This window comes from Camellia sinensis, chromosome 2, assembly GCF_055761805.1.
Source record: "Camellia sinensis isolate YWXY chromosome 2, ASM5576180v1, whole genome shotgun sequence".
NCBI classification, from domain to species: domain Eukaryota; kingdom Viridiplantae; phylum Streptophyta; class Magnoliopsida; order Ericales; family Theaceae; genus Camellia; species Camellia sinensis.
Genome location: NC_138962.1, coordinates 148,339,601 through 148,411,689, shown reverse-complemented (window position 1 = coordinate 148,411,689; position 72,089 = coordinate 148,339,601). Strand labels below are relative to the sequence as shown.

Below are 72,089 nucleotides of genomic sequence, written 5' to 3'. Positions count from 1 at the left end.
TGCCCTATGGGCTTACATCTTTCCAAGCCAACACTTGGACACAAAAATATGAGTTGTAACTCAAATACAAATAATGCCCTAGGCTTGAATGTTTATCAGATAAAAACAAATAACTAAAGATAGTCTTCAAAATCCAAATCCTTCCAAGCTAAGTCCTTGGAGGTAGTTTATCACCTGAACCTGAAAATGATGTTCCCATAAAGGGTGAGCCACAACCCAGTAGAAAAATACTAAACCAAATATAAGCATTGAATAAAGCTATAGCATTCAATAGATGGCTAACCAAGATAATCAATTATAACTTAATACAGTCTCATGACACTAACGTCTATGACATGTTTCAATTCCCATCATTATCAATAAGGTTCAGAACCTGGCCAAACTTACAACAGTGAACTATATAACATATTCACATTACTTCCAATATCAACAACACAGATGAGACTCAGGCTCATATCAAAACACTTCATACTTCCCGTTTGATACACATTGTAGTGCTGTATCAATAACATGTAAAAACACTTCAATATAATAAGCACACATAATAGTGATGCTAATGGAGTCCATCCCCTATCTCCTCCCAAACAAAATCCGATTTAGAGGTCCATCCCCTATCTTCCCCTAAACCGTGGAGTACATCCCCTATCTCCTCCCACACAATATGCAAATGCAATGCTCAATCAATACATGTATTTTCAGTATTAATTCAATAGTCAAATTTAATGACTTAACCAATGTGATTAGTTTCAGTTATTCCTAATCCACATGCAATGTCTACAACAATCACGACTATCCTCCACCGATAGCCCAAAACAGTTATTTCTAGACTGGAAATAAATATATCAACAATTCAATAGGTGAGTGATTTAAATTATCCAACTACACCATTTAATCAATGAATTTCTCAATTTCATGAATTTAACCAAATTCCCCAATTTCCTTAAATTAAATATACAAATTAATTTATTAATACATCTAGGGTTTTTCCCAAAATTATCCAAGTAACCCCAACATATCAAAATACCAAAACTTAGAACAAATCTTATAAAATGGAGTAGGAAATCCCTACCTCGAAGAAAATAACCCGAATGAAGAAGGCGGAGATGATGACCCAAAACCAAAGTGCTCCGAAACTACAAACTCTCAGATTAAAACGAAGCTCTCGACTCACTCTATCTTTTTAATAAAGCAACTAGGGTAGAAACACCCTAAAAGGTGATGAAACCTAAGAAAGAAGGTGAGTAGAGGGAGAGAGAACTCGAAACTAGGGTTTTAGGATCAAAAGAATGTGAAAAAACGTTTTAAAAACCGCTGCTGCGTATATAAACCCGACAGGCTCGCTCGAGCGAACACTTTGTCGCTCGAGCGACCAGACACACAAAACCCTCGCTCGAGCGAAGAAAATCTCGCTCGAGCCAAGAATGCAATGCTTCAGGTCCGCAACCCAGGAGCACGCTCGAGCGACAGAATTCTCGCTCGAGCGAGGAACTCGAAAAACAAACACTTCACTCGCTCGAACAAAGAAAAGCTAGATCGATCCACCAGACACAAAATACAACCCTCGCTCGAGCGACCACGCCCTGGCTCGAGCGACCAACCCAAAAACTGGACAGCAACACTTGGTTTACGAACCCAACCAACCTGAAACAAACCTGCCCAACACATCCTATAACTCCAAATGAGAAAATAAAGGACGACAACAACAATTATACAATGACAGAATATATGGAACCTAAGTCTGGATACAATAATCAAATGGGAAAAGACCGGGGTCGCTATAGTGAGAATGAGTATTTCATTCCACGCCATCTTGCATTCCACTCCCACTCTCATCCATCTTCCAATATTGAATTAGTCCTTTTCATCATCCAAAGCTGAATCACCATTAACACCACTAAGAACAAAGAGAACCGAGCAGATCCTTGTTGAGGGAAAACTTGAAAATCACAAAAGTCCTTCACCTTTTAAAGGGAAGTGTAGGCCTCTGACTTCTTTCATCTTATTAAATCAGCAACTGTATGGCAAGGGATATTTCAATATCCTTTTACCTGAGTTGCAACTATCTCTTTAATTAACTCCAAGACATTTTCCCAAGAAGCTAAACCATTATTGAAGATAAGGTTATTTCTGGTTTTCCAAATGGTCCAAAAAACTGTCATGGATGATTATAGCCTCCCATAAGAGCTTTTTGACATTCTTGAATTTTATTCCAAACCACCAATCAAGTAAGGCACTAACTGATGCAAAACAAACTCATTCCATTCCCCACCAAGACAAACAATCACCCCAAATTTTCCAAGATCTTCTACATAGTAACTCATTTGCACAAATATTAACAGAGCCTAGAACAGGATTCATCCAGAGATATCATTTTAATCAAAAGATCACAAATGGTAATCCTTTTGCGCCGGACTAGCCAAGCAAAAACAACAATTCCAAAGGGGGCAATGCTTTTCCACAAACTCTATTGTAGGAATAATACAACATTGAGATGAGGTAAACAGGTTTTGTAAAGATTTTAGTGAGAAGTTACCTGATGGATCCACTCTCAAAATTAATTGATCCATTGATTGGCATTAACCTGATCAACATTTGGCAGCATTTGCAACAACCTATGATGGTCTTCCTCCTCCTCCCATACCAAGAAAATCTTCCTCTATGACATACTCATAATGATGAAATCATTAATGAGACCATCTTTGTTACATCAGACACCCATTTATCAAACAAAAAGAGAAATCTCATTCCATTTCCCAATTTTAGTAGCACATTATTGGGGACATGTTCAGGGGAAAAATAAAACTGCATTATCGTTTAAGAAATGAAATATCCCATCTCTTGTTGTCCCAATTTATCGTTTCACAAATCACTCTTTTCCAAAGGAGATTTGGCTCAGATGCAAACCTGCACCACCACTTAATCAAGAGAGCTTCATTCTTGATTTTTAGATTAGAACTACCTAGAACCATAAATCTATGTAATGAATCTTTCATCATATAAGATTACGCTCACTGTAATTATAGTCACAGGGTTAGTATTCAATGTTTATTGGCTCTAGTTGTTTTGACAGAAAGACTCAAACTCATAGTAGGCAGGGCTGAGGAGGCTGCTGAAAGATTACGAAGTATTCTCTAGTTTCCTTTGCCATTTCAGGCACATAATTACTAATTTATGCAGTAACATTGTTCATATGATTTGAGTTCAAAAGGTGAAATCTTTTCACCCTTCTCTTTTAGAAAAAGAATCTCTAGGTGGACATCCCCTTGGCAGAACTTGTAATTCTTAGATACTTCAATCTTTAGTTTGTCGTCACTTACTCACTCTCTACTGCTGCAAAATGTGAAAATATGCTGACTGCAACTGAAGCCAAACAATATGCATCAAATTTCAACACTCAAATTATTTGATGAACAAAACATCATTTTTTTTTGGGTAAGTCAATATATACCAAAGATCAAAAGTAAATACATAGTACAAGGGGCATACACAGACAACACAAACAAGGATGAGAATCATCTAAGCAAGCAAAAGATGAGGACAATACCATTTAGTCAATCTAGGCCTCGTTTACATCTCACATGAACATATCTACAACAGATACAACATACAAACCATGATAAAATAGCAATAGCTGCACAGAAAGGCTAGAAAGCCAAAACAGCAACAACAGTAGCATCAGCATAAAACCAGTCAATTTACGATTGAGCTTTTATATGTGACACATGCACAAAAGCGAATAGAGTTTGATAAAAGAAGAAGCATGACCAGAACCAAGGAAACAACAACAATACAGAATCATCAAGCCACTTCATATCTAGATTCAGCAAACCTTCTTTCGGTCTTCAACAAGAGGCAACATTTCTTTAAATTAGATGCAACATTTACTTCACCGGACGCAGCAGAAAATGATTGAAAGAGTTGATACCATCCTTCGGAAGCTCTTTTGGTTTCCCAAGGATAGCAATAGTTGGGGCAGAGCAGATAAATGAATGTATCAAACCTGTAAATGAAAACAAGAACAACAATGACAGAATTTTTTTTATTTTTTATTTTTTTTTTTGTGATAAATACAATGACAAACAAATATTTGACAAGCATCTTCCGAAACTTAAACCACATGAAACCTAAATAACATTTAGTTGGCATAGATGACATTTACACCTTGAACAATTTTTACTAAAATCTAAAAACACCACAGGGAAAATAATAATAATAATAATAATAATAATAATAATAATAATAATAATAATAATAATAATAATAATAATAATAATAAATAAATAAATAAAATAAAAGAGTGGTTTAGAAACAAACTTATAGTGAATTATGAAAGCACTAAAATAAATAGTCTATGACTCTTTGACGGGAAGGAAAAAGCATTTCATCATAAAACTACTATTTGCATAAGCTTCTAGTAATGCCGAAATGAGAGCAAGACTAACCATATACCAAAAGAAGTTATTATATGTCACTAAAAGATATAGAGATACACAATGCCTAAACATGGTGAAATCAAATATGAACAATGGAGTCGGTGTAAGCAACTAAGCATATAGCCATATCCGTAACCTATGGTAAAATTTGTAGTTTCTTCGATAGTCATGAGAAGACACAATCTCTAACAAACCAAATCTCTATGAAATGAAATACAGGCAAAACTTCAAGTAAAACCAGGTTACATGCTTTGGTGTGTTCAATTTTTCAAAATAAGCTTACAGTTTTCATCATTTGTTTAGCCATAAAGATGAATAACATAGTACATATGTCAAGTTAAACAGAATTAATAACCAGCTTAAATTTATTGAAATTTTGACAAATAAATGTGAACAATGGCCAAAATCATTGCATCACATTGATATATGCCTGCTATTTGAAATGAAGGGTGTGTTCAATAGGTCAATTCTTGATAGACTCTCAGGATATATAATGGCATAAGAAGCATGGATACAGACACGTGATACGACACGGACACGCCGACACGTTAATTTTCAAAAAATAAAGGACACGACACGTGGAGGACACGCGTAAAATATGTAATTTTATATATTTATTATATGTTATATATATTAATCTATCATTCAAAGATAATAAAAAATGCAATATGATATTAATTCCTACAAATTTATATGGTTTTGTTTTATTATTGTGTCTTAAGTTATTTTGTTTAAACTTATAATTAGTTTCACATGTGTCCAGTCGATAGACACGTGTGTTTATGTGATTGACATGGTGTGTCTTCTAAGCTATGTTACATGGACTCGGGTACGAGTGTCGGGTGCGGGTGTGTATCCAAGCATCAGATCTTCATAAATTTAAATCTTAGGATCTTGGGGTATGTATCCAAAATTGGATATGGATACGGGGACGTGTCATATGTACATATATATTGCATATTATATAATATTCTCGGATGAGATGATTTAAATTATGTAGAAATATATTAGAAATTAAATATGATTTAGAAAAAAATATGAAATTTCTATATCTAATTCATGTAGAAGCCTAAAAATATTGCTTTACTAACAAATGCAAGTTTCTTTTTCTTCATGTGTTGTCACAAATTAAAGGATCTGAGTGTCTAAATTGGGTACGAGCGTCAGACACATATCCCACACCCTTATCCATGTCATATCCGGTGGACACGGGTATTGTGGGGGAAATAGAAGAGTCCATGTAACACAGCTTCTAAGTACCCAAAGAGTGTCCGGGTCTTTAAAAAAATTTAAAAATTAGGACATGTTTTGAAGAGTGTCGGACACGTGTCCTAAGAGTGTCCAAAGAGTGTCGGTGTCCAACACGGACACGACACGGATACGTCACCTTCTTAAAAGTGTCTGTGCTTCTTAGACCGGCTCATTTACTTCATGTGAAGAATTGTTATTAATGAAAGCCATATAAAGGAGGTGTGAGGTGGGACTACAGAAAATAAACATTGGTACAAAAGCAAACAAACACTTTGTACAACCAACACGATGAAACAATATTTGTGCAATCCATACTTCGATTCTTTTTTTTCATTTGAAAAAAATTGTTTTAGTTGTACATGCATAACCACAAGTATGCCCAATGGCATGTGTGTGATGCAAGTAGAAGGTGTTGCACTTCACATATTCCAATGTTGATTTAAGAGTAGAGTTTGAAGCAGAATCCATTTCAAAAGCTACACATACAAAAGAAAACATGCCCGTCTCCTTTTAGACGTCAATGAACAAAATGAAAATCATGTCACAAACCATTACTTGATAAGTCTACCAAATAAATGAGGTTAGGAATTTAAAAACTTGACAAACCTCACTCATGTTCTACTTCATCAGTTCAAAATCATAGGTGGAGAAACAATTTTACAAAAATAAAAGAAAGAATATTTTAGATAAGATTTGATAATGCTTACATTGAGCTTTGGAAGAGCGGAAAGAAAGAAATAGAACTTCAAAATTAAAGAACCCTTAAACCACACTGTCATCCATAGACATCCCCACTTAAGCAGAAAAATTACTGAAAATTGAAAAGTAATTGGGTTAGTGATTGCCACAAAACAGAGATCAAACAAAATATGTAGACAAAGAAAAAAGGCATCAATGATTCATAGTGAAAATACATAAATTCTAGGTAAGTAATCGATGCTCCGACCCAAAAATTAAAAAAGAAAAAGAAATATATTGTGATTGGCCATGTGATCCTAATTATGTTTGGGCTGTTAAAGTGAGAAAACAAATTACCATTCTGCAATATGATTTTTATTTTTATTTTTTTATCAGAAAACAAAAAGAGTTTATGAATAATAATGTGAATCATTACAATCAATAAATAAACACGGGGAAGGGATAATAAAGAATAGAAAAAAGCAGGCAGCATACAAAACCAGCTTAAACTCTGAACATAGGCCCAAAATCCCTCTATGAAGAAGAATACAGTGGTTTTTTGGCAAGAGACCAACAGTGAGAACACGTGAAATGGAATTCTCTTGATTTTCAATAATATATATATATATATATATATATATTTAAGAAATTAATTTAGCCTCTTCATCTTCAACCTCCATCAAGTTAGAGCATCTCCAACCCTTCACCAATTTTTTCATCCACTTTGACTCCAAATTTGAATAAAAAGTTTGATTTGATATGAAATACTCCAATCCTTACATCAAAATCTTTTAAAAAATTCCTCTTATCCCAATTTTTTCTTTTTATCAAATTTGATGAAAAAAAATTTCATCTCAAATGCTTCATCTTTTTTTAATTTTTTTTCAATTTCAACCCTTCAAATTCAATGTTTTTATTTTTTTTAATTTTTTTTTTTACATTTAAAAGGGAAAACTGTTATGATAAAAAATAAAAACAAAATAAAAAAACATAGCCCAATGTAGACACCCCATTTTTGACCGACCTTAAGACTTAGACGTCACCGATTGAGTGCTTGGTGATGTTGCATAATGTGCTCGTTCAGAAGTTTTAGAGTCGCGGCCGTGAGCCCTGCCTCCGGACTTCCGAACCCTTTTCTGTGCCTTGTCTCGGTTTGCGAACCAGACCCGGTTTTCTCTGTTTCTTTTCCTGAGGGGAGGGAGAGGTCCCGTAGACCATCTCTCAATGTCCGTAGGCTACATTTGGTGGCCGTAGGCCATTTTGCCCATTTCGGAGTCCGGTTCCCGGTTTTCGGGACCGTAGGCCGTGTGCCTCGGTTCGGGACCGCTTAACCATCTCCTATTGCTCTAATTTTTGGCATACTTCCTATTTGCTCCCTTTTGAGGGACACTGGGGTCTGAAAAACCCACTTCGTGGCCGAATGCCACTTTCGGTGCTTAACAGCCCATTTTCGGGACCCCGAACTGCGCGTTTTGGTCCCCGAGCATTCGTTTTGCAACGGTTTTCGTTCTTTTTTGGCAGGTACCTCTGTTTTATCACCAGGGAGGTCACTGAAGGGTGGGAGGCCAGCAATTGTTGCAGCAGCCAGTTATACATCCTCCGACGCCCTCCGGCGCCCGTTTTTTCGCACTTCCGGGCTAATGTTGAACCCCTTGGACCCTTTTTCTCGAACTTTGAACCACATATCTGTGATGTACACACATGAGAGGCCCCTAAAAGTTCATGGCCGGCCATTAATTCAAATTGACCCTTTTGAACCCCTCTTTCCGAGCTAATGTTGAACCCCTTGGACCCACTTTCTTGGACTTTTAACCACATGGTTGTGTTGTACACACATAGGAGTACCCCACCAGTTGGTGGCCGGCCAGAAAATATGATTGAACCTTTTGACCCCTAGCCGGCCGGCTAGGGGGGGTGGCCGGCCGGCCACCTGCAGCAAAAGTACTTGGCCGGCCTGCTTCCTCACTGTGTGCACTTTACAGCTGTCTAGCCCTTTTCCCCAGATAATATCTGTATCCGGGGGATATTTTGTGGGGAAAGCTTGCCTCCTTTATGCCCCACCTTTACACCCTCCTTTTGGTCCATATAACCAGCTGCCAACATGCATTATAGGGGTTAGAAAAATTCTCCTTCAAGCTTCCATAGCCAACTCCATCTCCATAGCTCTCAATTCTTTGAAAAACCCTAAGTCCCTAACCATCATTCCTTCTACACCAGCAAGCTCTACCACCACCACCTCATTTCCAGCAACAAGGAAGGTTTCTCAAAGGCCAAAGAAGCTGCAAATTCATCCAAGAAGCAACAAAAGTTTGAGTCTTCAAGGGTGAGTAACACTTTTACCCTTTTGACCCTTTTTCTTGATCTATTTGTAAGTCTTCTATTCTTTTTGTTTCAAGATCCAGCCCTAACTGAAAAGGGGCCTCTTTTGAGCTCATCTTCACTTTTCATTAAGGGCTCAACCCTGTTTGAGCCCTCCATGATACACTTGCTTCATTGATCCTCTTATATGCCATAATTTTGCATGCTATTTTTGGCCCATGAGTAATCTGTTTTCGAGCATGTTGTAAACTGATATTAGGCTCATTTTGAGCCCCTCTTCAACATTGAAGAAGGGCTCAACACCATTTGGGGCTTCCATGTTATACCTACCTTTGTATCTCTCTTTTCTTCCCCATTCTTGCATGCAATGGCAGCCTACCATGCTTTTGTTTTTGGCCATTTTACAGTTCTGAAAAAGTTTTTATTTTGGTCCATACTTCATGTTTCATTTAGGTCCTTTCATGGTTTGGGGTCTCCATAGCTCACTTCATATTATATCTCTCTTTTATTCCCCATTCTTGCATGTTTAGTTAGCCTACCATGCTTTTGTTTTTGGCCATTTTACAATTCTGGAAAAGTGCTTATTTTGGCCCATTCTACATATTTTATCAAGGGTCTTTGGCTGTTTGGTGATTATTTTGCATACTTCATGTTATAGCACCTTTTGAGCCCCATTTTGCATCACATTTTTACCATGTTTGTATACTGATTTTGGGGCTGCCATATACTGTAAATGTGCAATGTGCATATTTTTGGTCCCTCTTCAATGTTGTAGAAGGAAATTTTTCAGTTTGGGTTTTGCTTATATCACTTGCTTCATTACCCCTCTTTTGGCCCCTATTCTTGCATGCTATTTTTGCCATACCTATACTTGCTGTTTGGCCATGTTTATAACTGTGAAAGTGCCTTTTTTGGGACTGTCTAGCTTCTGTCTTTGCATTGCATGTCCATGTTGTGCATGTTTGGCATAGCTATAGGCCATTTCGGGTACCTAATGTTGCATTTCGGGGTAATTCCTTGCATTTCATGTCATTTCGCCTCATTTCGGGACTGTTTTCCCCCATATTTTGTTGCTGAAATTCTGTTAGAATGATTGCCATCCATTTCATGTCATTTCATCGCATTTTGTCATTGCCTCGGTTTGCGTGCCCGTGTGCACGCATTTCGAGGCACTTCATTTTTATCCGCCGGCATCCTATGTGAGTGTGGTTGAGGCTCACTCATGTTGGTATAAGTCCATATCGTGTTTCCATGTCATTCCATCGCATTTTGTCATTGCCTCGGTTTGCGTGCCCGTGTGCACGCATTTCGAGGCACTTCATTTTTATCCGCCAGCATCCTATGTGAGTGTGGCTGAGGCTCACTCATGTTGGTATAAGTCCATATCATGTTTTCATGTCATTACATCGCATTTTACCATTGCCTCAGTTTGCGTGCCCGTGTGCACGCATTTCGAGGCACTTCATTTTCATCAACCGGCATCCTATGTGAGTGTGGCTGAGGCTCACTCATGTTGGTATAAGCCCATACCGTGTTTTCATATCATTCCATCGCATTCCGTCATCGCCTCGGTTTGCGTGCCCGTGTGCACGCATTTCGAGGCACCTCATTTTTATCCGCCGGCGTCCTATGTGAGTGTGGCTGAGGCTCACTCATGTTGGTATAAGTCCATATCATGTTTTCATATCATTTCATATCATTCTGTCATCGCCTCGGTTTGCGTGCCTGTGTGCACGCATTTCGAGTCACTTCATTTTCATCAACCGGCTTCTTAGGTGAGTGTGGCTGAGGCTCTCTCATGTTAGTATAAGTCCATGTTACCTTTTCTATGCCACTTTTAGCTATATTGCATTGCATATACCATCGCCTCGATTTGCGTGCCCGTGTGCACGCATTTCGAGGCATCTCCTTTTCATTGCATATACCATCGCCTCGGTTTGCGTGCCCGTGTACACGCATTTCGAGGCATCTCTTTTGCATTGCATATACCATCGCCTCGGTTTGCGTGCCCGTGTGCACGCATTTCGAGACATCTCATTTTCATCGCATTTTACCATCGCCTCGATTTGCGTGCCCGTGTGCACGCATTTCGAGGCATATCATTTTCATGGCATAGTGCATGCTAAACTGTATCTTAGTTGCATTTCATGCATATCATGCATATTGCATCATGTTCGGGATAGGAGTTAGCCCGGGCACGGGAAACGAGATACATTTCGTACTCCGAGTGACGGAATGCGTCTCAATTCCCCAGTCACCGACACTCCGGATTATCCATGATGGAGTTAGGTTTTAGCTGTAGTTTCATGTGCATTCATCCTATATTGAGTTGTGCATTTCGACTCCTCGGCCATCATGCCTCGGTATGCGTGATTGGTGGCACGAGGATCGAAACATGCATATATCTGTGCAAATACATTGCTATGCCCCTTTCCTGCTCTCTGTTGCAGCAAAACAAGGAATCAGCAACCTTTTGGGGCTTGGCACGCATTTCAAGAACAGGTGTAAACAGAGGCTAATTGGGGCATTCCGGTGGATTTCCGCGCAAGACAACCCGGACATGCATCATCCATCAGAAGCAAGGCGGTCCCTGGCTTGCACGCCAGTTTTACTTGTTTTCTTAGTTAATTTGTTAATTAATTAGAAATCTGTTGTATTTTGGACTGTAATATTCTTTTATTCGGGACTGTAATATTCGGACTGTATTATTTATTCGGACCCTCCGAGTGAGGGCACAACTGTAATAAGTGTGGGTGAGTGTGATGTATGTCTTCCAACCCCACGTCTTTCTCCCTTTTATTTATCCGCTTATGATGGCTAGATTAGGGCATATTTAAATTAGCATACAGTATGACAGCATGTTTGCATCATTCATCTGTATTGCATGCACCGGGCTCGGCGCATCATACTAACTGCATTGTACTTTCAATTCCAAATTGAATACATGATAGTTGTAGCATTTCATATACCATCTTAGAATAGCCGAGCCTACTATAGTTGCATTTTGCATGTGTTGCATTAGGCATTTCTGTATACTTAGGATTCATGCATGATTTCTAATAAGTGTCTATTTTGGCTTGGAGTACTCGGTAAGTTTTTATGCTTTAGCATCCTTGCATGAGTGTGAGTGACTGCCATGAATAGCATGCTTACCATGAGGCTATGTGCTTATATGATATAACTGCTTGAATGCCTGTGGGTGAAGGCTGGGTTGCTTAAATTGGAATAAATCATCAAATGTTTTAAAGCCTACCTGCGGGTAGCAAACCATTTTCAAAAAACAAACAAGAAGTGTTTTGTTCCAATCCAGGCGACCTGGTCTATACTTATATGCTGTGTGCATCACATAGTAACCTAGGCTAATAAACCGGAATAAGGACACACAATGTTTTCAAAAATTGATATCATGGTTAGTAGAGGCCGGTCTATGACCGGGCGAGCGGGGGTGCTCACGAAGTGACCTTCCCCAATCGTACCCAAGTTCCCGAGCCGAGGCAACTTTGGTGATGACGGACACGTGGCCTTTTGGCACCGAGTCAGGGTTTCCTAAATTTCCCAAAACAAAATATTTAGGTGGCGACTCTGTATCTGGCAAAGCAGTCCATGTTTGGCACTACTTTTTCAAAAATCAGTTTCTCAAAACGATTTGCCGGATTTGGGCTCTTTGGTTCAGATTAGGAACCGTGACATTTTAAGAGTCCGAGCTGTAGTGACCCCAAATGAACAGAACGGGAGCTTTAACCCTCCCGGGGCGTTCGGGGGACGTCTACACCCAACCTCCCCATATATATATTATAAGTAATACACAGGCTCTGTTGTGATGAGATGAGGAGATTGCGACAGTGTTGCATTGATAAAAATAATAAAATAATAATTTTGATATATTTAGTTTGGGTGATTTGTGAGGAGTGAGTACCTGGTAGTTTTGATTGCTCATATTGCAGTTTATTCCTCTACCTCCTCTCTACTTCAAAGATGTATCTATTGTCTATGAAGACTGCAAGAATGGGAGTGATGAAGAGATTTCGAACATACTGCTCGAGCGAAACACTTCACTGCTCTAGCGGTAAATACAATGTTACAGAAGTTTTGCAGGTCTGCAGTGAAAGTCCTGGGAGCCTCACATCTACGCTTAAGTGAAGACTTGACTGCTCGAGCGGTCTTGCCTGTAAACAGGCAAGATACTAGGAGCCTCGAATCACCACTCGAGCGACCACTTGATCGCTCGAACGGTCTCCTAGAACAGAATGTTACAATCTTCCCCCCTTCAGGAAATTTCGTGAATCCTGTCAACAACAAAGCCCAACAACCCAATGATGTTCAACACCATACTAACAATAACCACAACCATCAATAATGGAGATCCGATAAATAATGTTTTTAAGTAGCATAGCTGCATAGGTACTACAATAGATGAGCTTTATCCCTATCCAACATGTCAATACTGATACTTTCAAGAGAATAACCTTTCTTAAACTACGGGTAGCAGGTTGGGTTGGGTTGGGTTGGGTTGGGGGGGTAGATTGGCAGGTAAATTGCACGCCCATAATCCCAGGTTTATTCTTCTGTCCTTCTTCATTTTTCTTCTTCCTACATCACTACTCACTTTGTATTGAGAATGAATTCAAGTATTACTAACTTATTAAGATTTAACATGCCGTCCTTTAAAGGATGAAGGATTGGGACTTAGGAAACTGAGGTTTTTGAACAAAGAATTTTAGAAAATGGCTAGGGAGATATGCTGAGGAAGATAAGGGTAGTGTAGAATAAGGAATACTGTGAGGGCTAATAAAATTTGTACAAGTCTTTTGGGGTGAAATTATGGAAGAACTAAGGGAATGGCTAAGAAGAATTCTCCAAACATATTTACTTTTCGGTAGGAAATTTACAAAGATGAGATTTCATGATGACTACTGTATGGTAGTAAGCTCCACAGACTACTAGTTCCAAATCTCTTCAAAATCACATCATATAAGGAAGCCATGGTACCAGGGAATGTTAGTGGAGTAGATGGTACAGTGGTTTGGCCCAGTTGTATAGGGCCTTGCAAGAATGAGATGTTGACATGGTGGAAACATCGCCATGCTTTATCCCACTCTAGTAAATACCAAAGGGGTAGAAGGCTTATTTTGTGGCAGGAAGTCACAAAGCGTGAAAAATTTTAAGGTTCGATTCTATTCTAGGAATATTCCTAGCCAATAATTGACCAAGGCCTTCCTAAAGTGTCCCTTCTCTTTTTCCCTTGATAGATATCAACATTGGGAAGAATTATGATCTTGATAATTTGGTGAAATGGGAAAGTGTTCAAAGGAAATCCAGAAAAAATTAATAACCTATTGGCTATAGCCTAAACGCTTCTTTTTTTTTTCATTATTTAGGATATACCTTACTAGAGCTAACAACTCAGAGTGGTCGTCAAGTGAGGATAAGAGTTAAACATTGATGGATGGTGGGCTCCTATTAGTGGTATGCCCTAAAAGCGCCTTGTCATTTTATTAATAAAGGGAAAAGTTTTATTTTTATCATACTATCTTTTTTGTACTATTGTTTACATTGTAAGTCCATACAATTAAAGTTCAGAATTTATGTCTTAAGAGTTAAAATTGAGAGACATGTACTTCTCAGTATTTTATTCTTAACAGTTCCTAGTTATACGATTACTATTTGGATGTTAGTAATCCAAACCAAATGGACTAGCACTGTGTTATGCTTGTTCAATTGGAAGAGGGAGTAATCTCAAGTCACTTGTGTGGAACAATCAAACAACCACGTGTGTGTTTGTTAGAGAACAAGTGACCACCCAGGAACATATCTAGTTCGCTTATATGTTATAGTTGTGTGTACAATCCTTAGACTGAGAACATCATGATTATCCTGTGTGCATTGCTAAGTTTTGACAATACAATATGTTTATATTCTAACAACGAAATATGAACCTATATAGATAGGACTTAGTGAGACACCCATGGAGGCACGTGAATGTTTAAGAATTGATCCATCACTCTCAAGTAAAGAGATAGAATATATGTGATCTTTTAGGATATAACTTGAGAAATACCTTGGTCAAGGCCAAGTAATAATTAGAAAGGAGTTTCTAATTTCAGCAATACAAGTTGATATGCATTAGATTAGACACATGATTGAGTTAGGTAGTGGCGGAGCCAGAAAATCAAATTTGAGGGGGTACTTATTAATTACAATATCAAAAAATTTTACAAAAATATTTCACGCAAGTTTTTACGATTGATTTTGAGAAACATAAAAAAAAAAATAATGTTATTTATAACTAGTGTATCATGGACAATATAAAAAGATATAGATATGTCTTAAAATAAATTATATAATGATAAATTATTTTTTTATACAAAATGTGATTAAAAATTCAACATAATGGGAATAACACGTCATCATTAGTATGTGATATCATCAACTAATAGTAAATAAATACATAGAGAGTAACCTCACATGTTAAATGTAACTAACAATCTAATAAATTTCATATCTTTATAGTAGGATTACTTATACTTGCATGTCAATAATAATGACATCACCGTTACATTCAAAAAATTTCATAAAATTTCCATAGATAATATGGTTTATAATTGCCTCTTCATTTTCAATTAAAATAACCATTATTATTCTCATAATTTTTAAAATGTCATTGACATTTCACTCTAATAATATTTTTGTAATTTTTTTTATTTAAAATATTTTCTTTATATTTGCAAAAAAAAAAACCCAAAATCCAGGGGGGGCATGTGACCCCCTTGGTCCTCACTTCCCTCTACCACTAGAGTTAGGGGTTTGACAAACCTCAATGTCCTGATGACCTTTTGAGACATTATACGATGAAAGGATTGAATGTATGTTAACTGTTAGAAGGGCTCATTTTGTATATTCATAATATCTGGTATGTTCATAATATGTTGCTTGGTGTCACTCAAGATTTGTGGAAGCCTAAGGAAATGTTCCATGGGACATTTAAAATTCATAATCAAGGTTTTAAAAAGCGGCCACAACCGTTACGTAATGGTTGTGGTGGTTACCGCCATCCATTACGGCCGCTTTTGTAGTGTGATTGAGATTCACAGGTGTGTCGGCCGTAGCGGCTGCCGTAGCAGTTGTAACAGTACCGTAACAACCGTAACAGCCTGTTACGCACCATTACGTAATGGTTCCGAACTGCATCTTTTGAAAAAAATACAAAAAAAAAAAGCTAAAAATGGGAGAAGAGGGAAGATAAAAAGAGAAGATGGAGGAGCAAGAGATAGAGAGAGAGAAGAGAGAAGATGAAAAACATGTTATTGATTTGTTAAAACTATAAGACCTATGCTATTCTATTCAACTACTATCAGTCAACCATTTTGTTTATGTGTGTCTATCTATATATTGTTTGAAAATAATAATAATAATAATAATAATAATAATAATAATAATAATAATAATAATAATAATAATAATAATAATAATAATAATAATAATAATAATAATAATAAAAATAATAATAATAATAAGCGTGGTCATTATTTATTTGGCTTGGTTAAAATATGTATATATATATATATATATTTAGGCTCTTATTTATTCTGTTACTTTTTTCATTGTTTATCTTATATATAATAGTTAGTGATTGATTTTTTGTATAATATAAAGTCATTAATTATTAAAATAAAATGTAAAAAACTCAGTTTATAGTGATTTAAAAATATGAAATATATTAGATCATACTTAAAAATTTACAAAAATTGATCAATATTTATTTTAAACCCAATAAATATGATCATGGAAAAAAATATGCGTACCGATAAGTTTTTTTTAAATTGTGTAAAAAATAAAAAAATTCACGGTTCCGGTTACTGCAACCGTTACGCTACGACCTTTACACCCCACAACCGCAACCGCGCCACCGCCACCGTTACGGCGATCGCAACCGCTTTTCCAAACCTTGTTCATAATAAATATCAAGAATTTATATTATTTCTACTACATAGATAAGTTTGAACCTAAAATTTCACGCACAATAAGGACAACATGTAATATAATGGAATGAAAGGAGTTAATCCAAATTAAGTGTTAATCGGGGATTTAAAATAATTAAGAGTTTCGAAAAGCGGTTGCAGTCACCGTAACAGTTGCAATTGCGGAGTGTAAAGGCCGTAGAGTAAGATTGCGGTAACCGGAATCGTGAATTTTTTAATTTTTCACACAATTTGAAAAAAACTTATCGATACGCATATTTTTTTTTCAAAATAAAATTTATTAGGGTTCAAAATAGATTTTGATTAATTTTTGTTAGTTTTTAAGTATAATTCAATATATTTCATATTTTTAAATCACTATAAAAAGAGCCTTTTACACTTTATTTCAATAGTTAATGACTTTAAGAATAATTGATTTTAAATGTCTATAAAAATATTTTTGACGAATACCTGAACTACATAAATAAAAAATAATTACAATTATTAAATGAAATGATTATAATAAATAAATAAATAAAATTGTGCCATAAACAAAAATTATTTTTGAGCTAAAAATTGTGCCATAAGCAAAAATTATTTTTGAGATTTTTTTTAAAGACATTTTTTAGACAACACATTATAGTAACAAAATAAAAAATATTTACAATTAAATATTAAATTAAATGATTATAAAAATAAATTCCACTGTTTATATATTTTTATTTTACATGCTAATATAATGCAATAAAAATTAAAAAAAATTATAAAGAAAAAAAAATTCATACAAGATTTTTTCTTTGGACTTGAATCACTTGAGTATTCATTCTTTTTATGTAAGTTTTTTTTTTTTTTTTTTTTTTTCGGAATAGAAACTATTCAGAATATTGTAACGGTGTGCAACAAGCCATTATGGTACCACCCGTTACGTAACACCGAAACAACAGTTACACACAAGGTTTTAAAAAATGGCCGCAATCGTAACATAACGGTTGTGGTGGTTACCGCCACCCATTACGGCCGTTTTTGTAGTGTGATTGAGATTCACATGTGTGTCGGCTGTAGCAGCTGCCGTGGTAGTCATAACGGCACCGTAACAACCGTAACGGCCTGTTACGTAACGGTTCCAAACTGCATCTTTCGAAAAAAACACAAAAAAAAAGAAGCTAAAAATGATGGAAGGGGATAGAGAGAAGAGGGAAGATAAGAGAGAAGATGAAGGAGCATAGAGAGACAGAAGAAGAAAGATGAAGAACATGTTATTGATTTGTTGAAACTATAAGACCTATACTATTTTATTCAGCTGCTATCACTCAACTATTTTGTTTGTGTGTGTCTATCTATATATTGTTTGAAAATAATAATAATAATAATAATAATAATAATAATAAGTATGGTCATTATCTATTTGGCTTGGTTAAAATATATATATATTTAGGCTCTTATTTATTCTCTTACTTTTGTCATTGTTTATCTTATATATAATAGTTAGTGATTGATTTTTTGTATAATATAAAGTCATTAATTATTAAAATAAAATGTAAAAAACTCAGTTTATAGTGATTTAAAAATATGAAATATATCGGATCATACTTAAAAAATTATAAAAATTGATCAATATTTATTTTAAACCCAATAAATATGATCATGGAAAAAAAAAATGTGTACTGGTAAGTTTTTTTCAAATTGTGTAAAAAATAAAAAAATTCACAATTCCGGTTACTGCAACCGTTATGCTCTAAGAAGCACGGGTGCGGGTACGAGTACGGTACGGGTACGAGTACGGGTACACCGCTACGGCAAAACCCCAAAAAAGTAGGGTACGGGTACGGCTGCGGTACGCCGATATTTTTTTATTTATTTTTATTTTTTATAATTATGGTTAAAAGATCCAATCTACAAATTGAAATTAAATATCAAAACTAAAAATAGAACTATAAAACTAAAAGACAAATATTAATATATTTCAATTCAACATAACCAACACCAATTCAGTCCATAATCCAAGCAAAGGAAAAACAACCAACACCAATATCAAAAAAATAATATTTATGATTATTAACATTCTGATCTAATTTTTAATTTTTTAATTTTTTGATCTAATTTATGAACCTAAACTGCTGATCTAATTTTTCTAATTTTTATGAACCTAAATATTTCTAATTTTTTGATCTAATTTTTATTAACATTCTGATCTAATTCTGATCTAATATTTATGAACCTAAACTGCTTGATTAACATTCTGATCTAATTTTTATGAACCTAAATATTTCTAATATTTATGAACCTAAACTACATCAACATGACAACATCAGATTATAACTCTCTGAAGAAGAAAGAAGAAACAAGAAAAAAAACGAAAAAAAATAAAGATGGAGAGATTTTGACCAGTTGCTTGGTAAGGCTGATCTGCAGGAGACGAAAATAGATGATAGATGCTTGTTGAACTCTGCAAAAAAAAAAATGAGATGAAGAAGAAACGAAGAAGATGAGAGAAGACGAGGGTGATGAAACAGCGAAGCAGAAGGAGAAGAAGTCGTACCCGATGCCGTGGGTCGAAGTTGAAGACGAGGGTGATCACTGGGTCGAAGTCGAAGATGAGGGTCGAAGTCGAAGTTGAAGACGAAGCTGGGTCGAAGTCGCCTCTGTGTTGCTCAACTGATAAGATTAGGGCAAAAGTGATGAAATTAGGGAAAAAGGGATGAAATTCGTATATTCATTTTTTTATTTTTTTTAATATTGCTCCGGTACCCCTCAATCTCCAGAAAATTTGATTTCTGCCCCGACATACCCAAAACGTACCGAATACGTACCCATGCCGTACCCGAGCCGTACCCATGCCGTACCCAACTGAGGCAGACGTACCGGAGTGGTTTTTGTCGTACCCGGTACGCGTGCAGCCGTACCGGTATGTGTACCCGCACCCGGTAAGTACCCGGTGCGTGTACGACACTATTTTTGGAGTACCCGTGCTTCATAAGTTATGCTACGGCCTTTGTACCCCGCAACCGCAATTGTGCCACTGCCACCATTACGGAGACCGCAACCGCTTTTCAAAACCTTGGTTACACGTGAATTTTTGTCACACCGCAAAAGCGGGTGTAACAGGTAGCGCTTACCACTACAACCATTACATAACGGCTGCAACCGTTACGTAGCACCGCTTTTTGAAAACATGAGCTAATTAATGATATTATTGCAATTAAGAGTTAATTGTGATAAAACTTGTTCATTGTAACGTACTTATCAAAAAAACAAAAAAAAAAACATCTTTGTTATAAGATCAGGAAGATCATCCATCCTTGTAGGACAAGATAGACTTGGCCCTCAAATATGAGAGCTATTATAAGAGCTAGCACTCCAGAGATTGGCATCTGCCTCTTATTGTCTCTCTAGAATACTTGTGAGCTTGACAATTCCTTTGTTATAAGACTTTTAGAGGTCGGATGCTTGAACTACTTTTGAATTGGTGTGAACTCAAAAATCAATCAAGGAATTGAATTTTGTGTTCGAGGTATTGTTCAAACTATTTCTATGGATGTTTGTATCTATGTTTCATATATATCGCAAATATAATCATGGGGATTGAGAATCAAAATAAATTTTAAATTCCTTTACGCCTAGCCTAGGTATGCAATTTCCAACAGATCCTCCATGCTTGTTTTGGATGGAGTAACATAGGCAATATTTGAAGGACTGGAATTACCTGATCTGGCATTAAAACATGCTGATGTGAGATCCCCATATTTGGTTAGCAGGGATTAGGGAAAATCCTCCTTCCATATTGATTTTTCTGTTTAGAATTTGGATGGAATGAGTCTACAGCCTATAGGCTTGTTTTGCTTGCTAATATACATCTACATCCTATCCTATGTACATGGTTGCACCCATTTGATACATTTTCCTGACAGAACATTACTTATTAAAGAAGTCAAGAAAAAGAAATAGTAGCTACCTTGAGTGAGAATAGCCACTCTAACCGTCAATCCAGTTCCCTTGGGTAAATTCACCTATCATGAAAGAATTAGAACAATAGCAGAAACTAATTGTAGTCCATAAGATTGCTACCATATTTCTCATTACAATTAATCAAATGCAGGGAAAACTCACCGTTGCCCTCAGCTGTTGATCATTGTATTTTGGGTCAATGTTGAGATGGAAATGAGCTTCAGCTGTTTCGACAAACTTTGTGCTTGCCATTTGCTTGAGCAATGATATTGCTGTTTTTAAGTCATACTCTTTCTTGTTTTCCCGCAATTTTTGAATTTCCAAGAATCTCTAAGACCTTCTCTAATAATCCCAACAAAAGGAGGATAAGGAGTAAGTTAAAAATGCAGTAACAACATGAATGTGAAACTAGGAGACAGGAATGTGAAAGTAAGGGGGTAGACAACTTAAACAAACCAAAGAGGAGACAAGACCAGCAACAACAGTGATAAATATCACGTTCGGGATTCATGCAAAGCAAATTTTTAATTTAAAAAGGCAATATATGTCAAGAATTTTTTAAACGTGAGGTCTTCTAACTCTTGTTCTCTAACAATTTACAATTTATAATAATTTCAAACACAAGGGCTTTTAATCATTTTGAATAATTTGAGAATTCAGATAAAATTGCAGAATTATTGTTAATATTCAAGACCCGATTATATAAAAGGCATTCTTCTCAAATGATCATGAACTATGACAAAAAAAGGTGTTCTCAAAACTTGAGAATGAACTAATACTCTACTGCAACCACAACCTGTATAGCCAAACTTAAATAAATAAATAAAGGGCAAAACCACTAGATATAGCCAGAGTTTGTAGATAATCAAAAGATGAAGAAACGAAGAAACAAAAATATGACATACAGCCTTTTTCAGATGCTACAATGGAGGATTCTAAGGGATTGAAGTGCTTAAGTCATCATTAAGATAAAACTCAAGCAAAAACAAGTAAATAAATTACTATAATACACCCACAATACATGGTTTCAATCTCATATTGGTTTCCAATAACTAAAACTGCAACATAAACAGAAATCAAACAAAATTATATATGTAATTCACTACACACATCCACAATCCAAGAAAAACAAAATAAATACCAATTAAAGTAGATCTTAACTAGCACAATCTATTCCCAACTCAAGTATAAGATTCTTGAAGCTAAAAATTTTACAATCATAGTTAAATTAAATGTGAAAATCAAAGAAACCCAATAAATTAAATCACTAATGCGTCCACAATTCAAGAGAGAGGGAAATAAGGAATGAGATTACACATACTCTGTCACTCTTGAGAGGCAATGCAGCTTTGCCTTTCTTGGGCTTAGTTAGGGTAACAACAACACCACCTTCCACAACACCCTCTTGGAGTTGTTCAGTTTCTTCTGCTACCTCTGCTTCAGCAGCCAAAGTGGCCACAGCAACTGGGTAATTGGATGAATAAAATGAATTTTACCCTTAGAATAATTGTGTAATGAAATAAAATTGTTATGCAACTAGAATTACCCTTCTAATAACTTGCTAAATAATTTTTCTCATCTATCAAACTGTCACTAAACAGTGTTCTCATTTATCAAACCACTCATTTATCATCAAATCATCCACAAATTTAAATATAAAATTACAAATGCATCACATTTGTACCTAACACTACATGTAAACACACATGTAAAATTTAAAATAACTATGACAATTATCTAAAGTAATTTACATCTGAGAGAATTGAAGCAGTCTAGATCTCATGGAAGTCATCATGTTGTGGGATATTTTGAAAAACATCATAAAATGTGACAAAACTACACCAACTCAAGTGTATGCATTATACAATACTATAGATAATATAGCTACATAGTTTTAAAACATGTTTTCCTGTTTGTAATTTTTAAAGGCAGCTTAAACTTGAGGTGAAAATTTCAATGATTAGGTTGCCAAAATCTACTAAAATCGATCATGATACCAACATGAATAAGACAGTTGGCTCAGTAGTCCATGTAACTGTCCATTGGGATAGTGAGAAAAGATTAGAGTTTGAAGGTCTGAGTTGATAGAGCGACCATAGCTCTTTTGTTGTAATCTAACTTATTACTAACCTACTAACATCCTATTGTGTGCACAAAAAAAAAAAAAAAATCATGATACCAATACAAGATTTGATACAACTGGCATAAAGAAGCCAATGCAATGCTCTTTGTAAATGCAAACATGAATCTGAATACCTCCCTATCATATTCAACTCAGCCTGTGTCCTACCCTTTTCGAACATTCACAAGTCACTGTGGAGGAAACCAAGAAGCTACCTGAATAGTTTAGAAGATATAATTTACATGTGTATTTATATTGCCTAAAACATTCGAAGTCGCAGGCTTGAAATCAATCATTTCCCTTATATTTAACCGAATGGAAGGCCCCATTGATGAGCATATATGTGCACTTTTCCAGTATACTCCTTTTGCACCAGATGGCTTGTTTGTTTCTACTGATTTCTGTCATGTTAATTAAAGAAATAAAAAGGAAATACAGTTCAGAAATTGAGTACATATTATTCAGACAGCGCAAAACATGAGAGAGAGAGAGAGAGCATACTGCTGCAGCAAGCAAGTTCACAAGAAGATCTTCCTCAGAAAAATCTGACTTTCCAAAGGGTAAGTGAACGATCCCAGTTTTATCTGCTCTGTATTCAACTTTTCCCTTCTTGAATTCCTCTATGGCCTGAGACAAACGCAACCTGAATTCATTTCATTTCAGCAAATTTTAAGGGTGAAGGCCATCAGAGAATTCATATATTGTTGATAGCGCAGCGTGATGATGACCTTTATTTATTTATTTTTTATAATGATAAGTAAATCGTATTAGTTGGCCTCTAAGGGACATAAATCTTGCATTCACTGTGTAAAATATGTGTACAATCATTTACACGAAGGCAAAGTGTCTCCAGTATCAACAACAAGAAGAAAACACAGACCAGAACAAAAAATAAAACTGATAGTGTTAAACGGTTCTCCCTTTTACTCAGCCAACCAAACAAGACCTCCAAACAAGGCATAGCAAGAACTGAGAGTCTTCTCTTGCCTTCTAGAAGGAATACCCTTCCTTCGAATTACACACCTATGCCATGCCAAGTAATGCCAATAGCAAGAACTAAACTTCCACTGCAGCCCTAAAAAAGGGCAAGGTGGTCCACTGACAAGTCCAATTTGTAGTCATGTTTGCTCTCCTCCTAAGGCTGTCAACTACAAAAACTCCAATGGGTAACTAACCACTCACAAAAAACCCACCTTTGTAAAGAAGCTTGGCAGTCGCTAAAATAATTTCAATGATACAAAGATCATGATAATTTTTAGTCATTTCTACATTTTTTTTTTCTCTAACAAATCACTTTTCCTCAGTCTCATTTGTAATTGTCGGTGAAACACAACTTACAGAAGCTATACCATTAATGAATGAAAATTTAACACAAAATATCTCACCTCAGAAGTCTGGCATCAGGAAACACATCCGCTAGAACGTAAATGTAGACATACATGCATACATAGCAAATTTGTATATATGAAACAAAAAGATCGTACCTGAGGTAAATTAGTTGTAACAGTACCAGCTTTTGGATTTGGCATGAGTCCACGACGACCCAAAATCTTTCCTAGTTGGGCAAACTGATGGGACAAGAAAATGTAAATAAAGTCAGGCATACGAAATAGGATCTCCAGACAATACAAACACATTAATTTATGCATATGTATTTTTACATAGAGGAAAGAACCAAATTAATTAAGAATAGATCCTACTATTCTAAGTTAAGCCAAATCCAATATTCCTCTTTTGATCCAACTACTTTGCAATTCTTTCCATCAGTAATTACAACTTTCTCTCTAGCTCTACCTTTAATTTCAATTTCCTTTAAGTTGGCACATGCTGACTGTTCAAGTCCCTTTCATTGAGGCATAAGAACCTTCAACACATCCACATAGTTTCTGTTTGGATTGAATTTTAATCTGAAAAGGTTTATGACACACCTCAATTACATTTTTGTCCTTTGAAATGAAAAATCAGCTGACAAATAGTGATTTTGCATAAGTTTTTAAGATGGAAATTCCTAGAGGCCCCAAAATTTCTATCAAATGTTTTACTCACATACATGTGGACCCCACACTCATGGGGGGGACCCATACCCATGTGAGACATTTGGTAGAAATTTTGGTATCCCCAGCATTACTATTTTAAGATTGCCTAAACCTTTTCATGACAATGATCTCAAATCGTATCCTAAATTTGGTATCTGAAAGCACAGCTGCAGAAAGAGAGGAAAAAAAGGTAGAAAATAGAATAAATACAAAACTTTGATCATAGGTAATGCACAAATCTCGCAATCTATATGAATACTTTTGCTGGACATGTTATAACCAACTTGATAATGATTTTTCATCTAATGAGAAATCTCCAAACTTAAATTTGAATTTTCTGCTCAGAATTTATCCTAAACACTTTGTCTAAACAGGAGAACAGAGATTCTATTGGCATCCACATAAAAAAAAAAATAAACCAGACGCAGTCTATATTGATCAAACAAAACAGACCTTAGGCATCATATCTGGAGTAGCAATTAATTTATCAAATTCCATGAATCCTCTTTTTATCTGGCCTATCAACTCCTCTCCACCAACCAGATCAGCTCCTGCATTTTTAGCTTCATCTAACTTCTCACCTGAAGATATTCAGCTATGGATATTGAGCCAAGTAATACAACAAACTTTAAGAAGGAATGAAAAATAAAAAATGAGTGCAACATTATCTCATTCTCAAATTCACGAGGCTATGATAATCTGCTTGTATGTAGCACCCTTAGAGAAGCTACAGGCTATGTGGCTGCATTTTGACACGTGTGGGAAACATGGCATAACACAATGGTAAACATTTAATCAATGTTGGAGCATAGCAAGGACACAAGTGCAAAATATTTGTAACTGATAAAAGGGGCTCAATTACAAATAGTGTTGGCACATAAATTTTAACTAAATTTGTGACACGTATAGAGCCTGTAATAAGAAGACTGTAGGTAATCACTTCCTAAAAAAAGATCAATATGATCCGTTGAAGTACATAAGTAAAACGACGTTGTATCTCAACAACGTTATTCAAGATGCTCAAATGACACGTGGTGCCTACGAAAGATGACACCTGTAGAGCCTACAGCAAGGACACCACACAGGATGAAACCATCAATCCGGTTACGATTAATCAGATAACGCTATTATTCAAAATTCAAATGGCGCTATCATTCAATTTGAAATTCAAATTGAAGATGAAGCATTCCTATCACCTGATGGCCCTCCATAAATATGAGGACCATCACACAAGACGGGGGAAGAGAAAAATCAGAAGTGAAAAGATCAGAGAGAGAGAGAAAAAGAAATTGAGAGCTAAACAATTCGTTACAAGAAAGAAGAGGAGAAGCCTAGAGAACTCAAGAGCCTACGCTAATGGCAATGAATAGGTAAAGGGTTCCAAACCCAAACTGTATTTTGTATTCGAGGGTTCAAAACCCATAACAATCTCAATAAAATATTTATTTATTTTTCTTAAATTATCTTTTGTTGTTTATTTTGTTCTTCATTAATCGGAGGTTTCATTTGTATATAATGTCTAATTAACGATCTGAAATACAGATCGGAAATAAGAATCTGCTATTCAAATAATCAACACTGTTTAGTCCAAAAAAACTAAACAGTGGACATTTGTAACGTAAATTTTGAAATGTGCTGAAACACTTCATGTTTTAAAATTTGTGTCTACAAATTCTGGCACGCCCGGTGGGACCTTATTTCTCCTCCCATCTTTTGAAGAACAAAAATATATATATATATAATTGAAACTTACTAACGTATTCTTTTGTTATAGGAATGCTGAAGCAACTGTTAGGAGACAAACCTACACTCCAGTGGTTCTGAAATCACCAAGGTTGGAGATAAGACCCATCACCCAAGGGGCTCTGGAGCGAATGCTCTTGGCTGTCCCAAAGGTAGAGCCAACGAAATCCTGGAAAGATGCACTTCTTTCCCCTACCACCCAAGGGGCTCCGGAGCAAAAGCTCTTAGCTGTGCCGAAGGTAACTGGTGTGACGAAGAAAGTCACACTTCTCTAGAAAGCTGAAAGTTTGAGAAAGATTACTGAAGATTATGTGAAAGCATCAAAGCAGTACGCAATTGTGAGGGCCACAGCCCGAACGAAGAACTTTCTAATTCAGGCAAAGGAGACTAATCAGTTTGTAACTACGACTTTTGTTGCAGCTTCAACGGGGGCAACAAAAAATGTTGTGGCCCAACTACTCAAAAGGGTAGAAGACTCCATTAAAATGGTGGAGTCTGCCCAGAAGAAAGCCTCTACTGAAAACATGACCATCATTAGGGCCATTGGGAGGCGGGTGATGACCCAAACTCCTGTTGATGGAAAAAAGGCCCCTGTTGTTGAAAAAACAGTTGCGGCCTACAAACCGATAGTTCTGTTCAGAGCACAAAATCGGTCAAACCAAATCTCAGTCAACTCTCAAGAGCCAAAGGAACACTCGTTGGCTCGACAGGGTTCGAATGAGAAACACCCGTTGGCCCGACTGAATAAGGAACACCCGTTGGTCCGACAAGGTTCGAATAACGAACACCTGTTGGCCCAACGGGATTTGAATCAACATCAATTGGTCCACTCTAAAAATGTAGGGACTGTTTTGAAAATTCATGAGTTTGCAAAAATGCAAACGGTTCCTTCTATGCCCCTGGGGGCTCAACTTGATACGTCATTCGGTCCAGTTTCGAAAAGACAAGGGTGAAGAAGAAATAAGGCTCTAAAGAAACTGGAACTAAGAACAGTGGCAACAAATGTTATAGGAGCTATTGAAAGGGCTCTCTCGAAAGATGAACCCCAAAAACAAATTGAAAGTCCTGTCTTTGTTGGAAAATCCAAGGTGGAGGAGGGTAAGAAACCCTTGGGAAATATTTCTACTTTGGTTGAACTATCTATGGAGGGAATAAGAAAAGGGCCTGTGACAAGGTCCATAACCCGTCAAGCTCAAAACAAAGCATCGCAGTCAGATGCTTCAAATATGAATAATGTTGTGGGGGTTGATACTCCTTTATACGAACAAGATGATTCTATCTCGTTTGTTTCAACGAATATTGGAAACAATGAATTGAAAGATATCAACAAAGTCGCAGTTATGATGACTGAGGTTAAGAAAGAAGGTGAAAATTTGCAGGTCCAGCAAGACCAAGGTCTCAAGGAAAAAGTGGTGGCCCTACAGGAACAACTTGAGAGAAGAGAACGGGAAATGGCTGCTATGTTGGAGCAAATGCAACAGTTGCAGGCCCAAATGACAGGACCAGGAAGTGCACCCAAACAAATGACACAACCTGTTGTGGGAACATCTGTAGGCATACAAAGTACACTAGCCCCAGGGGGCAATGGTCGTTGTTACTCTGATCTAACCAGTGGTGGTATGAATCCAATGCTCATGGCCATGATTGATGATATGGTGAGGAGACAAGTAAAGAAAGTCAAAGAAAAAGATGATGAGAATTTTCGAATAATTACAAAACCTTACCCAGCATGGGTAGATGCTGTTTCATTCCCTTCTGGTTTTTCCCAACCAGATTTCAAAATGTTTGATGGAACAGGAGATCCAAGACAACATGTGGCTCATTTCCTTTCAAGATGCGGGCCAATAGCCCAGAATGAGGCCCTATGCCTGCAGCAATTTGTCCAATCGCTTGAAAGTTCTGCATTTACTTGGTATGCTAATCTTCCTGAGGGATCAATCCTAAATTGGGATTCCATGGTGAAGGAGTTCCTTAAACAGTTCTGCAACACACAAAGACGAGTTGGAGTACCAGAACTGATTGAGACCAAGCAACGTGACGATGAGTCTATTACAGATTTCATTGCAAGATGGCGAGCTTTGACATTTGCTTGTCCTCAAAAGTTTACACAATTAGAGTTAATTCGGATGTGCCTTAACAACTTCCGACATGAGCTCTCTACGGCTCTTATGGCTCAAACTTTTGAATGATTCAATGATCTATGCACTAAAGCTCATGATATGGAGCTGTATCTAGCTAAACGAAGGAGGCCTAGGGCTGTTGAAAGGGTTGAGTCCTCGACTGCAGCTACAATCGAAACCAAAAAGAAGGGTCCCGTTGTAGTAGGGGCTAAAAAGCCTAAGGAATTTAAAAAGGTGACTATGAAAGAGAGGTTGGAGAAGAAGTATTCTTTCATGGATGATCTGGTCGAAGACCTATTTGAAGATATGTTGGAGCAAAAGTTGATTGCTCTCCCTGAGGTGAAAAGACCACATGAGGTAGGAAAGACCAATGATCCAAAGTATTGCCCCTACCATCGTTTGATTAGTCATCCGATAAAAGAGTGCTTTGTTCTGAAAGATAAAATTCAGGAACTTTTGGACTCTAAAATTATCGAACTCCCTCCTCAAGAGAAAGCATCTGCTAATCCAATCACTATCGACAATGATAATGAAGGTGAATGGGTTGTTTATCAGTCAAAAAGCATGAAGAAAAAACAAAATGCCATAGTAAAAGCTAGAAGTGTGGTTGATTCAACAACACAAGGGCCAAAAGTTTCCAAAAAGAAAAAACCAAAAGTTTCTAGGAAATAGAAAAAAACCAAAGTAAGAGAAAAGGAAAAAAGAACCCAAAGAAGGAAAATGGGGAGAAATTGGTCCCTGATGAGTAGTTAGAGCAAGGTCCACTTGTCCCAGTCACATTGGAGGAATTTCTACCTTAAAAATTTCAATCCGTGGAGTTGCAGACATACTTTGATAAAAGAAGGGAGGAAAAGTTTACTTTGGCCCCTTGCCTAACCATCATTGTTTTGAGTGATGGCGAAGAAGATGAGGGTGAAGTTGGTTCAAAAGTTAGGGAAGGGGATTGCATTACATCTCCTATCTGTATACCTGACTCACCAGAGTATACACCAGCCTCTCCAGAATATACACCAGCTTCTCCAGAGTATACACCAGAAGCCTTTTCTCCAGAGTATTCGCCAGTACCACCAATGTACTATCAAAGCACTCCAGAATATGTAAGGGGAACAGAACAAAGAGACACAGGGTGTAGGTTCGACTCTGAGCTTGTAAAAAAGGCGAAAAAACGACTATACTTCAAGGATGATGAGGTAAATGGTAGGTGTAAGTCGGATGATGAAGTATGGAAGCATTCAAGTAAACAAGCAAAGTCATCTCAAGTTGAGGATCCTAATGAAGATTGGGAACTTGACTTTTCCCCTGATGATTCACCATACACATCCCCAACTAGGACATACGATGGAGAAAGTATATCAAGTGACCACTTTGACTTTCCTTGTAATGTCATCACTGTGGACATAAATTTTGAAGAGCGAGAAATACATATCATTCGCAATCCAGGTGATGATGAGAAAGCAAAAATTGAAGCTAGAAGGGAAACGGAACATCAAGCAAAAGTAACAGTCTCTTTGAAAGATGAGGGTTTTGAAGCCCATCAAAATTTGAGTATTGAAAGAAATCAAATTTCTGGACACCCTTTCCCTAATTGGGTCGAATGGGTTCAGTTCCCACGAGGATATGCAGTACCTCGTTTTCCTTTATATAATGGGACAGGTTGTCCAAGGCGCCATTTGGTTCATTTCCTTGCACAATGTGGAAACACAATAAAAAGCCAGGCGTTACTTCTACGGCAGTTCGTTCTTTCTTTGGAAGGATGGGCAGCGGATTGGTACTTCAGCCTGCCACCTAATTCAATCCCAGATTGGGACACCATGGCTGATCAATTCTATAGGACATTTTATAAACCATGGCCAATAGAAATTGAGATGTCAGAACATTTGGATGACGAAGGTACATCTTCTCAAACATATGATTTCATAGAAGGCACAATTAAGGAGAAGATTGAAACTGCCCTTGACCTTCGAGAGATGGGCACTTATCGCCCAAGGGATTTGTTCCCTTTATGGGTAGAGCAAACACCATTTCCTGAAGGATACGAACTTCCAAATTTTGTCCTATATGAGGGGTATGGAGATCCTCAAAAACATATTAGGCATTTTTTGAAACAGTGTGGGGAAACAGCTCAAAATGAAGCACTTTGCCTAAAACAATTCCCCCTTTCCTTAGAGGGGATCGCCTTTGACTGGTATTGCTCCCTCGATGGAGTCGTGGTGCCTAGTTGGGAGGCCATGAAGAATGGTTTTGAAGAATCTCAATGCTTTTATAGGCGTGACTCCCGGTACCTAAGAAATGGGAGAAGAATGCAGCTCCAAGAAGATGGAGAAGTGACTGATGATGATGATCACCCTGCAGCTGGACTAGTTAACATGGTCCAAATAAGTGAGGGAATAAAAGAAGTTAAGGTCAACGAAAAGGCGGTTGCTGAAGTATGCCAGACTTATTTGACCTACCGGAGGAAATTACGAAATCCCCAGGACCCTCAAACGTCGGAAGTTCCATAAGTTTTGCTGGAGGAAGAGCAAGTGAAATATGATGTACTAGCTCATCTAAAGAAAATTCCAGCATTGTTGAGCGTATATGATGCACTAAAAATGTCTCCAGAGCTTCGAAAGTCTTTAATATATGCCCTGTCCAAGTCAGAGGATTTCCACAAAGAAATTGAGGGTAGCTATCAAGAGAAGGCAACTACATGCATGGCTATGGTAACCTTTCGTGACAAAGACATGTGTGCTGAAATGACAGACCATAATCGGCCTTTGTTTATCACTGGGCTTATCTATGATGTGAAAATTTCTCGAATTCTCGTTGATGGAGGATCTGCGGTGAATCTTCTGCCTCGGAGGGCCTTAAATTTATTAGGGGTTCGAATTTCACAACTTCGCCCAAGTCGTTTGGTCATTCAAGGATTTAATCAGAATGAGCAACGCCCAATGGGGAAAATTTAATTACAAACCAAGTTTGGGGATATTGAAGAAAACACTGAGTTCTTGGTTATTGATGTAGACACCTCTTACAATGCTTTGCTTGGGAGACCATGGATGCATAATCATCATGCAGTGCCATCAACTTATCACCAATGTATTAAGTACCCGTTGCCTTCACCCAAAAAAGAGGGGACAATTGTGGCTAACAATGATCCATTTGGAGAAGTAGAGGCCTACTGTAGACACCCCATTTTTGACCGTCCTCAAGACTTGGACGTCACCGTTTGAACACTCGGTGATTATCCTTGTTTGTGTTCGTTTGGAGTTCCCGGAGGTCTCGGCTCGCACGCCCTGCCTCAGGATCCCCGAACTCGACCGTTTAGTGTCTGGTTTTGCACCAACACTTGCATCTTGCCTTGGAGAGGCAGAGTGGGGCTTGTAGACCATCCCCACCCATCACCGGCAGTGGCTAGATGCCACCGGCTGGTTTTTGCTGCCACCGGCAATATAGTTTGCCGGCCGGCATTCTTTGTTGCCGGTCAGCACTTTTTTGTGCCGGTCGGCACTCTTTTTGGCCAAGATGGCATTTTTTGCCGGCCGATTGCTGTTCATCTGCTTTTGCAGATATTTTTGGACAGCTGTATTGCTTTTGCTCCCCTCCATACACGTGTATGGAGGGATCTCCCTCTTGCAAGGCTTGTCTTGTAAGCTTTACAAGAGGCATATAGAGAGAAGCTCTCTCTAAGGCAAAAAGAGGGCTTTAGACATTTTTGAGAGAGGAAAAATACAGAGGAGAGCTCTGGTTTTCTAGGGTTAGGGTTAGACATACACAACCTATCTCTCTTTCCCTCTCATTTTGCACACTAGGTGTTTTGTGTCTCACTATTGCACACAAACACCTAGTGTTTCACCTTCCTCTTGGAGCTGAGGTTCTAAAGAGTGTGTTTTGAAGTTTTGGTGTTGGATTCAAGCTCAAGGAGGCCATTGGAGCACCATTGTTGAAGAGGACTACAAGGGTAAGAAACTTACACCTTTATTCCCCATTTTTGCATTGATTTTATACCTATCTTAGAGCTGTTTTTGTGCTTATTGTATAACATAAAAAAGTTCTATTTTTAGGCCCTCTTTATTGTTTATTAAGAGTGTTTTGTTGTTTGATGGTTTTTGACCACCCTTAGGCCTTGAAAGGCCTTATTTTGAGCCATTTTGTGTTAGCTCCGGGATTTTGGTTTTGAGGTCTCTTCACCACTGAAATCTTGAGGGATTTCAGTGGTGAAGATGATGCTTTGAAGTCCCAAGAAGGAGAGGGCCACCCCCTCTCCTTGTTGTCCTTGAAAAGGACACATTTTGGCCTCTTGAGGAAGCCTATGCTTGAGTGTGTGTTGAGCATGTTTGGTTTGTTTTTCATGCTTATATATCCATAATATAAGATGATTTCAAGTTGGTTTTGGAACTCCATGCATGTTTAGCATAGTTGCCATGTAATGCCTTATTTGTGCCTTAACATGTTCTAGGTTGTTAGCCTTGGTTGGAGCATGTTTTAGGTTTGTATTTGTGAAGATTATATGCTTATCTTGCCATGTTTTAGCTCTGTCCATAGTCGTTTGGGTTGATCTTTGCATGCATTATATAGCTCCTTTGTATTTAGGCTTGTTGGCCTTGAGTATGTGCATGTGTAGCATGCCATCTTTGCAATGTTTTGATGATTTGGAATCATCCTACATGCCATTTCAGTCCCATTTCCATGCTTGTTTGATTGCTTTGCATGTCTCTTTAATGCTTTGAAAGCATGTGTTGCAATGCTCTATGTTTTGGCCATGGTATATGCCTTTTGTATTTGGGCCATTTAGATGCTATCTAAGTAGTCCTTTAGCTTTGTTTTAACATGCTAGACCTCTGATTTTGGTCCCTCTTTTCATGCCATGTTTGGTCATGTTAAGTGTAGTTCAATGCCTCATTGGTTTGCTTTGAACACTTAAGCCTTTTGGTGCATGCTTGGCTTGATTTATTGCTTGGTTTGACACCATGTATTAGCATGATTTTAGAGCTTATAATGCATGCTAATTGTTCATGTTTGTCCCTTTCAAGTGCGCTTGAATGTTGCTTGATTTGTGCTTAAGTGTTGGTCCTTATGTGCATGTGTGTGTGCATGTCATTTAGCCTTCATTTTATAGCACTTTGGCCACTGTTTTAGGCCTTATTAGAGTTGCCTAATTCATGTTTAAGTCCATCTTTGCCATCCACTTGCATTGCCATATGTATGCTTACATGATTGCATAAGTGCTTCGCCATGCCATGTTGCATTCCTAGCTTGTATGCCTAGGTTGCATTGCATCTTGCATGCATGCCTTGTCCCTTGAATTGGTGATAGGAATAGGGCCTAATTTGTTTGATTGGTTTGCATGCATTTGAAATCAAAGTTTCATACTTGGTTCTTTGGGCCATCATGCATGGAAATGCGTGATTGGTGGTCCGAGAACCGAGGCACATGTCCCTTTGAGTCATCACAATGATAAGAGACATGGTTGGTGCATACATACCTTGAATTATGCTGCCATGCCTTGTTTTGCCCTCTGTTGCTGTGAGTTGCAGGTTCTGCAGGCTTTCTTTGCCGACTGGCAGTGTAAGGTGCCGGCCGACAATCTTTTCTCTGCCGACAGCTTCAATTTTGTGCCGATGGATACACACCACTGCCGGTGGAAGTTTCATTCAGCCGGTGGTAATCCCCTCTGTCAAAGGACGAAGTCCTGAGGCTTTGACAGCCTCCAGATGAGAAAAGGAAGGAAAACAGAGGCAGCTTGGGCATGGCGGCACGATTCCCGAGGCGTTTTCCTGCTTTAATTAATTCATTTAATTTGTTAATTAAATTAGTTAATTTGTAATATTAATTAGCTTGCGTAGTTAATTAATTTGTAATATTTATTTGGTCCCTCCGAGCGAGGGCAAATCTGTAATAAGTGTGCGTGAGTGTGTGTATGTCTTCCAACCTCACGTCTTTCTTCCCTTTTATTTACCTGCTTACGGTGGTAGATTAGGGCACGTTTAATTTAGCATGCCTTATGCTATGCATGTGTGCATCCATGCATTTGGTATTACATGCATTAGGCTCGGTACATCACGCTAACTGCATCAATACTTCAATTCCGAATTGAAAACGTGATAATTGTGCATTTTCACATGACATGTTTAGGATAGCCGAGCCTATTCTAGTAACATTTTGTATGCGATGCATTAGGCATTTCACATGGACTTGGATCATGCATGTTTGCTAACAAGTTCTTTGTTTTGGCACGGAGTACTATGTAAGTATTTCCGCTTTAGCATATCACATGAGTGTGAATGTTACCATGACAGCATGCTTAACATGCGGCTAGATGCTTATGTGTTATAACTGCTTGAATGCCCGTGGGTGAAGGTTGGATTGTTTGAGTTGGAAAAACTCGTTGAAATCCGTATTTCAGCCTACTTGCGAGTAGCAAATTTCAAAGCATTTTCAAAACAAACGGATATGCAATGTTTCTTTCCAAATTAGGCAATCTAGTCTATACTTGTTTGCTGTGCGCATAACATAGTAATTCTAGGCTGATAATTGGTTTAAGAACACGTAAAGTTTCCAAAAACGGATATCACGATTAGTAGAGGCCGGTCTTCGGACCGGGCGAAAGGGGGTGCTCATAGCTGACCTTCCCCGATCGTACCCAAGCTCCCGAGCCGAGACAACTCCGGTGATGACGGACATGTGGCCTTCGGCACCGAGTCAGGGTTTCCTAAATTCTCCCATTTTAAAATATTTAGGTGGCGACTCTGTATCTGGCAAAGCAGTCCATGTTTGGCACTACTTTTTCAAAAATCTGTTTCTCAAAAACGATTTGCCAGATTTGGACTCTTTGGTTCAGATTTAGAACCGCGACACAAAAAATCGAGAGTCCGAACTGTAGCGAGGTCCCCCCCCTCCCCCGCGGGCTTGTTACAGTTTCTGGCGACTCTGCTGGGGACTTTAGAGAGTTTGACTCGAACTCGTGATATCCTGTTTTGATTTCGCTTATGTGTTTCTTTGCATTGCATGTGCATTGGTGCGCCTAGGAACACAGTGTTTGCCATCTGCCATTCCTGAACGGTTTGCCGGAGGCTTGTCTTGTCAAGACATGTCCATAAGGCTGACCGGCTATGGGCTCTGACAGTATGGGAACACAAACCCCGGTTTACCGGGGCACCCTTTTGACCATTCGACCTAGTGCATATTCGGATCCATAGTGACCATTCCAAGCTAGGACAAGTTGCTTACCCGATGCTAAGTTGTTTGAAACTGCTGTGTGCATAGTGAAACCCTAGTTTCTGACAAAATAGGACAGGGAAACCCTACCCCAACATAGGGGTGTTTTGTTCTCTTTACTTGCTATGTGCTTTTAGAGTGTTGCTCTACAGGAACGCACATGTCAGTTTGCAAGTTTGAGTATCAAACCTGGGAACGCCAGTATCAGTATCAGTTGTGAGAATCAGTTATCCGCGGGTATCGGATTCAGTGTTTTGGGAACAGAAATCTGGGAACAGTGATCAGCAGTAGGGTACAGTTGTTTGGCTACACCCGTGTTTGATCAGTTTGGGCTGAAGTGCTGTCTGTTTTTCTTTCAGTTCAGAGAGTTGCAGAGTTGATACAGAATAGTCAGTGTCCCCCCTTGCTGAGGCAGGATTTATGGCGGCACAAAGTTCAGAAGAAATTGTGGTTATGGCAGCCGCACCGGAGCAGGGAACCACTCCGCAGAGTGAGGCCAACATCAGTATGTCACACCCGCCCAGGATGCCCGTTGTGCACCCGGTCTGGGCTCCCCAGTTATACCAGGCTCGTGAGCCCACCACTTTCGAATTGATGGGGATGATAGGCGATCTCCAAAGGTCTGTGGCAGACCTCGCCTATGGAATGTCGGCTTCACCGCCAGCGGCGCCGTACGCCGGGAATTTTGTACCACAGGAGCCCCCGCTACTGGGGCGGATTGTGATAGAGCTCAGCCAGCCAGAGGTGGCTTCCGGCTATAGCCACGACATGCCAGCACCAACCCAGACCCTCGATCAGGCTGAGGCCAGAGGAAAAGACAAGGCAAAGATAGATGCCGACCCCATTGAGCAACTGCTGTGGGCAGTCGAGGCTCTGAAGGCCAGAGGGATGAACAAGCAACAAACATCTGCAATAATGACCAAAGCTGTAGATGACGCTTTCCCCGCTCCAATCAAAGGCAGTTCAAGCCAGACAGAAAACCGGGATGGGCCCCGTCATGCCCAGACAATTCCAGTAGTTCCCAACCCTGCACCGGGGAAGGTTCAAAAAGCCAAGGCAGCGCCAGCTGATCCTTTCGCCAGTGCATCTGGCAAGAATCCTCAAACTGCAAAGTACCTGCCCCGAGGACGCAGAGCCTTTCACGACCTCCACATGCCTTTGTCTAGGGCATTGCTAATATTGGCGAAGAATGGGCATCTTAAGCCTTTGGAGCCCCGGCCACTCCCGAAAAATCTCCCCACCACTCATGACGCTACCTTGTACTGCGCGAACCATCAACAGTCCGGTCACAGTACCGATGGATGTTCCCGCCTTCGTCATGAAGTGCAGGATTTGATTGATAACAAGGTTATCCTACCACCTACCTCAGGCAAGCCCGTCACCACTCAGTTGTTGGATTTCGAGGGCTCAGATACTGCGAGTATGTGAAGTGAACCGCCTGCGGGCAACATTTGGTACATTTTGGATGAAGCGTCTGGCACGTATTTTTGAGCATCGGTGAAACCGAGTTTTGTAAATCCTGGCTTGGATATCGAGTCAGTCTTTTGTTTTGAGTCTGTCTCTTTGTCTTGAGTCAGTCTTTTTTGCTTGAGGGTATGTCTTGTTATATCGAGTCAGTCCCCGTCGTATATAATACCAGGTGGTTCTGGGGGTTGTTGCCCCGAACACCATTTTGTTTTGTAATTATTATCTGTTTTTGTTTTGAGTCTGTTTCTGCCAAGGGGCCAGTTGCACCAACAGAGCCAATTGAAACAGCTATTGCTATCTCAACTTCATGCTTGCTTTCAGCATAAGGACCAGAGAATTTGAATGGGCTGACAGTACATCTCGCCTGCTCTCCTGTGTGCCAAACTCATTGCATTAACCTAAGTTTTTCAAAAAAAAACTTTTGAACACCGCGGTGATAAAAACGAAGAGGAGGGAATTCCTCGGGTTTTGTAAAATTTTGATCATTTTGAGAAAAAGAGAGGCGTGCTAAGCCTTTTTATGAATGAAATCATGCTTGTCGGCGTGAGTACTGAGAAGGACCCTGGCCTGATCCAGATTGGTTCCACACTATCTTCGGCGCGAGCGATTTGTCGCTTTCTTAAAAACTTTCAAAAGCAAATGTTTTACGCGGCCCTGCGAAGACCTGTGTGGAATCGCTCTTGAGATTGCGCAGCCTAGGATCGCTCTCAGCCTCAAGATTCAACCTATTTGTTTTCCGACTTTGAACCCGTTCAGGACGATCAGAAAGCTCAACGGACAAACACCATGAAAGGCCCGTGTGGCCAGTTTTGAGGTAGCCTTCAATCAAGAAGCATCAAAGCCGAATCAGAAGGAGTAGATCTCGCCGGAAGAAGCTCGTGGAGTAACCCTGATGGATTCTCCGCAAATCAGTGCAACAGCCGTTCTCCTAGACACAGAGAGGCTTCAATTTAAAAAAAAAAACATTTGGCATGGACTTGCTACACTTTTACCCTTTGAGAGGCTCGCTGGGCCGAAAACCCGGAAGGGCGACCCAGGCAAAAGTTAGAGCAAGAGAAAAATACAAAAGAAAGAATGAAAAAAGAAGAAAAGAAAAAAAGAAAAAAGCAAGCAAGAAAAAAAAAGAAGAAAAAGAAAAAGAAACGAACAAAAGAAAATGAAAAGAAGCTCGCAAGGTCGAAAACCCGCATTGGGCGCCTTGGCAAAAGTGAGAGCCTAAAAAAAAAAAAAAAGTGAAGGTTAAAATACCCGAGTGTACCTTAACCGGAACTACGTAAGGCTTGATTCCCATGTTTGGGATACGTAGGCAACTTCATCATGAAGTCCAGCCCCCAACGCTTTCATAAGCGTCTCAGTCCATGCAATGGTTTCGATTTCACCTCAAAGTCCAGTGGCCAACACTCTTCAAGGTGATTGTGTCCATATATATGTTGTGATCGTCTTCGTCATCTCTGTGTCTGAGAGTTCGACCATCGCCAATGAAGACTGTTTGCAGATTGCTGCGGCACCACCCAAACAAGGGGCAACTTTCCGTTGCCACGAGCCGCCGTGAGCCGTCATTCAAACTAGGGGCAACTTTCCGTTGCCTCCCCCCCCCTTCGAACCAGGGGCAATTTTCCATTGCCTCCGATCCGAGATTGCGCAACTCAAAGAGTAAGTTCTATGCTTGTTGAGCATCAGCCGTTTGAAAAGTAGTTTTTGAAAATTTTTACTGAGGTTGACTATTTTCTCGAAAACTATTCCATTTTCCAAAATCGGACCATTGTCTTGGACCCAAAAAGGAAAATTTTCAGTGCTTACATGCTTGACTTGCATGATTTTCAAATCAAAAATTGAACAAGTACGTTAATCCGACTCTCGTTTTGATCAAAACCGTTTTAGTAGAAGACCAAAACAAAAAGGATGGTTAAAGTGATGAACTAGGGGCACAGTTGAGTCAGGCATTCTGTCTTTCCCCCGTCACCAACGTACTTGCCAGAAGGGCGCTCTGCCCGCTGGAAGAAATAGCTGTGAGCTAACGGCATCAGGCGTGAACCCGCAACTTCCTATTCACCCATTAATCACCCCGGGGAGGGATGGAAAATGAGAGAATGAAGAATAGAGAGGTGTAAGTCGAGAGAAAAGTGAGGAAAAGGGTTTTGAGAGAAAAATCCGAGCCTGAGGGCCGAGCGATGTGAGGATCACAAATGAGAAAGGGTGGGAAACAATACCCAGATTGAACTGGCTCTTTGTGGTCCAAGGTCTCCCATCTTCGTTTACGCGTCTGTGTGTCGTGTCTCTTTCATTTGACGGTCTCGTCTTTTGTTTTGAGTCTCTTCCGAGCGTGTCTCGTTGTGTTTAGGTCGTGTACCTCTTTGTTTGAGTCCTCCCCGCTGTGTTCGGTTGTAGGCTCGGTATCCCGGTTTGAAAAAACCTCATTCGATTTCAAAAATCAGCTATGTTCAGAATGCTGTGCCATCCCCTACATTTGAACGTGTTTCGACTCCAATCGGTTCCATCTTTGAGGTCCGTCCTGTCAGATTGGGCTGTTTGTTTAGAATTGCTGTGTGCAGAATGAATCGAATGCCGTGTTAAGGGCTGTATACAGATTAATTCCCAGTAGAGCAAGGGCTGTGTGTCCAAGAATCAGGCAGTGGGTCGCTTGGGTGTATTTTGCTGTTGGCTGTTTAGTTATCTGATTATTGCAGTGCAAGTGTTTAACCTTCAGACAACCAATCAATTTCATTTACATTGAGGTGTAACATGATGAGATGCGATGCAATGCATGAAATGTGTAAATGTAAACACTTTTTCAGATAAAAAGTCCGTTTCATTTCATTATCTTTTCAAATGTACAAGTTTTGGAAACAAAAATCTGCCTGCGGCAGTACAAGGTAATCTATCTACCAACAAAAAGAAAAGTACAAAGAAAGAAGAAAAGATAGCAAAAATCCGCATCCATGTCAAGCACTCCGAAGGGCTGTCAGTCCATCCTGGTCCTCTTCCTGGACGAGGGTCCAGGAGCATCATCAGCATCATCATCAGAGCCCGAGCTAGAACCGCCTCCGGTCTCCTCCTCCGATGACTCTGCCTCCGCCTCTGACTCCTCGTCGTCGTCGTCGTCTGGGACTGGAGCTCGCGAGCTACTCCCGACCTGAGAACGCCCTCCCCTGGTACGGGGAAATATCCTGCCCCTCTCATCTCTCCCCCGAGCAGGGACAGAAGGCCCAGCCGGAGCACCTCCTGCCATGGGAATCTGGAAAGGAGGCTGAAAGGTACACAAAAGTGAAATGCATCAGTATACTGTGAACAGTTTAAAGGTGCAGAATGCAGTGTATGAATACAGTAAGAGTGCCGTGAGCAGTTTAGCGATGCAGAATGCAGCATATGAATACAGTAAGAGTGCCGTGAGCAGTTTAGCAATGCAGAATGTAGCGTATGAATACAGTGTGAATGCCGTGAGCAGTTTATCAGTGCAGGATGCAATGCATGAGTACAGTGTAAGAATGCCGTGAGCAGTTTATCAGTGCAGAGTACAGTGCAGAATGCAGTGTATGTAGTGGATCAGGTGCTGTGAGATTAGTGTATCACGTGTTGTGCCGTGCCTCAGGTTATGCGAATCAGTATATGAATGGTTTGAGGCTAGTGTCAGAAGGACATACCGGTATGCTGTAGACGGCTAGGAGGTCAAATGTCCGCTGGAGCATCCCCATCATCGAGGCATTCATCGCCAACGACTGACGGGTGTACTCAGAAGAAGCCTGCAAAAGTATCAGATGCATCAATATTCTGTGGAATATCAAGTAAACTGAATTGAATAACTGTACAAAATGCAGTAGAACATACCGGTGGTAAGTCGGGGACGTCAATGAACTTGTGCCCAGCCGGTGGAGGGGCGAAGGGGATCTGATAGGTCGACCCACCCTGCCCCTGGAAAGTCAGTACAGCGGGCAGGGCAGGCCAGCCAGCTCCTCGTCCTCCCCGCACTCCGCCCCTACCACGGACCCGGGCCCTCCTCGAAGATCCAGCCCCTGCTCCTGCTCCGGCCCCAGCCGCCGATGCTACAGGCCTGGCCCCCTCTGCTCGACGACCGCTCAAGGGACGCATCAGGTATGTCCGCACGTACTCCTGATAGTCGCCGGTGCCTCGGAAGCCGGCCTCCTCCCAGCCGATGGAGTAATCATCCAGCTGCTCAGTGGTCAGCCCCTCGGTCTCCCTCATCTCTGCAGGAGGGTGAACCGGGACTATCTGCTCAGGTAACCCGCGGGTCTGGCGTAGAAAACGCTCCCCCAGGTACCAAGCCCGACAGACCGGGCCCTCTAGCAAGATCCGGAAACGCGAGGTCTCCTCAGCACCAGGGAACCGACCCCGCATCGCCGACGGCAAGGAAGCCCATGGCCGCCATGTGATCTGAAAGTGATAGACAGTTTGTTATCTACTGTTATTGAAATATGCAGTGGGAAAGTGAAGCTAAACGAACTGAAAGTAAAGCATACCTCGGCCGGGGTGATGGTGTCGAAATATCAGCGGAAGAAGCCGAATGTCTCCCGTGGTCGCCGGGTGCATCTCCCGTCAAAGCGACTCGAGAAGGGGACAGCCGGAGGAGGCTCCGCGACTGGTACGGGTGCAAGCCTAGGGAAGTAGGCGTAAACCCACAGCTACAAAATAGATGTCAGTGCGACCATCAGTTGGAGCAGAATGCAGAATAAAGCAGAAATGGCAGAGCCGTGTGTTGTGCAGTGTATTGTTTGCAGTGTACAGTGTGAGCAGTGTACAGTCAGTGTAAAGAAGAATGTATGTGTGTGCCGTGTGTGCAGTATACAGTAAGTGTAAAGCAGACCGCAGTGTGTGCAGTGTACAGAGTACAGAAAGTACGAGACAGAAATGAAAAAGCGGAGAAGAAATGTACCTCCCAAGCCCGCCAGTAACCTCCAAGCAGCTGGCCGCTACCACGAGAAGCCGAGCTCATATATCCGTACAGGGTGGCCAGAGCAGCGCCGCCCCAATCGTAGTGCAGAATATCCCGGACATCCACCAGTGCACTGAGAAGGTAGAGAGGCACGGTGTTCGCCCGGTCGGCGAAGATGGTAGTCCCGAACAGGAACATGAGGAAGCCGCGAGCATACCTCTCCTCGTCCTCTGGGGTCATCTGCACCTCCTCCAGAACGGGCTGGACCCTGAACTGTGTCTCGAACCAGGAGTACCGCACGAAGCCTGGACGAGCTAGCGGTGGGGCCTCCCCCAGTAGATGGACCTGAGCGGCGGTCCACTCATCCATGTCTGTGTCGAAGGGGATCGAATCACCCCCTACCCCGATGCCTGTGAGCATCGAGAAGTCATGAGGGGTCATCGTCATATCCCCCGTAGCAGAGAAATGGAAAGAATCGGTGGTGTCCCACCATCTCTCCGCTAGAGCGGCAAGGAGAGGCCTGCAGGTGGACAACCTGGAGAGCCCTCGGCAGAAGGTGCCGAAGCCCGCTCGGTCCACGATGCGCTGGACCGCATTAGGGAGCTCATCATACCACTCCCGTGCACCAGTATTCCCATACCCGCGAATGGTATGGGAACCCTCCTGCAAACAGAAAATGACAATTGCAAGACAACATTCAAAATGCAGTTTTGAAAGGACAGATATGGCATGTATGCAAGTTTGACAGATTCAGGCAAATACCGGGTGCCGGTGTGCTTACAGTGAAATACGTGTGCTGTGTCAGCGTGTTTGGGTGTTTCAGAACAGATGTAGCATTGTGTGCAAATCTGACAGATTCAGACAAATACTGGGTGCCAGTGTGTATGTGGTAAAATACAGTGTATGCCGTGTGTTTGGCTGATTCGGGGCTAGTGCAGTGTGTGCGCATGTGTCAGTCTCAAGCAGATATCAGTTGTATGTATGTTTACAGTCAACTACGGTCTATGGCATATCAGTTTTCAGCAGTTAAAGAATACAGCTAACTATGGCAGTTTTGTATCCTACATTGCAGAAAGTAAAGCAGAAGATGAAGAGTTACCTCGGAAGTGCCGAATGAAAGATGGGAGGTAGGCTCGCGTAGTAGTAGCTCAGGCGCCGCGTACCTCTCAAAGCTCCGGAACTGACGCAGGCCGTCTGGGGGCAGAACATGGATCGCCGGCCAGTAGGTCGCCGGGTCGAACGGGCGCTCGCTCAGTGGTAAGAGCTCGACCCCGGGATCCATCTCGTGGTCCGGGGGAGTCCCGCCACGTGGAATGTCGTCCGCCATGTAGAGAATGGTGTGAAAATGGCCGGAAAAGGAAAACCGAGTCGGAATACGAAGAGTCAACTGAAAAGTCAACTCCCGAGAGGGTCGGAAATGGCCGGGAAGGCCGGAATGTGAAAAGGCACGGAAATAAAGAGGAAAGTGAGGGGAACAAACCCCGAAAAGGCGAGAACGCCAAACGAGGCACCGAAACGAAAATGTGATCGGTGGAAAACGTCCGAAACGCGAAGAGAAACGCGAATCCGACGACGAAACGGGCGTAGAACGCGAAGAAACGGAGAAACGGGGAAGAGAAAAAGCTCTAGAGAGAGAGAGCAAGAGTTTTCGGCGTGGAGAGAATGAGAAAATAGGGCTTGAAGCCCTATTTTATAACACCCAAGGTGAAAAGACAAAACTGCCCCGCACCAGCAACTGTTTGCCGGTCGGCAATGTTTTGTGCCGGCCGGCACTTTTTCGTGCCGATAGAATTGTTTTTGTGCCGATGGCCAGCCGGTGGGGTTCCCACAGCCTTGGTTAGGCCATATGAGAAGTTGTGGTCTTCATAGCTCAAGAAAGTGCAAGAAAGTGCATCTCCGACGTTCAACCGGCCCCCGTTCTGACCGCGGGCCGTGTCTCCAGTGCGTGGCACTCGAATTCGTACAAGGTGTATCCTTTTTGTATCCTTTTGAATTCAAAAGTGGCCCCATGTGTGTTGCACGAATTCATCACACTGCTTCGGTGCATTACATTACGTTGTCATGCGCCACACATTTGCATTGTTATGCACGTGTTACATGCGTTGCAACACGCACCCCTTTGCATTGTCGTGCACGTTTCTCATGCATCATCATTGCATTTCCATTCCTTGCATTGTCATGCATTCTGGAATACGTGCGTTGTTGCGCATTTAAGCCCATTTACACTCCGTGTGGCCTGCATGTCGCACTTAGCATCGCACTGTTTTGTGCATTTCAAACCTCGCGCTGTCCTGCGCATCGCACTGTTTTGTGGATTTCAAAATTGTTCGCGCTGTTCTGCGCATCGCACTGTTTTGTGCATTTCAAACCTCGCGCTGTTCTGCGCATTGTACTGTTTTGTGCATTTCAAATCTCGCGCTGTTCTGCACATCGCACTGTTTTGTGCATTTCAAACCTCGCGCTGTTCTGCGCATTGCACTGTTTTGTGCATTTCAAATCTCGCGCTGTTCTGCGCATCGCACTGTTTTGTGCATTTCAAATTTCGAGCTATTTTGCGCATCTCATTGCATTTTGCATGCATTCCATCGCACTGTCCTGTGCACTCGCGTTGTCTAACGCATCGCGCTATTTTGCGCATCATGCCGTCGTGCATGTCACGGTCTGGCGAGACCTTAAACACGCACGGTCTGGCGAGACCTTAAACACGCACGGTCTGGCGAGACCTTAAACACGTACGGTCTAGGAGACCTTAAATCCTCTGAAGGTGCAATTCCTTTGGTGTTTGTCGTGCCCGAACGACTTCTGATAAGTTGCATCATTCATGTATCTTAAGCCGCGTATAGTCGCGCATTCCATGCAACATGCATTTCATGCATCATTTGCATTTCAAAAACAAAAAACAAAAAAAACATGCATTGTCATGCATACATCTTGCATCCCGGTCTAGGAGACCTTAAATCCTCTAAAGGTGCAATTCCTTTGGTGTTTGTCGTGCCCGAACGACTTTCGGTGGTCTGGTAAAGCCACCTGCCTATGTTTGCGATGAGTTCCTAGAAGACCAACTGGGACGGTGGAAACTAGAGTTCGAACGGCTTATGCCTAAAACGCAAAGGTTCGGGAGTTCCGAGACTAAAGTCTGGTTTAAATACCCAGGGGTTTACCCTCGGCTTGAAATCTGTATGGAAGCCCCATAGGTTGAGGCGGCATGTCTACGCCTCAGTTCTGGATACTGAACCAACCTAGTATATCACCCTGTTGGTAAGATAGGGAAAGTTGCAATCATAGTCATTGCATCATAGTGCATTGTCATGCATTTCCATTGTAGCCTGGATGCATCCATTGCATTTTCCCCCAGTAGGTCGCATTGCATTGCATTGTCATGCATGTTGTAAATATCCACTCCATTGCATATTTGTAAATATTGCATTGTAGATCGCATGCATTCATTGCATCATCTTCCGCCTATGGCTTGTGCCTTTCCAGGTTGAGCTTGGTCTGGTATGTGCCCTTACTTTTCATGTTAAAACACAGTTCTGCATGTGTATCGCGCCGATTCCACGCTGATATGTTGGTTGAGGGTTGCGGCACCTTTTCTGTGTTACACGTGGTTCGTATGTGTACATGCCTTTCCTAGGCAAGATTTGGTTTGGCTTGTATGCCATATCCATTGTATCCATATCCACTCCATTGCATGTTTGTAGATATTGCATTGTAGATTGCATGCATTCATTGCATCACCTTCCACCCATGGCTTGCGCCTTTCCATGTTGAGCTTGGTCTGGTATGTGCCCTTACTTTTCATGTTAAAACACAGTTCTGCATGTGTATCGCGCCGATTCCACGCTGATATGTTGGTTGAGGGTTGCGGCACCTTTTCTGTGTTACACATGGCTCGTATGTGTACATGCCTTTCCTAGGCAAGATTTGGTTTGGCCTGCGTGCCATATCCATTGCCATCTTCCTGTGTGCCATATTCATTCATATTACATTGTAGTGTAATTTTTTTTGCATCCGGCATTAGGATCGTAGTCCTCTCTCTAGCGGGTCGTTTCCCCACTTATGTCAATTCCACCCAATACTTGTTCTTGCGTCTGTCTACAATACTCACAGTTCAGTTGATCGTTCTGTGGTAGACAGACTTGTTATCTCCATCAATCTATTTGACATAGGTGTGGTTTTGAACCGCTCGTGATTGGATCACGATTCAAATGCTTTGCATGTAGCTTGCATTGTTTCAATTACATTGCATCTTCATTTGCATTGTTTATACATTGTTTTGTATATATTGCATATCGTTTTGCATCCACATTTGCATTGTCATGCATGTTGCTAACCATATTGTACCTGCTAAGTTTGTTTTCTTTGCAGGCACGATATTGTATGTACGGTTCATTTGCAGTTGGTACAACCAGACGAGCCGCACAGGTATTGTATCTCCCGAGTGAGACGTGTTGAGAATTCCATAATTCTCTTACATCCTTTCTGCATTGTAGTGTAGTTTGATGTATGTTAGCTTAAAACTGTCGCATGTTTGCTTCATTACAGCTTTCTTTGCATGATCATAAGTTATGCTCGGCTTCGTGCATTGTCTTGCATTTTGCCCCTGCCTCCGGGCGCATATCTTATTTGTTTTGTATGCTTGTCTAAGTCTTCGGCCTTGTCAAAAATGGGTCGTCTCTGGGCTTTGACATTCACTCCCGTCATTGTTATGACTTTCGAGTTCTGTCAAAGAGGGGCAACTGTAGACACCCCATTTTTGACCGTCCTCAAGACTTGGACGTCACCGTTTGAACACTCGGTGATTATCCTTGTTTGTGTTCGTTTGGAGTTCCCGGAGGTCTCGGCTCGCGTGCCCTGCCTCAGGATCCCCGAACTCGACCGTTTAGTGTCTGGTTTTGCACCAAACACTTGCATCTTGCCTTGGAGAGGCAGAGTGGGGCTTGTAGACCATCCCCACCCATCACCGGCAGTGGCTAGATGCCACCGGCTGATTTTTGCTGCCACCGGCAATATAGTTTGCCGGCCGGCATTCTTTGTTGCCGGTCAGCACTTTTTTGTGCCGGTCGGCACTCTTTTTGGCCAAGATGGCATTTTTTGCCGGCCGATTGCTGTTCATCTGCTTTTGCAGATATTTTTGGACAGCTGTATTGCTTTTGCTCCCCTCCATACACGTGTATGGAGGGATCTCCCTCTTGCAAGGCTTGTCTTGTAAGCTTTACAAGAGGCATATAGAGAGAAGCTCTCTCTAAGGCAAAAAGAGGGCTTTAGACATTTTTGAGAGAGGAAAAATACAGAGGAGAGCTCTGGTTTTCTAGGGTTAGGGTTAGACATACACAACCTATCTCTCTTTCCCTCTCATTTTGCACACTAGGTGTTTTGTGTCTCACTATTGCACACAAACACCTAGTGTTTCACCTTCCTCTTGGAGCTGAGGTTCTAAAGAGTGTGTTTTGAAGTTTTGGTGTTGGATTCAAGCTCAAGGAGGCCATTGGAGCACCATTGTTGAAGAGGACTACAAGGGTAAGAAACTTACACCTTTATTCCCCATTTTTGCATTGATTTTATACCTATCTTAGAGCTGTTTTTGTGCTTATTGTATAACATAAAAAAGTTCTATTTTTAGGCTCTCTTTATTGTTTATTAAGAGTGTTTTGTTGTTTGAGGGTTGTTGACCACCCTTAGGCCTTGAAAGGCCTCATTTTGAGCCATTTTGTGTTAGCTCCGGGATTTTGGTTTTGAGGTCTCTTCACCACTGAAATCTTGAGGGATTTCAGTGGTGAAGATGATGCTTTGAAGTCCCAAGAAGGAGAGGGCCACCCCCTCTCCTTGTTGTCCTTGAAAAGGACACATTTTGGCCTCTTGAGGAAGCCTATGCTTGAGTGTGTGTTGAGCATGTTTGGTTTGTTTTTCATGCTTATATATCCATAATATAACATGATTTCAAGTTGGTTTTGGAACTCCATGCATGTTTAGCATAGTTGCCATGTAATGCCTTATTTGTGCCTTAACATGTTCTAGGTTGTTAGCCTTGGTTGGAGCATGTTTTAGGTTTGTATTTGTGAAGATTATATGCTTATCTTGCCATGTTTTAGCTCTGTCCATAGTCGTTTGGGTTGATCTTTGCATGCATTATATAGCTCCTTTGTATTTAGGCTTGTTGGCCTTGAGTATGTGCATGTGTAGCATGCCATCTTTGCAATGTTTTGATGATTTGGAATCATCGTACATGCCATTTCAGTCCCATTTCCATGCTTGTTTGATTGCTTTGCATGTCTCTTTAATGCTTTGAAAACATGTGTTGCAATGCTCCATGTTTTGGCCATGGTATATGCCTTTTGTATTTGGGCCATTTAGATGCTATCTAAGTAGTCCTTTAGCTTTGTTTTAACATGCTAGACCTCTGATTTTGGTCCCTCTTTTCATGCCATGTTTGGTCATGTTAAGTGTAGTTCAATGCCTCATTGGTTTGCTTTGAACACTTAAGCCTTTTGGTGCATGCTTGGCTTGATTTATTGCTTGGTTTGACACCATGTATTAGCATGATTTTAGAGCTTATAATGCATGCTAATTGTTCATGTTTGTCCCTTTCAAGTGCGCTTGAATGTTGCTTGATTTGTGCTTAAGTGTTGGTCCTTATATGCATGTGTGTGTGCATGTCATTTAGCCTTCATTTTATAGCACTTTGGCCACTGTTTTAGGCCTTATTAGAGTTGCCTAATTCATGTTTAAGTCCATCTTTGCCATCCACTTGCATTGCCATATGTATGCTTACATGATTGCATAAGTGCTTCGCCATGCCATGTTGCATTCCTAGCTTGTATGCCTAGGTTGCATTGCATCTTGCATGCATGCCTTGTCCCTTGAATTGGTGATAGGAATAGGGCCTAATTTGTTTGATTGGTTTGCATGCATTTGAAATCAAAGTTGCATACTTGGTTCTTTGGGCCATCATGCATGGAAATACGTGATTGGTGGTCCGAGAACCGAGGCACATGTCCCTTTGAGTCATCACAATGATAAGAGACATGGTTGGTGCATACATACCTTGAATTATGCTGCCATGCCTTGTTTTGCCCTCTGTTGCTGTGAGTTGCAGGTTCTGCAGGCTTTCTTTGCCGACTGGCAGTGTAAGGTGCCGGCCGGCAATCTTTTCTCTGCCGACAGCTTCAATTTTGTGCCGATGGATACACACCACTGCCGGTGGAAGTTTCATTCAGCCGGTGGTAATCCCCTCTGTCAAAGGACGAAGTCCTGAGGCTTTGACAGCCTCCAGAGGAGAAAAGGAAGGAAAACAGAGGCAGCTTGCGCATGGTGGCACGATTCCCGAGGCGTTTTCCTGCTTTAATTAATTCATTTAATTTGTTAATTAAATTAGTTAATTTGTAATATTAATTAGCTTGCGTAGTTAATTAATTTGTAATATTTATTTGGTCCCTCCGAGCGAGGGCAAATCTGTAATAAGTGTGCGTGAGTGTGTGTATGTCTTCCAACCTCACGTCTTTCTTCCCTTTTATTTACCTGCTTACGGTGGTAGATTAGGGCACGTTTAATTTAGCATGCCTTATGCTATGCATGTGTGCATCCATGCATTTGGTATTACATGCATTAGGCTCGGTACATCACGCTAACTGCATCAATACTTCAATTCCGAATTGAAAACGTGATAATTGTGCATTTTCACATGACATGTTTAGGATAGCCGAGCCTATTCTAGTAACATTTTGTATGCGATGCATTAGGCATTTCACATGGACTTGGATCATGCATGTTTGCTAACAAGTTCTTTGTTTTGGCACGGAGTACTATGTAAGTATTTCCGCTTTAGCATATCACATGAGTGTGAATGTTACCATGACAGCATGCTTAACATGCGGCTAGATGCTTATGTGTTATAACTGCTTGAATGCCCGTGGGTGAAGGTTGGATTGTTTGAGTTGGAAAAACTCGTTGAAATCCGTATTTCAGCCTACTTGCGAGTAGCAAATTTCAAAGCATTTTCAAAACAAACGGATATGCAATGTTTTTTTTCAAATTAGGCAATCTAGTCTATACTTGTTTGCTGTGCGCATAACATAGTAATTCTAGGCTGATAATTGGTTTAAGAACACGTAAAGTTTCCAAAAACGGATATCACGATTAGTAGAGGCCGGTCTTCGGACCGGGCGAAAGGGGGTGCTCATAGCTAACCTTCCCCGATCGTACCCAAGCTCCCGAGCCGAGACAACTCCGGTGATGACGGACATGTGGCCTTCGGCACCGAGTCAGGGTTTCCTAAATTCTCCCATTTTAAAATATTTAGGTGGCGACTCTGTATCTGGCAAAGCAGTCCATGTTTGGCACTACTTTTTCAAAAATCTGTTTCTCAAAAACGATTTGCCAGATTTGGACTCTTTGGTTCAGATTTAGAACCGCGACACAAAAAATCGAGAGTCCGAACTGTAGCGAGGTCCCCCCCTCCCCCGCGGGCTTGTTACACCTACTATGCTGATGCTCGCTTCTATACAAAGACTTCGCAAAGAAAGGGAAAATATGTGAAGAAGTCTGAAGATACTCCGAATGTCAAAGACGCTCTAGAGTCTACTCCAGTTTCAACAAAAAGAACTTTTTGATATGTGCCAAAATCCGAAAGGAAACTGGGGGCAAAGGCTCTAGCCCCAATAAATCCAATTTTGGATCTGAAGGGTGAGTTCACGTTGCCATTAAGGAGGACAGAATGCACCTATGTGGAAAAATATAATAAGATTGTGGTCCCTTCTAAAGGAAAAGGGTCGAAACCCATCATATTCCACTCGCTTGGAGATGTTGAACAGAAAGTGAAAGTTGAACAAATGCTAGAAGAAAACATCTCGAGTTTTGAGAAGCCTACCTTCAGTGCAGAAATCACACAGATGTTGGTAAAAGTTGGTTTAGATCCTGAAAAAATACCAGGAACAATGACACCCTTTGACTTTGCATTAACACCTTCATAGAGGCAGGCTATCCAGCAAGGCGGTATTATCACCGCCAGGACAGAGGGGTTAGGCTATCAGGGGAATGAGGAAAAATTTCCAGTAAACATGACTATCACTCAAGATGTGTTGGAAGATGTTGACCAAGATGAAGCTCAACCTGCACCAACAGAATTTGAAGCAGGAGGCCAAGCCACCGGGGATGACCTTCGTGAAATAAATCTGGGTGATGAAGGAGAAAACAAACCAACCTTCATTAGTGCAAATTTAAAGGAAGAAGAAGCTCGGCAATATATTTCCTTTTTAAGGGAGTATCGTGACATATTTGCATAGAACTACAGTGAGATGCCTGGTCTTAATCCAGAGATCGCAGTCCATAAGCTTGCAATTCACCCTGAGAAACGGCCAGTTAAACAGCCTCAAAGGCGAACTCGACCAGAGCTTACAGCCCAAATTGAAGCCGAAGTCAACAAGCTTATCAATGCAGGATTCATCAGAGAAGTCAAATATCCAACCTGGCTAGCAAACATAGTGTCAGTCAAGAAAAAGAATGGTCAAATCAGGGTTTGCATTGATTTCCGTGATCTCAATGAGGCTTGTCCTAAAGATGACTTTCCTTTGCCTATCACTGAACTTCTTGTAGATGCAACTACTGGGTATGAAACCTTGTCTTTTATGGATGGATACTCAGGATACAATCAAATCCGAATGGCACCTAAAGATGAAGAAATGACTGCATTCAGGACTCCGAGAGGAGTCTTTTGCTATAAGGTAATGCCTTTTGGCTTGAAAATGCAAGGGCCACGTATCAAAGGGCGATGACTATAATTTTTGGTGATATGCTCCATGACACCATCGAATGCTATGTTGATGATCTTGTCGTCAAGACAAAGGAAAAGGAAAACCATGTGGAAGATTTGAGAAAAATCTTTGAACGTTTGAGGAGGTACAAACTCAAGATGAACCCACTAAAATGTGCATTTGGAGTTTCATCAGGAAAATTTCTTGGGTTTGTGGTTCGAAACAAAGGGATTGAAATTGACCCTACCAAGATTAAAGTTATTGCCGAAATGCCTCCTCCACGAAATTTAAGGGAATTGAAGGGGCTATAAGGGAGATTGGCCTATATCAGAAGATTTATTTCTAACTTGGCTGGTCGATGTTTGCCGTTCTCAAGATTGATGAAAAAGGGTGCTCCATTTGAATGGGATCAGCAATGCCAAAATGCTTTTAATAGTATTAAGGAGTATCTTTTGAAGCCTCCAGTACTTATGAGCCCAATAAAAGGAAAACCACTTTTGTTGTACATAACAGCCTTGGATGGTTCGTTAGGGGCATTGTTGGCACAACATAATGAGCATGGGAAAGAAAATGCCTTGTATTACTTGAGTCGTACTTTGGTTGGGCCAGAGGTCAATTACTCCCCTATCGAAAAGACATGTCTTGCCTTGGTGTTCGCCTTGCAAAAACTAAAGCACTATGTCTTGGAACACGAAGTCAAGTTGATATCAAGAGCAGACCCCTTGAAATATATACTTTCACGGCCCATACTTTCAGGGAAAATTGCAAAGTGGGCTGTAATTCTCCAACAATTCGCAATTGAATATGTTCCCCAAAGAGCTGTAAAGGGGCAGGCTCTAGTAGATTTTTTGGCAGCACAACCTATACCTGATGACTCACCTCTAGTAACTGATTTACCAGATGAAGAGGTTATGCAAGTAGAAATTCAGAAAGGATGGGAGATGTATTTTGATGGAGCTTCAAGGAGTCCAGATGGCAAAAAGCAAGAAAATCCTAAAAATAATAAAGCTGGAACTGGAATTGTGTTTGTGACTCCAGAAAATGCTATAATCACCCATTCTTTTGCCTTAAGTGAAGGATGCTCCAATAATGAGGCAGAATATGAAGCTGTAATTGCTGGATTAGAATTGGCATTACAAATTCCTATTGAAGAACTCTCAATTTATGGAGATTCGGAACTGGTGGTAAAGCAACTCCGTGGAGAATACATTGTTAAGAAAACAAGTCTCATCCCGTATCATGAAAGGGCTGATCAATTGCTTTCGCAATTCAGAAAAACACATATTTTCCATGTGAAGAGAAGAACAAATGCTTGAGCTGATTCACTTGCAAGTTTGGCTGCATCACTCACCCTACCAGATAGCAAAACAATTACTATCACGATAGGTGAAAAAAGGGTGTCACAACCTTTAAAAGAGGTTTCTGACTTGGTTCCAATCTTGGTTGTCACCACGAAAGGAGAAAGCGAGGAGGATTGGCGGGACCCTTTCATAGCTTACCTCCAACATGGTAGCCTACCTGAAGATAAAGTAAAAAGAATTGAAGTGAGACGCAGGGCTACCAAATTCGTCATGTGGAAAGATGGAACGTTATACAAAAGGTCTTTGGATGGAATGTTCATGCGGTGTATAGCCAAGGAGCGTATTCAAGAGGTAATGGCAGAAATACATGCAGGTGTATGTGGGGCACACCAAAGTGGTCCTAAATTACATATGCAGCTAAAACGATTGGGATACTATTGGCCGACTATGATTGCAGATTGCATAAATTATGCTCGAAGATGCCAAGTCTGCCAATTCCATGGGAACTTTCTCCACCCACCCCCAGAGCCTTTACATTTAACAACTTGTTCTTGGCCATTTGCAGCATGGGGTATGGACATTATTGGTCCTTTTGTACCTCTATCTTCAGCAGGATATCGATACATCCTAGCTACAACTGACTATTTTTCAAAATGGGCAGAGGCTGTGGCTTTAAAGGATATAAAAAGCATAGTTGTCTCCGAGTTCATCCGAACCCATATCATTTACAGGTTTGGGATTCCAGAAAGTATTATCATGGATAATGGACAGCCATTCAGGAGTGATGCTTTGAACAAGTTATTTGCCAAGTACAAAATCAAAAACAACCATTCATCAAGATATCATGCACCTGCCAATGGTTTGGCAGAAGCTTTCAACAAGACATTGTGCAAAATTCTTAAGAAGATGGTGGATAAGAACAAAAAAGCTTGGCACGAAAAGTTACAAGAAGCTTTGTGGGCTTATCGAACTTCGCACAGAACTCCTACTCAAGCAACCCCTTATTCGTTGGTTTTTGGAGGAGAAGCAGTGTTACCACTTGAGGTTCAAATACCATCATTACGAGTGGCAATACAAGAGTCCTTAACAGAAGATGAAAGTGCAAGAGTGAGGTTGGCTGAGCCGGAGACCCTGGATGAAAGAAGGTTGTATGCTCAACAGAACTTGGAAATCTACCAACAAAGGATGGCAAATGCATTCAATAAAAAAGTGAGGCTTCGTTCCTTTAAAAAGGGAGACTTGGTACTAATGGTTAGAACACCCATAGTAGTCTCACGAAGAACCAAAGGAAAGCTTGAGCCCAAATGGGAAGAACCTTATGTGATTGAGAAGGTTTATTCTAATGGGGCCTATTTGTTGATAACGATGGATGGTGACAGAATCATTCCCCCAACCAATGCAAGGTTCTTGAAGAGACATTACGCTTAAGAAAGCCTGCTAGGTTGAAAACCCGAAAGGGCGCCTAGGCAAAAGTTAGGGTAAAAAAAAAAAAAAAACCACCAATGGTATTGTATGTGGTTAAATTGCTAAAATACCTCACCGAAATCTAAGGTGATAAAACATTAGATACTCCTGGCCCGCAAGAGTATAAACTGTGTACGGCCAAACAAAAGTCAAAAACCACCAACGGTATTGTATGTGATTAAACTGCTAAAATATCCCACCGAAATCTAAGGTGGTAAAACATTGGATACTCTTGACCTGCAAGAGTATAAACTGTGTACGGCCAAACAAAAGTCGAAAACCACCAACGGTATTGTATGTGGTTAAACTGCTAAAATATCCCACCGAAATCTAAGGTGGTAAAACATTGGATACTCCTGGCCTGCAAGAGTATAAACTGTGTACGGCCAAACAAAAGTCAAAAACCACCAACGGTATTGTATGTGATTAAACTACTAAAATATCCCACCGAAATCTAAGGTGGTAAAACATTAGATACTCCTAGCCCGCAAGAGTATAAACTGTGTATGGCCAAACAAAAGTCAAGGACCACCAGCGGTATTGTATGTGGTTAAACTGCTAAAATACCTCACCGAAATCTAAGGTGAAAAAACATTGGATACTCCTGGCCCACAAGAGTATAAACTATGTACGGCCAAAATAAGACAAATCAATGTATTGTATTGAGAAATTTCATATAACAAATAAATCTATCACTGAGCGAACTTTCATAAATACATTGTGTTCGGATGAACAAAAAAAATAAAAAGTGCATTCATTCATTAAGAGAAGCCTTGGCCCTTTCAAAAGCACGTTCCACAACACTGTGTTGTCCATTCTTCTTCTTGTGTTGGCTGAAAACATTCAGAGCAGTGAAGGTCTTCAGAAAATGGATGAAGGATTGAGATAAGGAATGAACCAATTGATTTGGAGTGCCCTTTCTCGAGAATCTCACAGCAATTTCGAATTCCTGTATAGACCAAGTCTTCGAAAGCTGTATGTAAAGGGATGTAGGGGTCCAACTCGATAGGTGACAATAAAGCAGTGATAGGTTTGTGCCGAATTATTTTCGGACCAGATTTATCCAATACATCCCTCTCGTCACGTCGAAGATATTCAAGTGTCTTTTCCATGCTTCCTAATAAAAAATAAATAAATAAATGGTTAGTGAAGGCAAAATATCATAATATAAAGATATTGACAAAAGCCCCTTGACCAAGGACTCAAGCCATTGGGGTGACGGACACAATCACTGCCAAGGTTTCAAGCCATTGGGGTGATGGACACAATCACTGCCAAGGCTTCAAGCCATTGGGGTGAGGGACACAATCACTGCCAAGGTTTCAATCCATTGGGGTGACAGACACAATCAGTGCCAAGGTTTCAAGCCGTTGGAGTGACAGACACATTCACTGCCAAGGATTCAACTTGTTGGGGTGACGGACACAATCACTGCCAAGGTTTCAAGCCGTTGGGGTGGCGGACACATTCACTGCCAAGGTTTCAAGCCGTTGGGGTGACGGACACATTCACTACCAAGGTTTCAACCTGTTGGGGTGACGGATACAATCACTGCCAAGGTTACAAGCCGTTGGGTTGACGGACACATTCACTGCCAAAGATTCAACCTGTTGGGGTGACGGACACAATCACTGCCAAGGTTTCAAGCCGTTGGGGTGACAGACACAATCACTGCCAAGGTTTCAAGCCGTTGGGGTGACGGACACATTCACTGCCAAGGTTTCAACCCATTGGGGTGACGGACACAATCACTGCCAAGGTTTCAAGCCGTTGGGGTAACGGACACAATCACTGCCAAGGATTCAAACCGTTGGGGTGACGGACGCAATCACTGCCAAGGTTTCAAACCGTTGTGGTGAAGGACACATTCACTACCAAGGAGTCAACCCATTGGGGTGAAGGACACAATCACTGCCAAGGATTCAAGCCACTCATTGCCATTAGGTTGGAAAGGGCAATGATACCTGCAAACAAACTCTGACGCCTTGTGTGTTGCCTGCAAAAGAGATAAAAGACATAAAATAATTGTTTAAAAAAACAAATATAAAATAAAATAAAATAAAATAAAAACAAAAATTAGTCATCATGATTCGTACGATTAAAATTCACTCGCACGAATCACGAGGGGCAAGGCTGATTTGACTTTTAACAAAAAATTGGCCAATTGTACAAAGGGCTGCTACTAATACAACATAAAATAAAAGGTAGCAGGCTTAAAAAATTCGATTTTCAAAAAAAAAAGAAAAGAAAAAAAAGTCAGCTTGTATTTGGGTTTAGAAAAAATCTGCTAAATAAACAAATATTTGCTACTAAAAAAAAAAGAAAAGGTATAGCAGGTTTTTTAAGCAAGAAAAGTCTTTGTTTGGGCTCATAAAAAAAACTGGCAGCAGTAGAAAAAAAAAAATTTTTAAAAATCTGTTTACTTGATTCTACTGTGAGTAAAAAATATATATATATAAATACAAACCAAACAGGTTGTTGCTTAAAATTCTGCTAAAGAGAGTTAAAAAAAAATCTTATGCCTTGTGTAAAGAAAATCTGGTTAAAACAGGTTGTTGCTCAAAACAGTCTTTTAAAAAAAAAAAAATCTGGTTAAAGAGAAAACCAGACAGATTGCTGCTTTATGTTCTTTAAAAAAAAGTTGTAGACACAAAAGAAAAGAGAAAACCAGACAGATTGCTGCTTTATGTTCTTTCTTGAAGAAAAGAAATCTTATGCCTTAAAAAACATCTAGAATTTTTTAGTGTGACATCCATGAAGTTGGTATGGGTGTTAAAACTTTCTTCTGGCAGCTGCAAAAAAAAAAAATAGCAGCAGTAAAAACTAGGGGTGAAAAGAAAGCAACAAATATTATGATGAAAGTATACCTGATTAAAAAGAATTTGAAGGAATTCTTTTGTGCCTTCTTTTGGGGAAAAAAGAAAGACAATGTCCAGACAACTTTTTTTGCAGAATAAAAAGGGCTGCTGAAAAATTGCTGCAAATAAAATTCTGCTGGAAGAACAAAGTTGTAGGAGGGAAAATATCTATTGTCCACATGCATGGATATGTATTATATAAGCAAAAAATTTCTTGCTTAAGAAAGGAGGTAGTGGTCTCCTAAAATACTTCAAAGAAGCAAGAGTTTAGGTAGGATTTGAAATACTCCATAGAAGCAAGAGTTTGTGTAGGATTAGAAATCCTACCAATGTCAATCCATCATATTCCATTTAGACAAACTCCTAATATATATATATATATATATATATCTCCTAAAAAAAAAGTGGCAAGTTGGAGGCCCACAAAAGAAAAGGCCCAATTTAAAAAAAATTGGTGGCCTAGAAAAGGAAAGGTCCATGATGGCCTAGAAAAAAAAAAGTCTGTTGTAAAAAAAAAGTGGCAAGTTGGAGGCCCACAAAAGAAAAGGCCCAATTTAAAAAAATTGGTGGCCTAGAAAAGGAAAGGTCCATGATGGCCTAAAAAAAAAAAAAAGTCTGTTGTAAAAAAAAAGGTGGCAAGATGGAGGCCCACAAAAGAAAAGACCCAATTAAAAATGGTGGCCTATAAAAGTTAAGGTCCATGATGGTCTAGGAAAATTTATAATGACCTAGGAAAAATCTACTGTAGAAAAAATGGTGGCAAGTTGGAGGCCCACAAAAGGAAATGTCCAATTAAATCTTGGACCTTACTCATGACCCTTAAAAAAAGTTGGAGGCCCACAAAAGAAAAGGCCTAATTTAAAAAAAATTGGTGGCCTAGAAAAGGAAAGGTCCATGATGGCCTAAAAAAAAAGTCTGTTGTAAAAAAAAAAAAAAAAGGTGGCAAGTTGGAGGCCCACAAAAGAAAAGATCCAATTAAAAATGGTGGACTATAAAAGGAAAGGTCCATGATGGTCTAGGAAAATTCATAATGACCTAGGAAAAATCTGCTGTAAAAAAAAATGGTGGCAAGTTGGAGGCCTACAAAAGGAAATGTCCAATTAAATCTTGGACCTTACTCATGACCCTTAAAAAAAAAAAAAAAAAAATTAAAAAAATGAAAAAAATCAAGTCCACAAAAAAGACCCATGCAACAAAAGTAAAAAGGGCCCATGAAAAAAAAAAAAAAAAAGGCCAGGGACCAAAGCAAAGAAATAATCTCATCCAAGACCTAAAGATCATCTAGGAAAAAAAAAAAAGTGCCAAATCGTCGTGACTCGCACAGCTGAGAAAATTCACTTGTGCAAGCCACAAGGGGCATTTGTTGGCACATAAATTTTAACTAAATTTATGACACGTATAGAGCCTATAATAAGAAGGCTGTAGGTAATGACTTCCTAAAAAAAGATCAATATGATCCGTTGAAGTACATAAGTAAAACGACGTTGTATCTCAACAACGTTATTCAAGATGCTCAAATGACACGTGGAGCCTACGAAAGATGACACCTGTAGAGCCTACAGCAAGGACACCACGCAAGATGAAACCATCAATCCGGTTAATAAGATATACGATTAATCAGATAGCGCTATTATTCAAAATTCAAATGGCGCTATCATTCAATTTGAAATTCAAATTGAAGATGAAGCATTCCTATCACCTGATGGCCCTCCATAAATATGAGGACCATCACACAAGACGGGGGAGGAGAAAAATCAGAAGTGAAAAGATCAGAGAGAGAGAGAAAAAGAAATTGAGAGCTAAACAATTCGTTACAAGAAAGAAGAGGAGAAGCCTAGAGAACTCAAGAGCCTACACTAATGGCAATGAATAGGTAAAGGGTTCCAAACCCAAACTGTATTTTGTATTCGAGGGTTCAAAACCCATAACAATCTCAATAAAATATTTATTTATTTTTCTTAAATTATCTTTTGTTGTTTATTTTGTTCTTCATTAATCGGAGGTTTCATTTGTATAAAATGTCTAATTAATGATCTGAAATACAGATCGGAAATAAGAAACTGCTATTCAAATAATCAACACTGTTTAGTCCAAAAAACTGAACAGTGGACATTTGTAACGTAAATTTTGAAATGTGCTGAAACACTTCATGTTTTAAAATTTGTGTCTACAAATAGAAAAGGAATATGATTACCACTTAAAAAGTAACAGAAAGATCATCTTAAAATCAAACTGGTTCATAATTTCTGTTTTATCAACACATAAAAAGAATAGTTAAGACTACTTTTTAAAAAAGCAAAGATTAACAAAATAGAAACAAAAAAGTGGAGGCATCCCATGTGCAAATGAGGTATATAAAAGCACCAAAAAATAAATCTACAAGAATCCAAAAGATACAAAACCAATATAATTACAAATAGACACATTTGCCCAAAAATTCAAGACATGAATCCAACAAAGGTGGAAAGAACTCTTTAGACAAAAAGATAATAAAACTGTCCAAATTACTCTCATGAATCAATGCCTCATCACCCGCAAAATTCTCATCTCTCACTCCACAAGCACCCCATAAGACATGAAGGAGCTAACTACCACAACCTCATATTCTGCCTCCGGCAACCCCTCTGCCAGCACCCAATCAACTCTATAGCAGATTCTTGGCATCGCCACTGCCACCAACATGCCAATGTAAGATTAAATGATGAACGTTTTTTCCACATCCTTTTTACACCTACAACACTTTTTCAATGAACCCAGTGTAAATCTAACATAATCAAGATAATTATACCATTCACAGAAACCCTTCAGGAGCTTAATACCAATAGTATGTATATTTGTCATGGTCCTTTTGTCCTTGATAACTAGTTTTGTAATGTCATAACAAAACTGTGACCTAGTAATTGAAGTAGTGAGAAGAGTCTAAAGACACAACTCCCTTAAGGGTTAGTATCCAATGGAGGTTCGATAAATAATGTTTTTAAGTAGCATAGCTGCATAGGTACTGCAATAGATGAGCTCTATCCCTATCCAACATGTCAATACTGATACTTTCAAGAGAATAACCTTTCTCAAACTGCGGGTAGCGGGTTGGGTTGGGTTGGGTTGGTGGATTGGTGGGTAAATTGCATATCCTTAATCCCAGGTTTCTTCTTCTGTCCTTCTTCATTTTTCTTCTTCCTACATCACTACTTACTTTGTATTGAGAATGAATTCAAGTATTACTAACTTATTAAGATTTAGCATGTCTTCCTTTAAAGGATGAAGGATTGGGACTTAGGAAACTGAGGTTTTTGAACAAAGCTTTTTAAAAAAATGGCTAGGGAGATATGTTGCAAAAGATAAGGGTAGTGTAGAATAAGGATCATACTGTGAGGGCTAATAAAATTTGTACAAGTCTTTTGGGGTGAAATTATGGAAGAACTAAAGGAATGGCTGAGAAGAATTCTCCAAACCTATTTACTTTTTAGTAGGAAATTTGCAAAGATGAAATTTCATGATGACTACTGTATGGTTGTAAGCTCCATAGACTAAGAGTTCCAAATCTCTTCAAAATCACATCATATATGGAAGCCATGGTACTAGGCAATGTTAGTAGAGTAGATGGTACAGTGGTTTGGCCCACTTGTAAAGGGCCTTGCAAGATTGAGAGGTTGACATGGTGGAAACATCGCCATCCTTTATCCCACTCTAGTAGATACCAAAGGGGTAGAAGGCTTCCTTTGTGGCAGGAAGTCACAAAGCGTAAAAATTTTAAGGTTCGATTCTATTCTAGTAACTATAATCCTAGCCAATAATCAACCAAGGCCTTCCTAAAGTGTCCTTCTCTTTTTCCCTTGATAGATATCAACATTGGAAAGAATTATGATGTTGACAATTTGGTGAAATGGGAAAGTGTTTAAAGAAAATCCAGAAAAAGTTAATAACCGATTGGCTGCTAAAGCCTAAATGCTTCTTTTGTTTTCATTATTTAGGATATACCTTACTAGAGCTGACAACTCAGAGTCATCGTCAAGTGAGGATAAGAGTTAAACATTGATAGATGGTGGGCTCTTATTAGTGGTATGCCCTAAAAGCCCCTTGTCATTTAATTAATAAAGGGAAAAGATTTATTTTATCATACTATCTTTGTTGTGCTATTGTTTACATCATAAGTCCATACAATTAAAGTTCAGAATTTGTGCTCTTCAGAGTTAAAATTGAGAGACATGTACTTCTCAGTATTTTATTCTTAAAATTTCCTAGTTATATGATTACTATTTGGATGTTAGTAATCCAAATGGACTAGCACGTCTTATGCTTCTTTGATTGGAAGAGGGAGTAGTCTCAAGTCACTTGTGTGGGACAATCAAACAACGATGTATGCATTTGTTAGAGAACAAGTAACCACCTAGGAACATATCTAGTTCACTTATATGTTATAGTTGTGTGTGCAATCCTTAGATTGAGAACATCATGATTATCCTATGTGTGCATTGCCAAGTTTTGACAATACAATATGTTTATATTCTAACAATGAAATATGAACCTGTATAGATAAGGCTTAGTGAGACACCCATGGAGGCACGTGAATGTTTAAGAATTGATCCATCACTCTCAAGCTATGAAGCAGGGGTACTCCAAAAATGGTGTCGTACTCGTACTAGGTACTTACTGGATACTGGTACTCATACCGATAGGGTTGCATGCGTACCGGATACTTGAAATACGTACCGAGTACTTTTTATACATTATTTGGCAGTTGGGTATTCCATGGATACTTCACGGGTACATCGGGAGTACACCAAGTTATAGGACATTGGTGGGGATACGTTTAATTTATTAGAGAATTCTTATTTACTTAAAATTTCAAATCCTTTATTTGATGTGCCAGAGATGAAAGATGTATTATTCAATGATGAAGTTAATAAAAGTGAAAATTAAAGCTTCAAGTTTTTAAATTTTGCTTAACTTGCTTTTGGAATGAAACTTTGTTTTGTAATTTCTCCTATGGCATTAAAATAGCTTATAGACTTTGCTTTGGCATTGGTATCGTTGAACTACGATTTCTCTTTTAGTTTTGTAATTTCTCCTTTTAATTTTGGTATTGAACTTTGATTTGTAAATTGAATCTCAAACTATAAATTATAAAAAAATAAAAAATTTATTTGTGTGCCCCAACCATACCCATATCTTATTTTTTTTAGGTCTTGCAATATTGGCGTACCCGTATCAGTATCAGTACCCGCACCCGCACCCGCACCCGCACCCACACCCGCACCCGTGCTTCATAGTTCTCAAGTAAAGAGATAGAATATATGTGATCTGTTAGGATATAACTCGAGAAAGACCTTGGTCAAGGCAAAGTAATAATTAGAAAGGAGTTTCTAATTTCACCAATACAAGTTGGTATGCATTAGATTAGACACACGATTGAGTTAGGGGCTTGACAAACCTAAATGTCCTAATGACCTTTTGAGACATTATATGAGGGAAGTGTTGAATGTATGGTAACGGTTAGAAGGGCTCATTTCGTATATTCATAATATCTGGTGTGTTCATAATATGTTGCTTGGTGTCACTCAAGATTTGTGGAGGCCCAAGGAAATGTTCCATGGGACATTTAAAATTCATAATAAATATCAATAATTTATATTATTTCTACGAGTGTGAACCTAAAATTTCACACACAATAAGGACAATGCGTAATATAATGGAATGAAAAGAGTTCATCCAAATTAAGTGTTAATCAGGGATTTAAATTAATTAAGAGGTAATTAATGAGATTATTGCAATTAACAGTTAATTGCGATATAACTTGTTCATTGTAACATACTTATCAAAAAACAAAAAAAACATCTTTGTTATAACTTCAGGAAGATCATCAATCCTTGTGGGACAAGATAGACTTGATCTTCAAATATAAGAGCTATTATAAGAGCTAGCACTCCAGAGATTGACATCTGCCTCTCATTGTTTCTCTAGAATAGTCGTGAGCTTGACAATGCCTTTGTTATAAGACTTTTAGAGGTCGGATGCTTGAACTACTTTTGAATTGGAGTGAACTGAAAATCAAGCAAGGAATTGAATTTTGTGTTTGAGGTATTGTTCAAACTATTTCTATGGATGTTTGTATCTATGTTTCATATATATCACAAATATAATCATGGGGAATGAGAATCAAAATAAATTTTACATTCCTTTATGCCTAGCCTAGGTACGCAATTTCCAACAGCTCCTCCATGCTTGTATTTCGATGGAGTAACATAGGCAATCTTTTGAAGGACTGGAATTTCCTGATCTGACATTAAAACATGCTGATGTGAGATCCCCATATTTGGTTAGCAGGGATTAGGGAAAATCCTCCTTCCATGTTGATTTTTCTGTTTAGGATTTGGGTGGAATGAATCTACAGCCTACAGGTTTGTTTTTCTTGCTAATATACATCTACATCCTATCCTATGTACATGGTTGCACACATTTGATGCATTTTCCTGACAGAACATTACTTATTAAAGAAGTCAAGAAAAAGAAAAAGTAGCTACCTTGAGTGAGAACAGCCACTCTAACCGTCTGTCCCGTTCCCTTGGGTAAATTCACCTATCATGAAAGAATTAGAGCAATAGCAAAAACTAAGGCTAGGTTTGGCATCTCTTAAAAAAGTTAAAAAGTCAAAAAATCACTATCCTATTTAAGTCACATCACCTCTCTACCACATCACTTCAAACCAAACCCATATTTCATAAAAAGTCAAAAAGTACACTTATTTAGAACATCCCAAACAACCCCTAATGCCTCGTTTGGGACTAAGCTATTTTAATAACTTTTTGACTTTTTGGCTAAAATATGAGGTAAAAAAAACTAGTATGTTTGGAATATTTTTTGATTTTTTACGAAAAGATATGCAAAAAGTAGAGAGAAAATGGAATTTTGACTTTTTGGTATAAGTTATAGACTTTTGGATTTTTTTAGTCACTTTTTAGCTTTTAGGCTAAAACAGGCACATGCCAAATGAGGCCTAATTGTAGTCCATGAGATTGCTACCATATTTCTCACTACAATTAATCAAATGCAGGAAAAACTCACTATTGCCCTCAGCTGTTGATCATTGTATTTTGGGTCAATGTTGAGACGAAAATGAGCTTCAACTGTTTCGACAAACTTTGTGCTTGCCATTTGCTTGAGCAATGATATTGCCGTTTTTAAATCATACTCTTTCTTGTTTTCCCTCAATTTTTGAATTTCCATGAATCTCTTAGACCTTCTCTAATAATCCCAACAAAAGGAGGCTAAAGAGTAAGTTAAAAATGCAGTAACAACATGAATGTGAAAGTAGGAGACAGGAATGTGAAAGTATGGGGGTAGACAACTTAAACAAACCAAAGAGGAGACAAGACCAGCAACAACAGTGATAAATATCACGTTCGGGATTCATGCAAAGCAAATTTCTGATTTAAAAAGGCAATATATATCAAGAATTTTTTAAACTTGAGGTCTTCTAAGTCTTGTTCTATAACAATTTAAAATTTATAATAATTTAAAACACAAGGGCTTTTAATCATTTTGAATAATTTGAGAATTTCAGATAAAATTGCATAATTATTGTTAATATTCAAGACCCGATTTTATAAAAGGCAATCTTCTCAAATGAGCATGAACTATGACATGAAAAGGTGTTCTCAAAACTTGAGAATGAACTAATACTCTACTGCAACCACAACCTGTATAGCCAAAACTTAAAATAAATAAATAAATAAATAAAGGGAAAAACCACTAGATATAGTCAAAGTTTGTAGATAATCAAAAGATGAAGAAATTAAGGAACAAAATTATGACATACGGTCTTGTCGGATGCTACAACGGAGGATTCTAAGGGATTGAAGTGCTTAAGTCATCATTAAGACAAAACTCAAGCAAAAACAAGTGAATAAATGACTATAATACACCCACAATACATGGGCTTCGTTTGGGAAGTTGCTATTTTAGTAGGCTAAAATTTTTGTGTTTGGAAAGATGATTGGATTTTTTATGGTTGGATGTGATGTTTGTGAGAGAAAATGTGAAATGATTACGGGTTTGATGTGATATTTTGTTTTATTAGCTATTTTAGCCTATTTTGTCTTTTTGTGAATTTTAACCTAAATTAGGCTATTTTTTTTCTTCCCAAACACCCCCCGGTTTCAATCTCTCATATTTGTTTCCTATAACTAAAATTGCAAAATCAACAGAAATCAAACAAAATTCAATATGTAATTCACTACACACATCCACAATCCAAGAAAAACAAAATAAATACCAATTAAAGTAGATCTTAATTAGCACAATCTATCCCCAACTCAATTATAAGATTCTTGAAACTACAAATTTTACAATCACAGTTAAAATAAATGCGAAAATCAAAGAAACCCAATAAATAAAATCACTAATGTCTCCACAATTCAAGAGAAAGGGAAACAAGGAATGAGATTACACGTACTCTGTCACTCTTGAGAGGCAATGCAGCTTTGCCTTTCTTGGGCTTAGTTGGGGTAACAACAACACCACTTTCCACAACACCCTCTTGGAGTTGTTCGGTTTCTTCTGCTACCTCTACTTCAGCAGCCAAAGCGGCCACAACAACTGGGGAATTGGGTGAAGAAACATCAATCCAATTGTTGGATTTTGTAAAACAAGTGGGTAGAGAGAGAAAGTGTTGGAGAAGTTGAAGAAGCATGGTTTGGGTTTGAAGGAGAGAGAGGGGGTGAGGGGTTGGGGAAGAAGAGAGGAAGCGCCGTGGGATAGCATGAGAGTACAGGGAGTTGCAGAGGAGGCCATTTTTGTTAGTCCAACTACCTTCTTTCTCCGTCTCCCTCTAAAGATGATAACGTAAGGGATAGGCTGTGTACGCATAAATTTTTTTTTTTTAATTAAATACCCTTATGAGAATTTTTTATTAGAAAATTTATTAATAAAGTGCATTGCTATTAACCCTTACATTCTTTCTTAGAATTTTTATCTCAGCCATTTTTTTTTTTAATTTTGATTTAATCTCGATCTAAAATTTTACTTTTACCATCATTTCTAATCTTCTAAACCTAATTTTCCAAACTCTAACCGAACCCTAATCATCTCCGGTAATACCACCATCTCCGACCACCTCCTACCGTCGTAACCACCACCATCTCCAACCACCCTTTATCGCTGCAACCACTGCAACCTCTACCATCTCTAACCACTCCTTACCGTCACAACACCACTCCCTCCGTCACAATCAGCTACTAACTCCACCAAGAAGCACCTACATCCCCTACTGCAGATTCGAATCAAAGAAGAGAAATTGACCTATTCAGCACTGTGTTATCGAACTAAAATGATTCGTTCAACACTGTGTTGCTGAACATTCAGAATTTGTTCAGCACTGTGTTGCAAAACTCACTCCGCCATCATGACCTCCCTATCCATTGTGAGAGAGATCAAGCAAGAGAGAGAGATGAAAACCTAAGGTTTCAGAAGAAGATGAAGAAGAAAAGAGAGAAGAGGGAGAATGGATGCAAGAAATCACTCACCATAGCATGTGATAGAGGTTTTAATGGTGGCCATTGTTGATGGATTTTTTCTCTTGATATGTTTCTCGCTCATATTTGATTTAAATGCAAGAAAACAAAAAAACAAAAACAAAAACAAAAACAAAAACAAAAACAAAGAGAGAATCTAGATTAGAGAGAGAATTGGAAGGGGTTAGGGTTAGGGTTTGGGTTTGGTTTTGTTATTAAGGGTATAGTTGGTATTAATGTGGGGGTTTAAAGAAAATATGTAAGGGTTTCATTTTGCTGAGTGGGCGTTTAAAGAAGTGGGTGGGCCAAAATAATTAGGTGGGGGTAAATATTAGCCCTCTTAATAAATTCTACTTTTATGACTTATCGATCATTTAGTTCTACAAATATTCTTATAACTCATAAGTCCTATTTTATATTAAAATCTCTCAATAATGTGTACTCACATTTGAAAACGTGCATTGTCACATGTTAAAAATGATACATTTGTCAAAAAGTTTAATAAGACAATAGTGCATAAATATCTCATTGTCACATATTGAAAAGAATGGCATATGTGGAAAAAGTTTAATAAGACAATAGTAGACACATTAAAATGATATTCCACTGTCACATTTTAAGAATAATATATTTGACAAACGTTTAATAAGACAGTGCACAAATGTCTCATTGTTACATTTTAAGAAGAATAATATATTTAACAAATGTTTAATAAGATAAATAATGTATACATTAGAATGACATTGTATCGTAATATTTTAAAAACGACACATTTGACAAAAAATTACACAAATAAAGCCTATTCACATTTGGAATCTTCAAAAAAAATAGTGAAAGGAACTCACCTTTTCAAATTCAATGGGACTTAATAGTTTACAAGACATACTTTTTTGGGATGGGACTTCTGAATAAATTTCCTTTTTTTTTTTAATAGAATTAATTGAAAAAATAAAAATTGTTAGGTTTTATTTTTGGCAACCCTGTTTGACAAAACTCCTTTCAGTTGTATTTGTTTTTGCACTTTTTATTTCAACGAGGCTATGAGAGTTTAGATGCGAATCCAACCCGAATTGTACCTTTTAGAGAAGTTTGTGATGCTAATGCTTTCAAGATTGCCACTTCGCTGATTATGACGGGGATCGAGCTGCCCGGTCAGCTCGCGGGGGTCCAGGGGGCAGCGCCCCTTGGCGGGTCCGGGGAAGCGCCACGGCGAGGTCGAGGGGCAGCGCCCCTGAAGCAAAATGCAAAAATGCATTCCGAGTTGCCTGTCCGCTCGAGCAGACATTACCCCGCTCGAGCAGAGAATCCCTAGTTCCAGCAGTTTGTCAGGTCTGTAAAAATACTAGAAGGTGTGATTTCGCGCTCGAGCGGGTTCTCCAGCGCTCGAGCGGACCTCTGTTATATCACGTGCATATTTTGCTGAAGCCGCTCGAGCGGGTTGTTGGGCGCACGAGCGGAGATCGCGGGACAGATTCTATAAATTCGCGTGTTGGGTCAGATTTTAGGATTACTACTCCAGATCTTCTGTCACACCCCAAATCCGGGCATGACCGGCCGTGGCCCACAGGGACTTAGCCCAAGGCACACGTAAGCCTAAACATGAACCCAAAACCATAAAGAATAAATGTGATAATAGCCCAGAAATAAATAAATCAAAACTCAATCCAGTGACATACCACAAGTGAAAAACAAGTCATAACCAACTTCCTAAAAATATATATATACTAAATGGGACACAAACCGCCCACAACATAAAATAATTCTAAATAAAACTCAACCACAATGTATGCACAAAACTCGACAAGCAACCTAAAACAAATTAAATAAATGCCCTAGAGGTCCATGCAATTGAGTCCCCGCTACACCATGAGTCCACTCTAAGTCCTTCTAATACCTGGAAATGGTAAACAACTAAGTCAGCTGATAGCTCAGTGAGTAGCAACATGGATAGTAAATACAGTTTTGAAAACATGGCTTAATTCCAAAATAAGATATATATCACAGAAACTAGATTGGCATACAGTTTGGTAAATACAATCTGTTTCAAAAAGAAGGTTCCACAGTTCAACACTTAAAATACTCATGTCTCGCAAGAACATGATAAACGACATTTTCCACTTCAAACAGATTATAACATGAACACCAATAATTTTCTGGGTACCAAGAAAAACAAATAATCTGCCACACAGTTCTCAAGGCTATAAGCCCCGTTGGATCCAATACCGAACTAAGAGTCATCCTCAGGGTGGCACCTGGGCCTTTTCTCAAAGACGATCCGATTGAAGGTCACCTAGTTGTTTTTAAAGGTCTTTTCCTTACAATCGTTGAGCACTAGAGTCATCACGGCCCAACCCGGATCTGTTCCCTAGTGGCCAGAGTCACCACACACAGTGGAATAATTTCCCTGGACTAAATACACACATGGTCCCAATAATCAATACACATCAGCTTCGCAAAACATGGTGGTTCATCATTATAAGCATGAGACCAAAACAAATAGTTTACAGTATGCCAAGTTCACACATGTTTCAGAAATAATTTGATTCAATTGATAATATAATAATTTATCAAAACAGTTTAGTCTTCAAACAACAATTTAATTTTTCAACAGTTCAGGGTAGGGGAACATTTATAAAAATACGTAACATGAAACTACACACCTGGAAACGAAATAATATAATCCTCGAATAGAGTGTAAAAGTCCAACTAGTGCCTTGAACCAAGTATAAAAAACTACACGTCACAACTAATTTAAAAATACTAAAAAATAGGAACTAAGTAACCTCAACTAAAGCCCACTAACACGGCTCAACCCAACTCACCGTTACTCTTAAATATTACCTAAGTTCATGTTCTTCAAGGTTTAAAATCACCCAAGACATGGGTTCCGGTCAAAACTTAATTAATTGTGACTTTAAGATAAAATAGAATTTCAAACAAGCCTTCCCAACCTATTCGCTAACTTTGAAAATTACAAAACCCACTCCAAGCTATTCGAAAAATTCCAATAACCTCCAGATATGATCTAATATATCCTAAGTTTCAAACCCAATTGGTTTCACTTGATTTGCTTATCAAAATAATTATCTACAATTTATTATATCCAAACAGGTTGTTTTCTGCAGCACTTTAAAGAAATTGACGGTTCTCTTAATATACCCTAGCAATCAATGCAAGGAAAAAAACGTACGAAACTAGACTCGTAACCGGTTCTAATGACACTAATTTGATAATTTTTGGATTTATACCCAAAGAGAACAACACTCCCGAATTTACTGTTTCGGACTGGTTTCCTGGACAGATTTGAATACCTCAATTTATATGGATTTTGACTCCCAACAATTATAAAAAAATTCAGATATGCAATTAAATATGTAATTGATCTACTGTAAAAATTTCAATTCAAAATTCATCCGTTTGATATGGTTTCTTGATTTTTAAATTTTGCGATTCTGTGCAGAATTTTTGAACTAAGAATTACACTCATTCTTTACACATAAATTTAGCTCCTCAGATTTCTTAATAGTGTATACATATATATACAAAATACATAAACCTACAACCTCTCCATGAATGAATAAAATAATTATAGAATAAGGATGAAGAACAAAGAAAGAAGAGAAGAAAACCTAGGAGGGCTAACCTTTGATGATCACACACAACACAACACACCCAAAAGTTCTTTGATTGCAACATCTTCTTCTTCTTTTTCCTTCTCTCTAACCCTCTCCCGTGGCTGATGTGTTGTTGCCCTATGTGGGGAACAAATAATAGAGTAGGGTTTGTGTTTATTTTATTTTATACTAGTGGTGGGCACACATAGGTCAAATAAATAGATAAATATACAAAACATATGCATAAGTTATATGCAACTCAAATGGTAAGAGTCTTATATATTAACCTTGTGGTCTAGAGTTCAAGTCACACCCTCCTCTCTCTCTATTTATTTATTTTTTTTCTAATAAACCTTGTCTCTAAATTAAAGACTTTCACCATAAATTTAATTTCGGTTTAAAATTAATTAAAAGATCCTCCAATAATATTTAATTTGCACCTTAGAATTCACCACCAAAATATTTAAGATTGTAATATTATTATTTAATTATTTACTTAATTTTTATATTCGGGTTCTCACATCTTCTTTTTGGATTCTAGGGTTTATATCTGGGAATACTTTGTGAGTTTTCTTTGATGTTTTGATTGAATATTCAACTCATGTTTTAAAGAGTATACATCAAAGGTTTTGTTTGTTCTACAAAAGAGAGAGTTGTTCTTCGGTGGATTCTGAAGAATTCGAGCCTGAAGCTTCGGTGGATTCTGGAGTGGCTCATCGTAATGACAATTCCGAGGTGAAGACGGGGTTGGAAGAGGCACATAGAGGTTGGTTCAATTAGGCGTGGATTCGCTAGGTAATTAAGAGTATACCTATGTAATTCCTTTAAATCTTCTTAGTGGATTGTTTTGTGACTGTTGCCCGTGGTTTTTTAATCACAGTTGGAGGTGTCCAATTGTGGTTTTTCCACGTTAAAATCGTTGTGTTGATTTGTCTTGATTGTTTGATTGGGATTGTTATATACTGCTTAAAATTGTTACATAATCACAAATCAATATCTAGGTGATTTCTATATTTTTCAAAAATGTTAATTTCTTTTGTTTTTAGTAATTTTTTTTTCTTCATATTTTAGTAAAATTTTTAAAAAAATTAGATGCATCTAACAAGTAACTTTTTGTGAAGAAATCTTTTTTAAAAAAAATTAAAGGTAAAATAACCACAAAAAAGGGTATATTTTCGTACTTTTTTTTCTTTAGGAATTATTTTATTTTATTTTTTATAAATATTTAATCTGTAGATACATCTAAATTAGATATACTTATAAAGTAAAAAAATTTAAAGAAGTTTATTAAATACAAAAAAAAAAAAACTTAAATAGTTTTTTAAAAACAAAACCAAACATACTGATAATGTCATTTTTGGCATTTAATTTGAAATGTTATGTATAAGTCAAATGTTAATTTTTTATTTATTTTTATCTATTTAAGCGACAGATTCT

At 39.2% G+C, this 72,089-nt stretch overlaps 1 long non-coding RNA gene and 1 pseudogene across 2 annotated transcripts; both read right to left on the bottom strand.

The window, feature by feature from the left end:
• Positions 1-22,666: 22,666 nt before the first annotated feature.
• On the bottom strand, positions 22,667-66,379 carry LOC114291232 (large ribosomal subunit protein uL1c-like; annotated as a pseudogene). Its single transcript, XR_014361782.1, has 7 exons — positions 65,982-66,379; positions 64,592-64,771; positions 64,051-64,105; positions 25,196-25,323; positions 24,191-24,274; positions 23,208-23,333; positions 22,667-23,107 (listed from the first exon to the last, which is right to left on the bottom strand). The product of XR_014361782.1 is annotated as a large ribosomal subunit protein uL1c-like (transcript).
• Positions 66,380-68,984: 2,605 nt separating this feature from the next.
• LOC145819702 (uncharacterized) lies at positions 68,985-70,030 on the bottom strand. The gene is made up of 2 exons (XR_014360469.1): positions 69,699-70,030; positions 68,985-69,447 (listed from the first exon to the last, which is right to left on the bottom strand). It is a non-coding gene; the product is annotated as an uncharacterized LOC145819702 (long non-coding RNA).
• Between the last annotated feature and the right edge of the window lie 2,059 nt (positions 70,031-72,089).